Consider the following 72,089-nt stretch of genomic DNA (forward strand, 5'->3'; position numbering starts at 1 on the left):
CCTCTATCGGTTGCCAAATCTCTTGCTCCTCCTGCTGTTGTGTGTGCCTCCTTTGTCTACGTAGTGTCCTCTCAATTTCTGGATCGAAAGGTGCGACTTCTCGAGACTCCCGGTGCATACACTACAAACAGAAATAAGGGATATTATGCAACTTCAATGGTAAAAAAAACTGATTATAATATAAGATTAAATATAATCTAAAAAATAAAGCTGTCTAAATTAATAAAGATGATTAGGCTCTAATATTGCCGCTCCCCGGCAACGGCGCCAAAAACTTGGTGGGTTTTTGCTTTAAGTGCAAGTTTAATTCCGAATTTACACTCGTTGGACTGCAAGTATACAGGTCACAATTGTAGTACGAGATGTGTATCGGGTCGATCCCACGAGGAGCAATTTAAAACAATTATTAGATACTAATTTACTCTATTATTTAGACTCACAATAAAATTAAGCAGAAAATTTAGAATTAAATTCAACTACAAGAGTTCTTAACTAGAAAATTGCAATATCTCAAGGGGAGTAGAATTCACTAAATATTAAGATCTAGGGATGTAGATTCCACTTATGACACAAAAGATCTAAAATGAATGAATTCAACACTTGTTACTGCTCTTGTTTAACCAAGGATTCATTTCCAGAAATATCAAAATCACATTCTCATGATAATAATGGGTTAAAACAGATTAGTTTTTCCTAATCTCTTGGTAAATACTAAATCTGTTCTTATTTACACATGAAATGCAGATTTCATCCACTTGAATGTATTTCTATTCTCATGAATATACAACTCAAGTTCTACTTGTGTCATTCCATTATTTTTATCATTTCTTAATGAATAAAAATAACTATAAACCTGTTATTGGTGATCAAACAACAACAAGTAATCAAGCATACACAAGTAGACAAGTTAATACAACATATAACAAGAATGAATAACAATCAATTCATATCATTTGGCCATAAGCTTCATCTACTCCCTAGATAAAGAAAATTAGCTACTCATGAATGATAAATCACTCATAACTTCATTAATGTAAATCATCATGAATTACAAATACAAGAGGAGTAAAGAAAGCCTTAGCCAAGATATGGTGAAGCCTTCAAAAATCTTCTTTGTTCTTCAACTTAGATGATTACACAATGAAATCCCAATTTTTCTTGCAATTCCTAGGTAGAGAGAATATGTTTTCTGTAAGAAGCTAAGCTACGAATGAATGTCCAGACCTCTCCCTATATCTCTGCATAAAAAACACTCAAAGGCTTCATTTTTTCAAGTCAAATTCTATCCTTTGATTCCCAAATCTCCACTTTGTTAGCATAGTCAAAAACCAATATTTTTGACTTGAAAATAAGCCACTTTTCTTGCCCTTTTGTCTTCTGAAGCATGTGCACCGAATTCCCTTGCATCTTATAGCTGGAAAGTGGTATGAACACAAGAGAATTGGCTGAGTCAAATTGCAGAATTTCGGCTATAAAACGCGCCTACACAAAACGCGGCTACAACTCGCGTTTTTTGCACTCGCGTTTTCACTTTGACCTTATTTCAACTGCGATTTTCTCCATGATGCAGGCCGAACTGGTTTTTGTGCAAAACACCAAAGTTGTAGCCCTTTGAGTTAGCTTTCCAATTCTCTAAAAATCATCCAAATCGGAGCTTTGTAGCCTGAGATATGATCGAAATACTGTCACCTGTTCAAACCTCTGTTTTAACTTCCGACCACAGAATGCAGCTTCTGTATTCCAACGTTTTGCCCATGAAGATGGCAGAAATGGATTTTGATGTCTTCATACGAATTGTAGGTCTCTTTCTTAGCTTTAAAATGGTATAAATATCACCTCAATCCGATAAGTGTAGCTCCAGATATGGTCAAAATACTGAAGAGTGTCAAAACTGACTTGTATTGCATTTCCTCACTTGAACGTTTTTCACTTCATTCTTCTTGTTGCCACTTGAATTCATCACCAAATCTCTATTTTTTTACCTCATTTGACATCCTTTGGTGATTGAATCATCATTCCTGCATAAAAATGAAGTTTTTACCATTAAAATCAATAGAAATGCAATATTATCCACTTTTACCAAAAATATATAATTTTACCAAAAACCTCTTTATTTTATTTATAAAACTAAATAATCAACTCAAAATTAACTAATAAAATACACTTAAAAATACGTAAAATAAACTCTTATCATCAGTATATTGCAGAAACAAAGAGAGCTTGGTTCGGTAGTCATGTCTGAAGCATTTGCATGTTCTTGCATGAAAATCTCTCAATAATTGCACTTTGGTCCCCCAAGTCTCCCTTAGTTCCATTGTGGCCCAAATAATTGGAAAAATCGATCAATTGGCCCCTCAAACTTCCTTTTTCCTTTCAATTAGGCCCTAGCTTTGCGAACATGGCTGTTTAGGTTATTTAATTGCTTCAACATGTATGTGATTATTTGTGATTACTTGACTCGTCTTTGCTTTTGAACCTCTGAGGTTCTTGAATGTTTCGATTGGACTCGAATGATTGATTAAGGTTTGCTTTGGGATCCCTAGTAGATGCTATATTTGGGAATTGGATGGGTCATTCCGTTTTCTTGGTCTTTAAGCATTGTTTGATTACATTTAAGTCGTAATTAGGGAGGATTTGGTGGTTTGTTAGTACCCCTTTTAAAGTTTATAAGGCATTTTGAATTTACTTTTGCCTTTTACTCTACTTATTTTTGAAGAGATGCATTAATCCCTTGCTTTGATGGTTTTAGCCCAAGCTATATTTTTCTTTGGTGACTCTAGCCCAAGTTAAGTCTTGTTCACTCTACTAACATCATGAATGGGGAGGTATAATTTCTTTTATCCCTTTTTGTCTCTCCTATGTGATTCAACGTGCTAAGTGAGAATTGCATGTTTACTTTGCTTTCCTTAATTCCTTTCATTTATTCATTTGCTTTTGTTTTTATCAAGTTATCCTTTATGGGGTATGTGTACACCTCTTGGCTTGTAATAATAGGGCTTGGAGAGCATTTTTGTCCATTTTTCCCCTTCCCCTTTTGTTTTAGTTAGCAAATGTAATAGATTCATTAGATTGATTGCTTGCTTTTGTTGCTACGTGTTAATTTGCTTTATTAGGCTCTTGCATTTAGTCGAGCATGCTAAGTGTTATGTGCTACGTGTTTATAGGTGATTGACATGTCTACTTGCTTTCTATAGTCATAGATAAATGTAATGGATGAATGCACGTCACCACACTAGTCCAACGCTAGTTGTGGCTCATTGTCCCGTTTTTCACTAGTTCAACGCTAGTAGGAATTCATAGATATGGGCTAGTCCAATACTAGACCCTTAGGGATTTCCCTCGCTAGTTCATACCTGCATGTTTCATTACACTTCATGTATTTTTCTTAGTTTTCTAGCATTTGGCATGCTCCTCCAATCCTTTCCCCTTCATTTTAGGTTTTTGCATCCTCATGCTAGTTATAGGGTACATTTGCTTGAGAGTCCCCTTTAGATAAGGGAAACGAGCGAGTGTGGCTACAAAATAGCCTTAGCACACTAGTTCTTCCTTCTAATCAAAGGGAAAATTAAAGTCGTGAAATTAGGAGTCATTCCCGTACCCGACTTGATGCATTCCTCTAGGTTCATACACTTTCATTCTCATCATGTCACTCCCTCACCTTCTTTATCCACATTTTCTCACTACTTATATCTTTCTCAATACAAATGCCATGTTCTCACATTTTTCTTCTTGTCACTTGTTTTTCTACCTCACAAATTGCACCCAATTGCACTTATATGTATCTACTATCATATTTTCATCCATTTGCACACAAACACCTTTATTTTCTCAATTTGCACACATGCACTTGTCTTACATTTGCACACATGCACGTTTTCTTACATTTTCACACTTGCACTCATATTTGAGTCTTCATTTGCATCATTCGCGACCTCTATGAGGACTTTCCTTATTGGCCACCACAACTCATGTGTTTTGGACCAAAAAGCCTCGTAAGAGACATTTTAGATTTAGGATTGCATTTCCTTTTCATATCCATTAGTCACATCCAACATGCAACGCATATTTTGGGTAGAAGAAATTAGGAAAAAAGGGGCTAAGTCACGCAACTAGCTTTGGCTAGGGTAAGGGAGTGCCTTAGGCTTTGCCTTTGCCTTCTCCCTTATCAAATGTGACCCCCGATCCCTTTCTTTGGTTACATAGACCTAAAAAATTCTTTAAAAAGGGTTTGTTTACTTTTTTCCAAAAATCACTTTTTTGGGTGACTTGGTACACCCTAACTCTATACCAAGTGGCGACTCCATTTTCCATTCAAAACCCTTTTTGAATTTTGTTTGGCCAAATCGTCGCATTTTCAAGTCCCACGGCCTTTTATTTTCATTTTCACACACGTTCACATACATATTCCACACACTACTTTCACACACTTCAAAAAGTGGGGCGCGACAGGATCAATTCTAATCCTAAATAGGGAAGAGTGGCATGACAACCACTAAAAGTAAAAAAGAAAACTTGGACACTCATTAGTTCGTGCGACACTAGCAAACTTAAAGTTGGAGACGTTGCTACTTCAGCCTAGTATATGATCGAACTACCTAAATGGTTTAAAGGACACTAGGAAACTTAAAGTTGGAGGCATTGCTATTCAGCCTGGTGTATGATCGAACTACCTAAATGGTTTAAAGGAGGCTAAAGAAGGAAAATTTTAGAGAACTTGAAAGACTTGTATTGAAAATGGTACTTCCCAATTCAAGATTATTCACAAATGAAGGGTGCTTAGCCTATTTATAGGCAAGTCTCAAAACCTTAGATAATTCTGGAAATTTGGCTAGATGACATAACTTATCTAGTCTCTAAAACCTTTTATGTACAAAATCTACACCCTTGGTTTGAAGAAGGCTAATGAAGGAAAACTTTAGAGAACTCGAAAGACTTGTATTGGTACTTACCAATTCAAGATTATTTACAAATGAAGGGTGCTTAGCCTATTAATTGGCAAGCCTCAAAACCTTAGATAATTCTAGAAGTTTGGCTAAATAACATAACTTATCTAGTCCCTAAAGCCTTTTATGTACAAATTCGAGACCCTTCTATAATATACAAGATTAGCCCAGAGGAATCTGAAAACTTCTAAAACCTCTATATATCTTCCAAAATTTCTGTGCCCATTCTTCCATGGTTCTCTTGTTAAACCTTAGAGGTTACTAATCTAAGTTTTTCTTGCAATCTTTGTAAGGTACCGTAGTACCTAGTGCCTTGGGTGCTTGGACATGTGTGGACTGTGTCACTGGAATATCGTAGAGACATCATAGTTCTTAAATTGAGTAGCAAAATTAATCCATCATGAAAATTAAACCCCAGCTAAAAAATTTCTATGCCAAATATCTGAAAGCAAAATACAATTAAAAAAATCAATAAGCACTTCACAACCCCATCTAGCAGATATGATATTAATATTCTCAAACATAAATTTATCAATGAAAACACAAAAAGCATCCATTTAAATGTTTAGCAGTCCATAATATAATTGTTCACAATATTAAAATTGTTGAAAATAAAAACATTATCTCAACACAATAGTCATGATAAAGATCTATTATAGATGGATTCAATTCCCCAATTACATGAATAAATTCGAAACTGAGTACCAAATATTACGATAGAAGACGCTCTTAAGATCAAAATCACAAATTTTGCCAACTTAGGATCCAAAAGGTATGACAATCATGACATATATGCAGAAAATAATATTGCTTACCATATATTCAATAGTTTAAAATCTGACAAAATTTTCAAGGTCAAAAACAACTCCACCATCTTGTATAAGTAAGTATTTTATTTAATTCATACAAGTACATTATTCTTAGTCCAATTGCTTGGAAATTCCATTTCAATGATTTTGCAAAATTATTTTTCCAAGACAATCTTTTTAGTGATTGATAGATACTTAGTTGATTTTGTGTGTGTGTGTGTGTGTTTCTTTTTTTAAATGAAAGTAAGACTATACTTAAAAGATAGATTTGTTAAATCCATAACCTAAATATATAAGTTTTTATATAGAAACACTAGGTGGGATTACAAGTACTTATCTCAATAAGAATGTGCCACTAACACCTTGACAACAATGATTAGAAACTTGGCCCAAACCTATAATGTAATAGGTAATCACTAATTAACATATACCATTGAACTCATACTCCTATTATTGAAAAAAAATAAAAAGAAACTTTCTGATCTCCTTAATTCATTGTATTAGTAGAATTATTTACGTACTCTCTTTTTGACCCAGTTCACACAATACATAATTTAGCAAAATAATAATATATTGCCTAGTTTGTAATCTCATATTGATAAATTAAGAATGCAAAATTGTGTCCAAACTAATCACTTAAAAAATGACAACAACAAAATCTCGTCATATGCAATCTTAGATCCACAAATCAAAGAACCACCTAAATCATTCATAAATCTAATACAAATCCTTTAACTTTGTTTTTAACCATGAAATTTGAAAATTAAAGAACTCACCTTAAATTGTGGCCATTAAGTTCCAACTGACTATCTCTTGTAGCATCGAAGCCTTTTCCCTTGAAGCTTTTTTGGTCCTTTTTGAGTTCGGTTGAAGAAGTGAAAGAAAAATAGACTAGGATATTGTTTTTAACATTCATACTAATATGTTAATTTGTTTGATAATATAACTTTTGTCGTTTCTTTTTTTCTCAAACTATCCCTAAATATGTCATGATAATTGTTATAATGGGTGTAACTTTTTTTATAGCTAATTTCTATTTAGTCCTTAAACTTTGCTCTTATTATATATTGAATTCAACTAATTAGTTAAGGATTATATAGCTATTAGATTCGAAATTTGGATCAATGTTTAGAAATTCAAACTAGACAGAATCTGACGGAATTCATGAGTTAGGGGTCAAGAGGTTCGACTGATTGGATCGAGGTAAAAAAAAATCAGAGAATCGGATGATGTTATTCTGATGTTATAAATATATTTTAATTATATATAAATCTATAACATAATAAAAAACCTATAGAAATATCTCTTCAAGATTTTCTCTGGATCGAACCCATCTTAGACAAATAAATTGTAAACTAAAAACATACAAGGTTGACATAACAATCATGTAATAACTTATGTATTACTGTATTAGTTTGTGTTAATCATTTATATAATAACACAAACATAACAGTCAAGTAAGAATTTTTATGAATAAAACAATTTAAGAAACGATATAAATTTGATATTATAAGGGTTTTAAAAGTTTAGAACTCAATTTAGAGACTTAATGAGAAAATAATACCAAAATTTAAGATTGAAAATATAGAATAAAAAGTTTTGTGGGTGCATTCATAATTTTTAACATCAAAATATAAAACTAAAAAAGTTCTTGACCCCATAACTAATTAAAGTCTTATTAATACTTTTTCATTCATACCTGGATGTTATGATGTTGGTTCAATTTTTTCACCATCTGTTATTCTTTTTCTTTTTACATTTGCTATGCTGATCTCTCTCTCTCTCTCTCTCTCTCTCTCTCTCTCTCTCTCTCTCTCTCTCTCTCTCTCTCTCTCCATTTATAGTTATATTTAGTTATTATTTTTTCTTCTTCACCCTTTTTCCTTTCTCTTCTCGATCTTTTTTTATTGTGCTTTTTTTTTTTGTTTTTCACTTTCTAATATGAGATCCCATAACACATATTGTTGAGATACGAAATTAGTCTTCATTTGTTTTAAGGAATTAAGAAAAATAACAAAACTTAAAAGAATATAAATAAATATCAGCTAAAAAAGAGAAATATCTAATTCTCACAAGTTTTACTAGTTTTCAGATCAATACGAACCAGATGTTTGTTCCCAGTTCAACCAGTTGATTCAGCCAATTTAAGTCTAAGTATAAAAATGCTAGTATGGATATTTCACAAATTTAAATTCAATTGAATATGGTATAATAGGATTTTTAGACCAGCAGCGGCCAACTATGAGAATTTTTTTAAAATTAAAATGGTACATCTAATTGATGATAAAATAGTATAAGAACATCTTCAGCACAACATTTAAATTTGCAACATCATTGGTAATGTAAAACCCAATTTAAAGTCTCCAATAGGTAAAGTAGGTAAGTATTAAGGATCTTGGAGTAACAAAGAGAGAATTTGTATAAAATTGAGTTTCAAATATGGCATGTCACAGAATTATTGTTAACTACAACTATACAGACAGTACAAAATAAAAAATGAGGATACTCTCAGATAGATATAGAAATCTTTGTGTGAAGATATAGCAAAGCAATAATATCTAATTGCTTTTTTAGCTCCAACATAAAAAAAACATGGTGGTGTTTTTTAATATGAGTAAAGGCATCCAATCCCAAGAATGCAATAACGTTTCTTAAGCTAACTATGTGGCAAACTGAAAAGGTTAGAAAACTTAACATAACTCATCAATCTCTTAGGTAAAAAAAATTCCTTTAGATTGGTTGGTGGGTCTAACTATGGCAATAAATGGTTTAAGATTGGACATGACAAAAATAAATTTACTCAAAACATATCCTTGAAGTGATTTAGTTTCTTAATGAATCTCCTTATGGTGATTCCTACTAACCCTCACGTGATCCAATAAAGCGTTTAGCTCTTTCACCGTTTCGATGTCATTGTAATGTGATTTGAAATATCTAGGGTACTTCCTATGCAATGATGTCATATCTTGATTAAACTTCTATGCTCGAATTTTATTTCTACAACATAGTTGGGTAATCAACATGAATTATGCTTGACAAAGATTAATCTCTAATGATATAGAGCCAATACCAATCTTCATGTGACGTGTTTAGTAAGTATAATATATATATATATTTATATAGTATAATTTTGTAGTTGTTCTAGTGTGGTTTTAATTACAAAGTATCGAATGGCTAGGTTTTTCATTTATTTTGACATCTGAAGTGTTAAGTGAAGAAAAACAACATTTCTATTGATTTATTTGCTTTGATCTTGTGTTGTACACTTTTGAATAAAAATTGGAGGATCTTTGCATGTTTAGATGAAGCATTGGGGGTATTTTTAAGTAAACATGAAGTAAAACCAAGAAGAAATGAAGCTAAATTAAGATCTATCGAGAAAAGAGGCAAACAAGGCAAAGTCACGTGAAAGGGGTGTCAATTAGAAATAACACAGCTCAATTTCATTGTTGGCTACAACTAGATTGTTTAGATCTAGGGATAATTTTAGAAATCTCCTGTAACATTTCTCACAATATCACTTGGCATCTCTCAAATTTTAAAATCTCACTTGCCTCCCTTAAATTGACATTTTTATAACATTTTAGCCCTTTTGGACGAAATGCAAGGAAGGTAAATTTTTTTGTTTCAATACTACCTTTATATTATCCTACTTATGAAGCTTACAACAATAACAAAAAATAAAATAATTTTAAAAAGTAAAAATATGAAAATATGAGCATTTATAAATACAATAACAAGTAATTTTGTAGAAATACATAACTACTCCTATTATTTAGCACAACAAATGATGTTTTAACTATATATATATATATAAATGTATATGTATGTATTTCTAAATACATATTTGGTCATTAGATCATTTCTTGATTTTTTAAATTTTGACTTATTTATAATTTTTTTTCTATAAGTAGGATTTATATTACAAACCACACGTATGAAGAGATTATTTTAATTTTAGTAACACTTAAATTATATCATGTATTAAAACAATATTTTCTAATAAAATTTCTTGACTTATAATTGTCTCACCAAAATTTTCAAGGTGTTAATTACTTACCAAAATCTTTCTAAATGGTTGACTTTGACTAGATTTAATTTATCCGTGTTTTTTGCTATCCCACAACTACCTTGATACAAAGAAATATGGACCAATATTGGATAGTGATTTGGTTATTTTTATCTATAATTTTTGGTTTAAAAATTTTCTTTTTGTTTTGGTTTTTTGTTAAATTGACGGGTTCTTTTTGTATCAATGCAAGTTTAATTCCGATTTTACACCCGTTGGACTGCAAGTATACAGGTCGCAATTTTAGTACAAGATGTGTATCGGGTCGATCCCACGAGGAGCAATTTAAACAATTACTAAGCCCCTGTTCTCTCTATTATTTAGACTTACCATTAATTTTGAGCAGAGAAAATCTAATGCTGTAATCTACAAATCTGATATACAAATCTAGTTTAACAAATGCTGAATGCAAATAGAGAAATTTCACTTAATGAAGATTCTAGGGATGTAGACTCCACTTATGGCATAAACTACACAAATAAATGGATTTACTTCTTGCTATTATTCTTGCTTAACCAGAGATTTATTTCCAAGATTACCAAGTCTCATTTCCATGATGAAATGGCTTAGAGCAATATAGATTTCCCTATTTCCATGGTGAAATACTACTACAACTCTGTTTTAATTCATGAAATACTAAGTAATCCACTTAAGTGTATTTCTATTTTCATGAACATACAACTCAAGCTCTACTCATGTGTTTCCATTGTTATTACCAATTCTCATTGAACAATAACAACTGTAAACAAGTTATTGGTGATCAAATAATAACAAGAAATCACAGCTACACAAGTAGACAAGTTAACTCAAGATATAACAAGTGTAAATCACATTCAATTAGTATTATTTAGCCATAAGTTTCATCTACTCCCTAGATGAAGGAGTTTAGCTACTCATGAATGATTTAACAATCAAATTCACAAGTTTATTAATGCAAAAACATCCTAAAGTACAAGTATAAGAAAGATAAAAGAAAGCTTAGCCAATTGAAGGTGAAGCTCTCCAATTCCTGCTATGTTCTTGCACAATATGATTACAAGTGAAAACTCTCCAAAAAATGCTTCTCCGAGTACTCCTATCTAGAGAGAAAACTTGTTGCAAGAAGGAAAACTAGCTACGTATGGTTATCCTTGCTTCTCCCTTGTGTTTCTGCATAAAAGGTGGTAGAAATTCCATTCCTCTCACTTCATAATTTCCTCCACTTAGATTTTGTAAAAAGAAGTCAAAGATATGATGTTCCTTTTGTCCACACTCATTTGGTCTTCTCTTTTATTGCAGAAGCATGTGCCACCGATTTCTGTCCCTCAAAATAGCTGTAAAAGTTGTGAGAAAGGTAAAGAAAAACGGCTGTGCCACTTGCTGAGGAGAGAGACAGATCCGAGCCTCGGATCCGAGGAGTGATAATGGATCCGAGCTCGGATTATAGGATCCGAGGCCTTCCCATGATGGATCCGAGGTCGGATCGTCCTGACCTCGGATACACTCCGCCAGAAGTACAGACGAGGGGTCGGATCCCTCTTGTACACACGGATCCGAGCTCGGATCCGTGTTGAGCATTTTTCCAGTTTTTCACTTCTTCCCTTTTTCTACATTTTTGCTCCCACTTTCTTGTGTACTTTGTCCTCTGGATGACCCTGACAATTCTTTCAACTTGTGCATGAATTTCATACATCAATTACCTTCACAATTTCACAAAATTACGCATTAATCCACTCATTTATCAATTTCTTAACTCTTAAACAATATTTAAGCAATTATCACCAACAGAGTTTAAATATGGCTTTAATCTTCTCAAAACATACCAAAAATTCATGCCAAATTCATACAAAATGTACGTTAAATATTCACTTATCATAAATAGTGATTAAGAGTGCAAGGATAATATTGTCAATTTGTGACCTTTGATAAGGATATTTAGTCTTGTCAAACTGATAGGGAAGGTAAGTGAAATTTAAAAACCTTAGGAGAGTTGAGTGATATTGTGAAAAACCTAAAGAAAGGTTTTTGAAATTATCCCCTAGATTTGTAGAAACCATTTAGAGTAAGCGTCAATTCCAGTTTTGCTCACCATTGGCTTCACTGCCACATCCTATGGTAGTTCAATAGTAGCTATAATTTTATAGGGTTTTTTTTATCACTTTTTTCTCTTATTTTTTGTCTCCTATAAATAGAATATCAAGAAGCATTGAAAGTATCATTAAGAAGGTTACAAACAATGTAGTTGTTAACTAAAATATATATTTATTTATTTATTTAAAAATCTAGTGTAGGATTAGTGTAGAATTTATTTGTTTTTGCAATTAAAGTTTGGGAAAGAGTTGAAAATTCAATGAAATGGAGCTTTTCTTCGGTATTTTGGTATTAGAACTTCTTTCCTTTACTCTTTATTTCTTGGTATTCGAATTCAATGTTTAGTTTTAAAGTAAATTTGTTGTTTCTTTTCATTTTTATTATGAGTTACTAAATTTTATTCACTAGGGTTAGGATGAAGTTTCTTCTTTGTTAGATGAATTCAACCTGGTTAGTTTCACTATATTTTGTATAAGCTATTAATACATTTGTTTTTACAATTACAGTGAACAAACCATTATTTGTAATCGATTGTAATTCCTAGTTTGTAAAAGCACTAAATCGAAGTTGTAGACTCATGAAAATAAATACACATGTGTGGCTCAAAACAGGTAATTTCATGAAAGCTAATGAACTTGTAGCAAGTTTTATACCACGAAAGTAAATATGGAGTTGTATAATAGATATGGTGGGTACACTAGCAAAAGTAGATATCTCATACGTTAAGAGATTATGTCATTGTTTAGCCAACAAATGAAAACTCAATTTGGCAGTTTATTGTTATTTTTTCTACCATTTTTTATATGTTTTGTACTTTAGATTAATTTACTCGCTATTATCATCAGTCTAATTAATAGAAGAGTTACATCAATTAATTGATTAATTTTTCTCGTTAGATCGACACTCAAATTCTCTTGCTAACTTGTGTACTTGTAGAAGAAAAAGTCAAGTTTAAATAAACTTCATACCAAGTTTCTGGCATGTATTGCCAGGAAAGAAGCCAATCAATGTCAATATTAAGCACATATTTTATTAGTTTAGACATTTTAACATTTGTTTCTAGTGTTTTAAATATCTAGGATAGTGTGTTATCGGTTTCATTTCGTGTTTTTAATTAATTTTATTTGCAATACTTAGTTACTATCTATTTTCTTGACTAATTGTGCTTTTGAAATAGAATTAAAGAAAATTTTAGGAGTTGAAGGAAGATATTTCAAGAAAAGCAGAAAAGTTATGAGAGAAGGAAGATCCATACTCCTTCTAATGCACCAATAGAAGAGATAACCAAAGAAGTGCTCCGAGTATACTTGATTCAGATGAAATTATATTATTAAAAACTAAATTGGACAATTTGATGCGCATGATTGAACAAAATTGGAAAGTGATGTCCTTTCAAATTATAGAACTTGTACTTTATGTGGTGGATATCATGCTACTTATGAATGTATGCAAGTATAATATATGGATCATTTTGATGAATTTCAGTAATATAATTCCTATTTTAGTCAAAGTAATCCTGGTTGCATGAAATATTTTAATTTTGAATTGAGGAATCAATGTAACTATGGTGAATCTATTACTTTCCCTATTTTCTAATTGGAATTTGTGCAAAATGAATCTACATTATCTTAGGAGTTAGCCATTAAACAGCTAGCAAATGTGACTTCCAAACACTTTGAGAAATGCAACAATAGATTAGATAGAATTGAATAAAGGATAAATCAAATCACTTTGAACCTCAAAGTAATGGTTGAACTATTAGATAAGTTAATGAATGCTATACACGAAGTTAATTCACCTAGTAAAATTAAAATCAACTGCAGATAGAATAGTAAAGTTGTCACATAGGAAAGTGAATTGCACTTTGAAGAAATGATGAACATAATCGAAACTATAATGAGAACATTTCCGCTTCATTGGATAATGTCTTGGAGGTTGGACCTTGAACATCAATAGATAACTATTAACAATTATTTTTAAACCTAAGTTCAAAAGACATCATCAATGAAGCTAAACCTATTGGATTTTTTAGTGAGTTCTCAAGTGATACACAAAAGAGATACTGTCAAAGAAACACTTGAAAGAGGTAAAACACTTCCACCTCTCTCACTATTTGATTATATGGCTCTTATAATTAAACCACCTTTTGAGCTACTGGGGTGGATAAATATTTTTCCTTTCAACTTAATGGCTATATATTATGTAAGAAATAATCCATTCATGGTAGATAGCAGTGGATTGGAGTTGCTTTTTGTTGCCTTACCATGACTTAAAATAGTGAATTATTCCTTCAAGAAATCTCCTTGAAATATGGAAGTGTAGTCAAGTTAATAACTAGAAAGAAGCACATGTTAGAAGGCACCTAATATTATTTCCATTTCATTTCCATAGCTTTTGCTCAAGTTACTTTTTTTTTTGGGTGTGTAATAATTGGGTTATGGTACTTTGATATCTTGTCATTTATTTTGATACCTCTTTAATGAATTTGCCAAGTTTGTCTATCTTCATTTGTGTAAGAGCAAGTTGAATGTTCATCATAGGATAACAATCAAACTTTACCACATTAATGCCGACTCATGTTAACATACAGTGGGAGTATCTCATGCTAATTTGTTTCATGTCTATCTGTGTTAAAGATAATTTGAAACTTAGGAGTGAAGAACGTGTTTTGAGTTGAAACTTGATACTTTCCTATTTGTTGATATGAGCACATGAGCAGGACATCTTGAGATTGTGATTGTGTGAACTTAAAATTTTTTGATTTTGAGAATGGCACTGTATTATAAAGTTTGTCATGCCGAGATTTCTTTGAGTTAATGAAATCTATTGTTCATGTTATATTTATGTGAGTTGTGACTAGAATAATTGATGAATACAAGACATTTTTTAGTGATTGTCTCTTTTGTTCTAGTTTTTTTTTTCCAAGGATTAAATAAAGTGGTTTTCTCTTTTGCAAGAGAAAAAAAGGGAGAAAAAGAAATAAAATGTGTATTTCAATAAAAAACGTTCTTATAAAAGTACTTAGTAACCAGCGATTTTCATCTATTAATGTCGACTTTGATATAAAATAGTAAAATTGAAGGTATGTAAAGCAACTAGAGTTTGTAATTTGATTGGGTAATTGAGGGCATTTATCCACTAATGTTTACTTTCACGTCGAAATACAAGTTCATTACTTAAGTAAGATTTAACAAGAAAAGAAAAGAAAGGATGAAAAGTGAAAAAAGCAGGAATTTTCTCCAAGTTTTCTAACCTTGTTTGTATTAGTTATAAGGTGTGGTTTCAAATTAAGCTTTTACATTTGTTGATTATAATAGTTACATGAGAAGCATAATTAGATTAAAGATAATATATGATATAGATTTGATCAAATATGAATATGATAAACTTTTCTTTATTTGATAGTATAAAGTACTAAAATTAGAATTTAAAGTTTGAATGATGATTATCTTTGATGTAGAATGAGGACCTCGTGGGTTTAGGCATCCATCATCCCCATTTTAAGAAATTATTTAGAGTCGAATTTAGGATAAATGTTATAGTTTTATTCATAGTTTACCTATTTTAAATGCGGATTTTATTATTATTATTGGCTGTCATCAGGATGCGTGATAGTTTTTTTTTTTGTCAGCAAAAATATATTTGTATAATCTATTCTATCCTAATTTAGGAGGAGGGGAGACTAAGGAGACTGTTGTAGGGGCTGGTGGCCACTGAGCCATTGGCCCAGTGGTTTAGGATGCGTGATAGTTGGCCAAAAGAAAATTGTTTCGAGGCATTATTATTGAAGATTTGCAGACGGATTCTCAGTAGAGCCTCGTGGATCTATCCGTAAATCATTTTCGGAAACTAATTCCAATGATGTCGGGCGCCGAACATTGGGTCGGACACTGTCCGGGCTTTGGTGGTGGTTGAACACAACTCTAGCTCATTTAGAGTTTTTCTTGTGTTTTTTGTTTCCTTTTTGGGGTAGGGCATTTTAACCTATAAATAGGCATATCTAGGATTTTTGTAATATGAATTTTCTCTTATTAATCAAATATTGGTTGGTTTTATCCAATTGTTGAGAATTTCCTCTTTGTTTCCTTCAAATATTTGATTTGTGTTTTGGGGTTTGATCGTGAATCGATCGCCCTTATTCTTTTCTATGAATTTCGTTCATGAATCAAATTCTATTTTCACGCTTCCGCTATCGCATCAATCTCTTTCATGCTTTAAAAATAAGTTTGAATATGTTGATACTTCAATACTTTTATTTGTTTACTTTGGTTTGTTTTTCTTTTCTTGCTTGCAAAATAAGAAATGATTCAAGTGTCACATTACTTGTTTAGTGAGGATAACATATGTGCTTTAGTATATATTTGTGGCTGTTTTAGTGTCATTTTAGCTGATAAAATATCGAAGAGCTAAGTTTTTGGTTGATTTACCATCTGGAATGTTGAGTAAAAAAAAAAAAAAAAACACTTCTATTGGTTTAGTTTCTGAGATCTTATATATTGAAGTGCTGTGGGAAGTCAAACACATTGGAATGAAGATTGAAAAATCTTTGCATGTTTATGTGAAGAATTTGATGTGCTTTTAATTAGACACGAAGTGAAACCAAGAAGAAATGAAGCGAAATTAAGAACGAACAAGAAAAGAGGCAATAAAAGAAAGTCCATGGTTTAGCCGGCTAGAAAAAAGACTACACTAGCTTGACTACTGGCTGCAACTAGAGTCGGCGTCGGTACCAGTTTTGCTCATCACCATCGGCTTCCCGGCCAGTTTCTATGGCGGTTAAGGTTTCTTCCTAGCGTTTTCCTCAAATTTTCTCCTAATTTTGGTGAAATTGAAATTTTTACACACTATCTATAGCAACTTTGAAATGAATTGTGAACCATATCTTGAGAATATTTATTTAAACCTACTTTTGGCCAGTAGATGAAACCTATGATTTACCATTACATAGAGAGAATTCTAACATGTTAACTCTGTAATCTATTTAAACCTTTATAAGAAGTTATCATCATGTATGAATTTCTGACCTATAAACGTGAACTTGTCTTTAATTTTTTCAACTAGAAATCATCAACAGCTTGTCATTTTTGCTTCTTACAAACTTAATAGAATTTCCAAGCTCCCGATGCGATACCTGGTTGTTTGTGTGGCAATTACCTATATTTTCCTCTGTTCATTTATAGTCGCCTTAAACAAAATTTGCTTGGCAAGTTTCCCTTGATTCCAAAGTCATGGAGTCTTCCCCTTCTTCCACTATTTCCATTTATTACTAAATTTTTTTTTTTTTTTTGTCGTAACGATATATCTAGCATAGCCTAACCTACTCCTACTCCTGGGGGAACCTACTCTATGGGGTGGCCCAACTGAGTCGGGAGAACCTGACGGGAACTGAACTACTATAGCAAACCTCATATTGAGACACATTGATGGGAGGCAAGATTTGAACCTTGACTACCCACTCCACAATTAATGTGGTGGCCAACTCCTCTAGAGGGAGTTGGTTTTAGGTCAATTTATTACTAAAAGTTTGTTTTAGGTCAATTTGCAGCATCTATACTATCCTAATCTATAAAGAAGGAAAATCTAATTGAGTTGTATAAGGATTATATAGAAGACAGACCAATCTAGACCAAAAAGGTAATCTTGCACATCCTTTAAATTTTTTAACTAAAAGGGTGCGAAGCTTGAACCTCCAATCTACAACCCAAAATGGGATTTTTAATCCAAATTGACGTATACCAAGCTGCCTGCGGCACCTGTTGCAAAATCAGCCATCTCTATCCTTCCTACCACTAGTTACATAACAAGGTTCAGGTAGACAGATTTCATGTTTAAACAGTAAAGCAAATAGATGTGATAATGAATATGTTGTGCTACCATGGACTATTGCAGTCTGTCAGCAATAGGTCGCATAAACTATTGCAGTTTGTCACTGATAGACATTAGACCCTATATCAGATACTAGAAATTAATTAATCAGGGAGGCCTTATTGCAAATCGCTTAGAGACTTTATCCTCTGCAGCCTTGTCTAAAAGCGGTACACTGAGGAAGGAAGCTTAGCTAGGAACCTCTGTACATTTACCCTTTGCAAAGCTTTCGGACAAGGTAAATCTATTTGCATGGTTAGTCTACCTTTACCCAGTCTTGCTTTCGTCTCTTTCCAAACTCGATGGAAAGGCCTGCCATTAGCTGCTTGAAAGCGGCAGCTTATTCTGTGCTCCACCAAAATATATTTTCAGGTGTCCTACTTTTTCTTTTTTTATTTTTTGGTCATCTAAATTAGCTTTTTAGACTTGACAGGACCAATTCACAATGAAAGTTCATTTAAATAACATTAAACAAAAAAGTTAAAACTCTAAAATCCATATTAAACTAAATCTGCAAGTAGCAAAAATAAAAAATATGATTGCATGTTTTCCAGCTCAACACTAGTACAGTGAAAGGGCCTCAATCGCTACTACTGTAGAAGGCTCACATGCTTCAAAGCGGTTAAGGTTTCACATTTCCTCTTCCTTTAAATTTTTAAAGAGAATGTTCCATGGGAAAATTCAGGTTCGTCGTCTTTTTGCAGAAACATCATGTAGCAAGACCTGTATTGAGAGAAATAGATCTCAGCTTGAAAAAGTGTCGATTACAGCAGTGGAGGAATCAAGGGTTCATGAAGGTTGATTGGAAAGACATTCTCCAGGGGGATTTATCCTGTTGATTGTTCGCTGAACTCTATTTCCTCAACTCCAGCAGTAGCAGGTTGCTCTGACTGCTCGGATGCCGCTGAAGAGGGTTGCCTTACCCCAGGACCTGAAGAAACCTTGACCATAGCTGGTCTTAAAAGTCGGTCCACAAGGAGAAAACCACGACGGAACTCTTCAATTATAACACCCTCCTTGAACTCTTCAGACTCCTCTTGGGCAATAGCCTCGTGTAACTGAACCACGAGAAAGAATGCACATGGTAAGTCACATCACAAAAGATGTAGTACTGCATTTTCATAGCAAGGAAACACTTAGTTCAACTATCCCCAGCTAATCATGATTTTAGTTTAACCTAGCTCATCAACTTCCATGTATACAAAGCAACTAGCACGTCAATAGATTTGCAGATGCTAGCTTTCAACCAAATGAAAGGGTCAAAAGATCAAAGAGAGATTTATCCTGGAAAACATAGCCTCAAAGTAGAGGCACCCCAGATTTAATTTAGCAGTAAACCAACATGACAGATTGCTAACACACCACACCTCTAAGTATGTCGGTATGTAAGTTTTTCTGTACTCTATATCTAGTAAGATCATTGTATTATATGTATTCTATTTTTGGTCAAACATTGTCATAGATATGCAGGCAGGTAATTAGTGTTGGAACTAGTCTCAAGAAAAATTCAGATGAAACCATATGCAGATGATGCGGGGGTGCTTGAGCTTTTCTTTTTTGACATTCCAGGCTGCTTGCACCACAGGAAAGAGTAATGGCAGTTATTCTGTCTTTTTGCTTCAGAAGAATGTTTCTCATATTTGCCCCTAACAAGCTTGTCCCATAAAAAATGCAGTACAAGCAAACACAGTGCATACACAGCCAATATTTGTCACTAAAATCATCATGTGACTTTATTATCCAGATTATTCCTCAAAGTTACTTGCCATGTTTTTAACACAGTAGGAATAGAAAAAGCACAGGAAAGAAAATCCATAGTTTTACAGGTACATGGTAACTACCATGGATGTTTCGAGGACTTGCATATGGATGTAAACTACAGGTAATTATTATCATTAATTTTATGGCAACACTGCCAAAGACACCAAGATGGGTATAGAATCGTTCATTTATGCTCATATCCAAGTAACATGTCGAGAAAATACGATATTGCATGACTGACTATTACTCTCTAGTAGTGCATAGAAACAAACAGAGTATAAGAAGAGAAAAGAAATGAGGTGTAGGGATATTACCACACCCAAATCAACATATATAAGTCAAAGATAGTTTTTTCAACCATGAAAGAGACTGCACCCTTCTTTCCCTCTTTTTTCTGTTCTAAGGTTCATCATTACCTTTAATATGCCCAAAACCTCAGATTAAGTGTCGAATACTGATCCTAGTGTGATGTCATCTCTGACATGGGTACTGCTTGGGGGAAGAAGAATATATAAAAGAGACTACCAGGATTTAGAAAATGAAAATAACATTTGTAAAGGTATTGAAGTTTCAAATTGAGAAACATAACATTTACCAAGAACAAAAACTAAAATTTCAGGTGAGCAAGGACCAGATGAATGCTGTGAGCATCTATGCATCTATTCTCTACTTTCACCCTTAACTTCAGTAACAAATTAGCTGTGTATCATTCATTAAGCATATTGTGCCACGTGTAATGGATCATTCATCTCACCAATTAGGATTGTCGTCCAATTTCAATCCCAAACACCTTTCCATAAATACATTTAAGTTGCTATAAGCATAAAGACGAGGTTAATGCTGAATCACTTCTAAGCACAAGCTTTTCCTCCATATGCATCATCATTTTAATTAAATAAGCAATGCACCATCTTTTGTAGATGAACAGAAAAGATGCTTTTAAAACCCTACATGGCTGACAAATTGGGCTGCACCAAAACTTAATGCATAGTATTGGCTCCAGGTCTAAATGGAACATTTTTTTTTAAAAAAAAAACCTAAGATCATGTGGAACATAGCGATAAATAATATGATCACTGTGTACAGCAACTCAACATCCAATTGTTCTTGAGAAAAATTTGCCGGACAGAGGTGGTGGTGCAAGTAAGAGGGGAATTACCTTAACCCACGATCTAAGTCTAGGCCTTTAGGGAAAACCAAGAGAAAACCTTGAATAAGGGGCTAATTTATCACCAACCCCGAATTTCTATGATATTACCTAAAAGAAGACAGAGTTTCATTAAAGATCAAAATCACATCACAAACCCAGAAAGGCTAGATTTATAGTAGTCCAACTCCAAAGAAGAGCCTCTATCTACTTAGTTTTCCAAATGTTCCTTCCAAAAATTTAACTTATGCAATGAGATTGAGAACAAAAGATAACAGCTATTGATGACGTAGAGAAGAGAATGCAGCGAGAAAGAACAGTGGCATCACTAGATTTGGGCATGTACATTTGGAAAAACTTGATTTGTTCTTGTTAGCAAATCTGCAAAATTTTCCTAAATTGATAGGTAGAAGAGAGGATTGCAGTCAGCAGTGGAAAGGAGAGAGAGCACATAATGGATTTGCTAGCAAGGAGTAAGTAGAGTCAGTGAAGGACAAAGGGGGAGAGGGAGAAAGTGAAAAGAAATGATTGAATAAATAATTCTCCTAGAAGGTCACAAATCAAATTTGGGAACTGAGCAAAACCCTCCAGTTTGTTAGGGATCAAGAATTCCTGGTTTTTGGGGTTCATCCCAAAATTTTTGAAGCCCATAGTTGTTATCTGTAACGGATTTATTTCACTTCCTGATTCCAATTTCTCTTAGATAAATACTAAGATCCAAAACCAACAAATCAATTAAGCCATGAACAATCTTGAACCCAAAAAAAAGAAAAAAACACACAGACAATGCTAGAAGTAACTTATAAGACCTAAAACACAGCACCACAACCACTTCCAGTGACTTGATATGCACAAAGAAAGTGTGGCCTATCAGCTTTATTACCAGGATCGATGAATGATTTCAGAGGGCACACCTTAACCTGAGGAGATTTGTTGATAAAAGTATCTAATTTACTCAATGACCATTTCCACAAGGGCGGGCAAATCCTTGATAAATAGTTTGCCTTCATATTTTCTTTAGAAGGTTAGGCAATAAGCAAATCACATGGTTGGAAATTCTTGATGACTTGGATGCAATCCATGGGCTTTAATTTGACACCTTTTCAATTTCCAATTGTATCTCAACTGTCCTAACTGGCATATTGCTTGCTTTTCTCAGGTTTATTTTTAGGTCACAATCATGGAGACAGGAAACCCCATCTCTAATTCTTCTGTTAATAGTAATGGAGGCTTTCAGTAAACAGCAGCAACTAACATTGCAGACAACTATTACAAAAAAGATTCTAAGCTAGAAGAATTACAAGTAAACACTGAAAGTTTCAGATGAATTTTCCAGTGACACTCAATCTCTCGTCAGGCAGATTAAAAGCAGTTTATTGCCTTGAAAATTTCGTTTTATTTCATGGTTCCAAGTGTTCAAAGAGTAGGGTAAACAAAGAAATTTGATCTCTGGATGAGAGGTTCATTGCATATGGAGATTTAACACTAAGTTTGGGTTGGGACATTGGGCCAAATGTAACAAAGTATTACGGGGTACATTCGTGGTAAATTTCATTTTCTGGAAGCTGGAACAGATGATAGTTACCTAAACAAAGAAACTTACTCCCAGATTTATTAGGGAGGAAGAGACAATATTTGGCTTTTCTTTTGTGTGTGGGGGGGAATACACCTTTTAAAAACTTTCGGCCTTCATAATGTAAATACCCCTTATTTTCAGAGAAAAGAATTTCTTATGGGTGGCATTGCAAGTGGAAGGACATTTCTGATAAGTTGGAAGTATGTCAGGCCAATTATAGGGCAGATTAATCATTCTTGTTCTGAGAGTTGCAACTGATGCTTGGTTACAAAAAGTTACCAAACAAAATGCTACATGGAGAAGCCCAACGGCCTGAAAGTTTAAGTTTTAAGATGAAAACTGCTATGAAATGCTCCTTTACAAAAGAATCGGAGATTGACAGGAATCAAGAATTTCCAAACTTGTCTATCTAAGATAAATCACTACTATACAAAAAGCCTTTTCTTGGAAATCAAGTATGCCAAAGCACATGAATTCCAAACCTATTCTTTAAAACTTTTAATAGTTTGGGTGCTATTGATCATGTTGCAGAAATTGAGGCAAGAATGACCTCTTGCAAAAAAATAAACAACAGGAACTTACAAGACAAAATGAATCGTGTTCAGCAGCTAATCTAGGACCTAAGGAACTTCAATCTCAAATTGCTAGCTCTCCGAGCTTCGTACTTTTAATTTCATCCAGTTGAGTATTCTCAGCATGAAAAAAATCTCAGTCCATATGCATTTTTTGTAGTAGCATTGTATTTCTCAATTACAATCATGAAGAACAATGCTATTGTGTATCTTTCCACATGGATGCAAACATTCAACACCACAAAACATTAGATGGTAACTGTAAAACCTGACAAGTTCAACGCCAACTTTCTAGGTCTGATCTTTCTTTTCCACATTTTTTATCCCTCAAGCTTGTCACCTCAAAATTTAAGTGTCCATCATCACTCAACAGTCACAACCACAACAGCCTATTTTCACTTTCTTGGTGCTGTATTTCAGCTTCCATTGCAGTTTATAAAGTTGTCCTGATTGGAGAGAAGGAAATAGAGCTTTTGGGGGTGTACCAAGACAGTATGAATATGAAAATTATACTGCCTTCACCCAAAACTGAAGGCCATAGTTCGACTAAAGAGAATATGAATAAAAAAAACTGAATAACATAATAGCCCAAAGAGAGTGTGAACAGAATACAGGAATTCCAATACAGAGTTAGCAAAAAACATGTAGATGAACCCTTTAATCATTTCTGTTATACACAAAGAGTACATCAAATGAAGAAATATCAAAGAAAACAACAATTCTTTTTGGGGAGGCCAAAACAAGAAATCAGAATTCGAAACACCAGGGAGTTTATAATTCTCCATACTTTCTTGGAGTAGGCAATCTTGTGAATTCATGGACGTATAACAAATATACTTCCAAAACAGCCTACTTTTCTTGCAAAAATGATTGCAACCCATAATAGTGGTTCAGTTCTTATAGGCTTGGTTTACAACCTGGCCAACTATCATAGTACTTCTAGGTGGATAACTAATCCAGTCAAACTAGGATACCAGGTCCTGATTTAATATGTAAGGGGATCCAATACTGTATCTTCATTACAGTTGCTCCAGCATCATTTCTTTCTCGTCGAGTCTCAGCCTGACGGCCTACTCAAGGGTTTCCCACCAATAATCAACTAAATTTGGAAAACCAAAACTTCGCTAAATTTCTAAGCATTAGCACATTTATTCACCAAAAATTATTTAGCCCCTCAGACTAGAGGGTACGTTTGCTTATCTGGGTTGAGGTCTCAGTTTTACCATCTGCATCAAAGTTTTGAAAGAGTTCATAAGTGGCTAAATCTGCCACCAACCAATCAGTTATAGATCCTGCTGAAAGTAAGAAAAAAGAAATCAGCAGGAATGCTGGAAGCAATAAGAGTGTTGGCTTACCATAGGATCAAATAATGTCCCAACAGTTGGTACAACAGATACACCCAAGTTCTTCATGATTTCTACAAATTGCTTGTATATGCCCTGATAACTTGCATCAATTTTCTTTTCCTGCTCTGTCTCTAGTTTGATATGTTGCTTGGCTCGTTCAAAGTTATCTACCATAGGCAAGAGACTCTCAATCACTTCTCCCTGGGCATTACTCCTTATTGTTAGCTTCTCATTCTCTGTTCTCTTCCTGAAGTTGTCAAAATCTGCTTGCAAACGAACATACTTGTCCTTCTGAGCACCAATTTCATCTGACAAAACAGAAACCTTTTCTAACAACTCATTCCTCTCCTTTTCTACCATGTGTATTATCTCTTCAAAATCGGATATACTTTTCTCATCTCCATTTAAAATGGCCTCCTTATAAGCTGAGATAGTAGACTCCAATCTTGAAGGAAGTTCTTGGTCCGCTTCCTCTTCTGTTTTACTGAGAGGAGTCTCATCTTCATCATCAGTCTATCATGTATCACATTGATATTATTAAGCATGCAATGGCAGCTATAAAAGTACTCAAAATTTCTCCCATTTTACAGAAAATTTATATGGTTGATGAAAAATTACCATTACTTGTTACCTTTGTAAATGAACGGAACACTGCATGAGATAAGAACCAATAATAGGTTCAAAACAGAGACAGTGACAGAGGAAGCGATCTCTAAACTTTGAAATATGAGACACACACTGTAAAGTATACAGACATGGTACACTAACTCTCTCTCTCTCTCTCTCTCTCTCTCTCTCTCTCTCTCTCTCTCTGTTTTGATTCATTGGTGGTGGTGTAAGGGGAACTCAACTTAACCTCGTCCCGTTTTAAGAGTTTTTGGTAAAAGAGACAAACAAAACTTCATTTTTCAGCAGCAGCCTTGAAGCCAGCAAGAAACACTATGAATGAACTACTTACTTACAATTCCTGTCAATAAGTTGATTTAGTAATTTCTCTGAAAGCAGACACCTTAAAACAAAATTGATGAAAGAAAAGATGTATCTGTTCACTGTATTTTGACCAAATTCCAGCAGAGTTGCACAATTTTTTAGAATAAAAAATCAACTAAAATAACAACATCTTTGTTCTTGTTTACATATCTATACTTGAAATTCAGCTTGTAATTCCCCAAAATCAAGCCTACCTACCAATATCAAATTTTAATTAATGAATCTCAGATTAAGATACATAAAGAATCAAAATTGGCTTCGACTAAACACACCAAGCGAAGAAAGAACATCAGCCACAACTTCCATCACGAGTTAAAAGCAACTAAACAGAAAAAAATTACTTCGGAAGCGGAGTCTTCGGAGTGTGACTGAGAAGCTTTAAGAAATCGGCATCTCCTGCTGCTGTTGTTATTGATTACCGGAATGTTTGCATTTTTGGGCAAACAAAAACAAAAGCCTCTGGAGGAAATGGGTTTCAAGGAAAAATGGGTTTGGAAATAATTTGAAGAAGATGAAGGAAGAGATGGGCGATGAGGAGAAGCATATGAACAAAGATAAGCTGTTGAAGCTGAAGCTGTTGGTGCCGCCGCCATAGAAGTTTCTAGTATTATCACTGAAGATTGAAAGGGAGAAGTCTGGTAATTTCACACCGAGCGGAGGAAGGTGGAGTTGGTGTAGGGGTTTTGGGATAAGAGAAAACGATGTCGTTAAGTCAGAAAGCCTAAAACGACAAAAAAGAATAAAATAAAAACAAAAGGCCCAACTTAGCCTTATTCTAGATACATCTTCACTGCATTTTCTAGTCTCTCACTAGCGCTAAAACAGCTGCATTTGTGTTGAGTTCAACAGTGGACAACTCGAATTTTAACTAAAATAAGTTTGAGTTCGCTGAGTTTTTAGAAACCGAATCGTGCTAGCTCGATTTTAGTTTAACTTTTCTTTTTTGTCGTAACTGCACATCTAACATAACCTAATCTACTCCTATCTCTACCGGGGGAACCTACTCTATGGGATAGCTCAATTGAGTCAGGGAAACCTGACGGGGACTGAACCACCATCAAACTAAACGGGTGCACCACACACTCGATGGATTTTGAACCCTTAACCTCCCACCCCATAATTAATGTGGTGACCAATTCCTCTGGAGGGAGTTTTAGTTTAACTTGAGTTCATAAAAATTCAAGATCGTGCTAGATCGATTTTAATTTTACTTGAGTTCGAACTTAAGTTAATTGAGTTTGATGAAATCTAATCGAGTTTAATGGAGTCTATTCAATCTAATCAAATTCACCTAATAAAAATTAATAAGTGTGTTTGGATAGTTCAATTTTACCAAATGATATTTCGCTTGTATTATAAACACATTTTTCAATTTACTTTTTTATATTTTCAACTGTATATCTCAGTTCATAACTTTTGATGATTACAAAACAATTGGATGCTACTAATATTCTTTGAAGAGTTCATTTCAGGATTTGGAACAAAAACCAGATCAAAGACCTAAAGCCAAAACTGGATCAATGTTTGATAAATTACTGTCGGACGCACAAAAGAACCATAACGGACGGCCGACAACCATTGAGTGACTTCGGACGCATGAAGAACTCACACTCGGACGTCCGAAGGTAATATGTCAAAACATCTATGATCACTGACCTCGTTCGGACACACAATACCTCTATACCGGAGGTCCGACAAACGTTGCTGTACTTCGGACGCAAAACACTGGAGCATCGGACGTCCGATAGAAATGAAGAAGGGTTTGCAAGTTCACTTTCGGACGTATACTGTGGAGGGACCGGACGTCCTAAGAATTGCAAGAAATCATCTTTAACTCACTGTCTTCGTTCGGACGCATAAAATCAGAGTACCGGACGTCCGACACTACCAACGGCTAGCTGACCTTCCATCTGCCTTCTATCCGTTGACAGCATTTATTGAAGAATTTTTTGGTCCCTTATAAATAGGGATTAGTCAACTCTTCAAAACAACTTTTACACAATTAAGTCTACATCAGATCTTGAGTGATTCAAGTGTGTGAATACTCCAAAAGGAAGATTTGTACTCTTAATTGTGTCATCTCTTTTTAGCTTTTCAAGTGTGATTCAATTTCTTCAATAGTGTAGCTTTGTGAGGGTTATCCGTGTGATTGTAAAACTTCCTTGCTTGATCGAGTGAGACTTGAGGCAAGAAGGAAGTGATCCTTCATTTGTACACAAGAGATTGGTTGATAGTTGATCATATTGAAGAAGCTTGATATATAAAGTGATATTCAAACTTAGTCAAGTTTGAAATTTGGTTTGCAGTTCTATCCCTTCATTTACTGTCTTGCTATATATACATATATATTGCTTACCTGTTTTACTCACAAATTGCTTGTGCTAGTCGATCAACTGCTTTTCTGTGAGATCCTCTTGAAAAAGAAAAATAGGTCAAAAAAGGGGGTGACTCATATCTTAGCTTACTTTTTTAGATAACCTAATTCACCCCCCTCTTAGGTTGTCATCGATCCTTACAATTGGTATCAGAGCTTGGTCTCCTTGAGATTAAGCTCAATCGGCTTAGGAGTAAAAATGACAACCAACAATGCCATGTTCTTTGACGGACAATCTGTAACTAGACCGCCTATGTTCAATGGTTCAAACTATGTGAATTGGAAGGAAAGGATGATTATCTTCTTACAATCTATTGATATTGAGCTATGATTTATTGTCAATGAAGGTCCGTTTGATGCCTCTACTATTGATACAGAGACAAACAGGCCGAGACCAAAAACAAGAAGGGAACTAACTGCTGAAGATAGAACCCATCTCACTCTGAATGCCAAGGCGATGAACGTACTGTACAGTGCTTTAGACTCAAACGAATCTGTTAGAGTCAAGGGCTGTAAATTTGCAAAAGAAATCTGGGATGAACTTCGAGAAATACACGAAGAAAGTGAAAATGTGAGAGAACAGAAGAAATCTTTTCTGGTCACGAAGTATGAATCCTTTAAGATGGAACCTCACGAAAACATCGACAAGATGTATTGCAGATTCAATGATCTTATTAAGGATCTAGAAGTTCTTGACAAAGATTACTCTCTAGGTGAGAAAAACAGAAAAATTTTGAACGCTCTATCAAAGGATTGGGAGAGCAAAGTGACTGCCATTGAGGAAGCCAAAAATCTGAACACTTTATCTATTGAATCCCTTATAAATTCACTCACCTCTTACGAGCTAAAACTCAAGTCTAAGGTGCAGGAAGAAGCAGACACAAGAGTTAGAAAGAGCATTGCTCTGAAGACTTCACAAGAAGAAGATGATATAATCTCTCTGGATGGAGATGACATGGAAAGTGATGATAGTGACATTGCACCCATCACACGAGACTTCAAAAGAATACTCAACAAGAGAAGATTCAGAAAAGGAGAACATAGCAATTCCTTTCTAAATCAGTCCAACAACTTCAGAAATAAAGGAAAGCTGGAATTCAACAAAAAGCAAACTGATAAGTGCTTTGAATGCGGCCAACCTGATCACTATGCAAATGAATGTCCAATGAAGAAAAAGAAGGAGAACAAGAGTGAACGAAAACCAAAATTCAACAATTTCCAGATCATCTGGAATGACTGCAATTCAGAAGGAGAAGTAGAGGAAGAAGAGGAATCTGTCCAAGTGGCTTTCATGGCCATTAGAGATGAAGAGGTAACTCATTGTAACTCTCAAACTGATAGTGATAGTGAGTCTGATGTTGATATTAATTCTTTCCTAGAAAAAATGCATAACAGCTTAAAAGAATCCTATGTTAGAAACAAGAAATTAAAGCAGAAAATTAGCTTTCTAATACAAGTTAATGCAAATCTCTTTAGACAAAATAAGTGTCTTAAGCATGAAAATGAGAACCTGAAAAGGATTGAAATTGATGTGTTTGCTGAACTTAACAAAAAGACAAATTTCTATGACATACTCAGAAGTGAACAATGCAGCTTAAAAAAAAGGATGGATGATTTATGTCAATTGTTACATCATATGAAACAGAACCGCCTTCAAAAGAATGACACTGAATCTCACCTTAACACTCATCAGATAAGACTGAATCAAAATGCAAATGAGTTTGCTATCCATAGGAGAAGGCAAGTCAGATTCATTAAACCTGTTCATTTAATTGATCCAATGACAGTATGCAACTTTTGTTGTCAATTTGGTCACATGAATAGCAACTGTTATATTAAGAAAAACTTAAGAAATGGAATGAGATGCATGTGGGTTATTAGACATAATGCTAACCATGATGGACCCAAAAAGTAATGGGTACCAAACATTATATTGTGAACTACTGTGTAGGTGAACCTGGTGAACAGTGTTAAAGAATCAAAATGGTTCATAGATAGTGGATGCTCAAGACATATGACTGGTGATGCATCACAGTTCATCAAGCTCAAGCCAAAAACAAGTGGAAAGGTTACTTTTGGAGACGATAATAAAGCCAAAACTGTTGGTATTGGTGATGTTGGTAAGAATGGTTAGACTTTTGTTCATATTGTTCTTTTAGTCGACAACCTGAGTTACAATTTGCTGAGTGTTAGTCAACTATGTGATAGGAACCTGCTCGTGTTATTTAAGAAACATGAATGCATTGTTCTTGATTCAAAGTTCAACATTGTTTTCAAAGGAAAGAGAGTTAATGACATTTATGTGGTGATTCTTGAAAAGGTTGATGCTTCCAGCCTTAGTTGTCTCAAAGTAGCAAATGAGGATCCCTGGTTGTGGCACATAAGGCTTTGTCACTTCAATATGGAGTTGCTAAAAGAAATTTCCAAAAAGGACCTTGTTAGAGGACTTTCAAAACTCAATTTTTGTAAAGATCGCATCTGTGATGCTTGCCAATTTAGAAAACAAGTCAAGGTACCTTTTAAACCAAAAAAATGTGTTTCTACCTCAAAACCCTTAGAACTCCTACATCTTGATCTTTTTGGTCCAACTCAAATCACAAGCCTTGGTGGCAAGAGATTCTGTTTTGTTATTGTTAATGACTATTCTAGATACACTTGGGTGATGTTTCTTGCACATAAAGATGATGCTTTCAAAAACTTTATTTCCTTGTTTGCCAAGGTTCAAAATCTGATTGGTTTGAAAATCATAAAAATAAGAAGTGACAATGGCACAGAATTTCATTTTTGTGAATTTCCAGAATTTTGTGACAACAATGGCATTACACATGAGTTTTCTATTGCTAGAGTACCTCAGAAAAATGGAATAGTTGAAAGGAAAAATAGAACTCTTCAAGAAGCTGTTAGAACCATGCTTAGTGAATGCAATTTACCAAAGTACTTTTGGGATGAACCTATAAACACTGCATGCTATACCGTGAACAGAGTTCTCTTAAGACCAATCTTGAACAAGACTTCATATGAGCTGTTGTTTGATAAAAAACTTGTAGTTGGTTACTTTAAAGTTTTTGGTTGCAAATGCTTCAATCTGAACATTAAGGAGCATCTTGGTAAGTTTGTTAAAAAATCTGATGAGGGGATCTTCTTGGGATATTGTGAAAACAAGAGAGGTTTTAGAGTTTATAATCCTAGAACTCTGGTTATAGAAGAAGCTATACATATCACTTTTGATGAATCTAATGGTGATACTTCCATGAGTTGCGGTGAAGATGATGATGCAGGTGTTCGAGAAGAATTAAAGAGGCTAATAATCAGCAATCAAGGCACAGCTCCATCAGAAAATAATTCAAAGGAAGATGAAAATCAAGACAGCCCTGCTAGAGAAGACAATGACAGTGACACTGGAATTCCAAATGATCTTCCTAGAGCCTGGAAATTCGTCCAAAATCATCCCAAGGAACTTATCATTGGGGATCCATCTGAAAAGGTCAGAACACGTTCCTCCTCTAGACAATTAATAGATAACTTTGCATTGGTCTCACATCTTGAGCCCAAAATTGTTGCTGATGCATTAAATGATGAGAGCTGAATTTTGGCCATGGAAGAGGAGTTAAATCAATTTGAAAGAAATAAGGTTCGGACATTAGTTGCTAGACCACAAGATCATCCTATTATTGGCACTAAATGGATTTTTAGAAACAAAATGAATGACAAAGGCGAAATAGTTAGAAATAAGGCCAGATGGGTAGTTAAGGATTACACTCAAGAAGAAGGAATAGATTATGATGAATCATTTGCACCCGTAGCTAGGCTAGAATCTATTAGAATGTTTTTAGCTTTTGCATGTTTCAAGAATTTTAAGTTATTTCAAATGGATGTTAAAAGTGCTTTCTTAAATGGTTTTATAGTTCAAGAAATTTATGTTGATCAACCTCCTGATTTTGAAAATAAAAATTATCCAAATCATGTTTTTAAACTCTTAAAAGCTCTATATGGTTTAAAACAAGTTCCAAGAGCATGGTATGAGCGTTTGAGTGGTTTTTTGATTGAAAATGGTTTCAAAAGAGGTATAGTGGATACTACCCTTTTCACTAAACAAAGTTTGAATGATCTTCTAATTGTACAAATTTATGTGGATGATATTATATTTGGTGCTACTAATGAGAGACTGTGCAAGGATTTCTCCTAAATCATGCAAAAAGAGTTTGAAATGAGCATGATGGAAGAACTGAATTTCTTCCTTGGACTCCAAGTGACACAAACCCAAGATGGAACATTCATCAATCAAACCAAATACACCAAGGAACTGCTGAAAATATTTGGAATGGAGGACTCAAAGCAAGTTGGAACACCCATGTGCACATCTGCCAAGTTTGACAAAGATGAAGAAGGTACAAAAGTTGATGAAAAGATGTATAGAGGTATGATTGGTAGCTTGCTTTATTTAACAGCTAGTAGACCTGATATCATGTTTGTTGTGTGCTTATGTGCTCGTTTTCAATCTTGTCCAAAGGAATCACATTTAACTGCGGTAAAAAGAATCTTTAGATACTTAAAAGGAACTGTAAGTTTTGGCCTTTGGTATCCTAAGTGTCATGAACTTCCCTTGTGTGGATTCTCTGATGCTGATTTTAGTGGCTGTAGAGTAGATAGAAAAAGTACAATTGGTATATGTAATTTTCTTGAAAATTGCTTAGTATCCTGGTTCAACAAGAAACAGAATGCCATTTCATTATCTACAATCGAAGCAGAATATGTTGTTGCTGGTGCTTGCTATGCTCAATTGTTGTGGATGAAAAATACTTTGAATGATTTTGATTTAGTGTATAATTTCGTACCTATGTTTTGTGATAACACCAGTGCCATTAATTTGATAAAAAATTTCATTCAACATTCTAGGACAAAACATATAGACATTAAGCATCACTTCATTCGCGATCTTGTCCACATGGGTGAAATTTGTGTTCAATATGTTTGTTCTAAAGATCAAAGTGCTGATATCCTCACAAAAGCCCTTCCACTGGATCAATTTGTGTATCTGAGAACAAAACTGGGTGTCTCAGAAAAAATTCTCTAAGTTTCTCTTTGATCACTTCTTATCGGACGTCCGATAGATTAAAACGAACGTCCGACAGTGTTCTTCATTCTTTTCTGGAAAATTCTGGTTTGGACGATTGCGTCGGACGCGTCACTTCGTTCGGCCGTCCGACACTCAAAAATTGCTTCATATAAGGAAGCCACCTACCTCATTAATTTCATTAACTTTATTTGTCTCGGACGCAACCCTTCAATTCTTTCTCAAAGTTCAAAATTCAAATTACTCTCTCCTCTAATCAAGTTCCAAGAAATTGATTCAATCGACACCATTACACCCCTATTGCCCGTTGTCTGAACATAAAAATCTCTTCCAACTCCTAACTACCTCACATTTCCCTAATTTATATCAGAAACCCTAAGTTTTTCAAATCAGACTTCTTGTGGTTGGTTCGTGCATCACCATTAATTCATATTGCACTCTTCATCTATCTTATACACTTTGCACCACTTCCTACATCAAAATCCGATTACATTACACCATGGTTAGAATTAGAAGTGGTTCTAAGGGGGTCGGACGATCTTTTAAACTTAGGGATGAGGATATTGAAATTGTGGAACCTTCTACCAAAGCATCCAAAAAGAAAACTACAAACAGAGGTGGAAAGGTAAAGTAAAATGCTCAAAGGAAGCGCGATGCTCCAACTGTTGAGCCATCTGATGAGCAGATGGAAGAACATCACTTTGAAGAAAATCTAGGTGGTAGGAGTGCAGAAGAAATGGAGGAACCCACCCATGCTGAAGTGACTGTCTCGAAATGTGAGACCCCTTAATTTTTCCATTTTCTAGGTTTTATTATATTCAATAGCATGTTTTTCTGCATTTTCGTTATTAGAAAAATTTTTAGATAATTTTTATGAGTAAATATAGTTTTTAGGTGATTTTTCTAGTATCGGTTAGTTTTTAAGAAATTAAGAGTGTATACCGGACGTGGGACCCACTAGGACGAAAAGTTCGAAAAAATTCGGCCAGTTAGGTTAAGTTTTGGATACTGGGTTTAACTTACCGGGTGTTAAGAGATAATTAGAGATTACCAAGTGAATTGGTGTGAGAGGAACAAAGAGATAGAGATGCATTTAATGAAGTGACAAGTGTCACATGGAGAATAAGTCTTGAGTTATGACTACTATTCATCCTTTTACCATTTAAATCAAAAATTGACCAAAATTGACCCTTATTTCCAAGCTTCTTGGCCGGCTCTTTCTCAAGAAAAAAGAAGAAAAACTACTCAATTTTCTTACCTTCAATCTTGCTCAATCTTTCATTCCAACCGATTAATCTTCAAATTACTCCATAAAACCTATTAGTTTAGGGGTATTTTGGTGATTCGTGAAGTTGTTTGGAAGTTTAAAGGTGCTAAGTGGTCTCTTTTCTTTGGTTACTAAGGTGATTAGTGAAGGAACCCCTCTCCTCTATCTAATGATAGTTAATTCATGACTTGTGGTAGTTTAAGGGATGTGATTAGGTGTTATTTCTTGATTTTGTTAGAGATTAATGACATTTTCTATTTAATCATGATTTTTCTGATTTAATATGATTCATATGGTGTGGCTTTGTATGATGATGGGAATTGATCTAGAATGAAACTAGAAGGTGTAAATTGTGGTTAATTGCAGGAAATTTCTGTTTTGGAAGGAAATTGTGAAAGTTAGGGTTTCATTCCCCCTCATTCTGCCTGGCACTGTTCATCATAGTTAGAGGCTGAATTAGCCTTGGGTTAAAACATAAAAGTTGTAGGGAATGATATTTTAGAGATTTCTGCAAAATTTCAAGTCAATCGGAGTAGCGTAGCTTATGAAAAGACTGAAATACCCCTGCTGCCCTGTTTCTACCCGAACTTGGTAATCAGTTTTGGTAATTGGTTAATTTGATTGGGAATGCTTTTGATTTGGTTATTGACGCCTTCTGAAGAAATGTAGCCTGGTGTCTTAGCTTTCGGATGACTTTGGAATCACTTGATTTGGACTTAGGTAGCCTGACTTACGATATTTGAACCAGAATGCGGTTTGTTCACCTGTTTTTGCGGTTCTGGTTTAGTATATTGAATTTTTGACCTGGTTACACTAGAAACTGGAATGAGTAGCCTTCTTCAACATTGTAGCCCTACCTCTTAGCTTTGAAACGGTGTATATTGCACCTCCATCCGATAATCGTAGTGCCAATGGTGCCAAGACCGCAAAATGATGTCAAAACTATTTTTATGGTTTAGAGCTTAATTCCATTTTCGGATTTTCCTGGTTTACTCTAGTGCTTATACATTCTTATGGAGCCCTATTTTGGTAGTATTTGGAATTGGTTTATGACCTGTAATCGAGTCTTATTGTGCTTATTTGAATGTTTTAGGACGTGACGGTGGTCCAAGACGCTCTTTGGGCGGAGGTTTATGAAATATCATTTACTTGCTTGGTGAGTATACTACTCACTTGTTTGTTTACAATGTGGCTTTATTATATTGAACTTGATGGCTTGAAGGCTTATTTGTACCGTTGAAACTGATTAAAGTGAGGGTGTACTTGATCGCCCTCACCTCCTTTTGTATTATACACGACTGTCTACTGTTTCAAACTCTATTGAGAGCCGCCCGTATCCTTTCATTAACTCTATTGATGCATGTTATGGACTTACTTTTGATGAATTGGAATGAAAAGCTTTATGCTTATATGAACTTTGCTGCTTGAGTGGTAGTATCTCACTGGGTATAAGCTCACTCTATTTCTTTTGTTTTCCTTACAGGAAATTGAATACTTTTGGAAAGTTCATGAATATTGGTTGCCGAATTGAACTTATGTAAATGAAATTTTGAATAGCTCCTTTTGAGCAAACTCTAAGTGCATTTTGGATCCAACCAAAACTGTTGAATTGTAATTTGTAAACCGTACTTGTATAAACTCGTTGGACAACTTGGGTATGTCCTTTTGGGTATGTAAATGCTAAATTTCAAGATGTATATGTTTGATTGATACTTGATTGAATTTTGACGTGTCGGTTACTATTCATGACCGACTCCGTTTACATTTTTTTTATTTTGTAATTTTGACTTGTCTAAGCGCGCTTGTATGTTCCGGAACTTTTAAACCGTATTGAATTGTCCCGTTAGTCCTGACGAGAGTTGGGCAGGCAGTCCGCTAACCCCTTTGATTCGCCTTAGGGGAAGGTGGGGCTATCACACGAAATCTCCTGGGAAAAGAAAAAGGTCTGCCCAAAAGGGAAGCACTCCTCAATCAAATGCAGAGAAAAATGCTGAGGTTCAGCACACCCCTGAGCCATCTACCAGAAAATCTCCACGGACAAGGCCTGAGGTTAAGAATACTGAGTCATCTGCCAAGCAAACTGTAAAAAGGAAACGGTCTGGAAAGGAACCAGTGACTCAGCCTGCTAAGGAACCTTCTTCTCTGCCTCTGCCAAAATTCATTGATGATGACGCCAGAGACAGATTTGAGTTGGTCTCACAAAAGGGTTTCATCACTCAAAGGACCATTTTTCCTCCTGAATTTCGTAAGCTTGACCTTGAACCTATCATTAAGCTTTTTGAGTTCCAAAAATGGATTCATCTTCTGTCCATACCCAATACTTTTTATCCTGATATGCTTTATCAGTTCTTTGCAAATCTCAGAAAGGGTAACTCACACACTGAACTCATCTCTAGGGTCAATTCTGTAGACATCACGTTAACTCTTAACATTGTGAATTCCCATTCTGAAAACAAGTATTGAATCTGGTTTTAAAGGAAAAGTTGTAAATTTCTTTTCATATGAAGAATATCCCTCTGCCTATCATCATTTTCACGTTACTAAACTCATGACCTATTTTCAATCACATTTCAACACTCCTGCTGAGGTAAGATTAGAAGATCTTAGTCCTCAGAACTTGATAATTTTTACAATTATTTCAAATCTGTTGGTGCCCACTGATGGCCACAGAACTGATGCGAACAAAATGGAGCTTTATCTCTTTTACTGTTTTGTTGAAAAAAATCAGAATTGACTTTGGATTTGTGATGTGCAAATTTCTGCTCAAGATTAGTACTGATAGTCGTAGGAAGCTCTCTTATGAAAAATTTCTGACTCCTATCTTTGCCCATTTTAAAATTCTTTTTACTGAAAAATCACCCAAAGACAGTGCCTTAACAGTTTTCTCACAAGCGTATTTTGAAAGAAAGAATCTGAAATTTTTTGAGGGCCATTAGTGTTATAAGGAAACTGTGGCAGAAACTAGGAGAAAAAATCTTCACGAAACCCCTGTCACTCCTAGGTCTCCTCGTGATCAGTCTATGTATGTCTCTCCATTCACCATCCACCCTAGAAAATCAGCTAGTAAGTCATTCTCTTCCAATTCTGAGGTCATCTCATTGCTTGAGGACCTCAAACAACATGTTCTGCTCATTGAAGATGGTCTCATGATGACCATGTCTCCTGCCCAGCAGTCCATCTTCATTGAAAAAAGGAATCTCCTCGTGCCTCCAATCCCTGAATTCAATGAAAGTGCTCATCAAAAAGAGCCAAGACCTCAGCCCACAGAGCATACTCCTAGTCCTGAAGCCACTCCAAAGGCACATGCTTCCAGCTCTCAGCCCAAAGATAAAGGCAAGGCTCCTGTAACTGTGGAGACAACTGAAGATGATGATGAGGACACTGAGGATGAAGACCAAATGGATCCTGAGCAGTTTCGTCTAACCAGGAGAAGGCCTGGATCATTGAAAATCACCATCTAAGCACTACTAGGACTTTGCATTTCATCATTAGGACATTAGTTCATCTTCTGCTATGAATTGAGGATCATAATCCTCTTTCGGTCTGTAAAAATGATGTTATTCTTTTGCTGATAATGTTCATATATTGTTCTGGTTTGTCAAATTGATAATGTCGATTGAATGCTGGTATGGCTGTTTTATGATGACAAAAAGGGGGAGAAAATGGATGTGGATCTTATAAATGAGGGGGAGTTGTGAATACTCTGGTCATGGAATCTATAAGGAAAGGGGAGTCGAGTTAAGGGGGAGTTGAATCCTTTTTTGATCTATCCAATGTTTTGATATCATCAAAAATGGGGAGATTGTATATCTCAGTTCATAACTTTTGATGATTACAAAACAATTGGACGCTACTAATATTCTTTGAAGAGTTCATTTCAGGATTTGGAACAAAAACCAGATCAAAGACCTGAAGCCAAAACTGGATCAAGGTTTGACAAATTACTGTCGGACGCACAAAAGAACCATAACAGACGGTCGACAACCATTGAGTGACTTCGGACGCATGAAGGACTCACACTCAGACGTCCGAAGGTAATATGTCAAAACATCTATGATCACTGATCTCGTTCGGACACACAATACCTCTATACCGGACGTCCGACAAACGTTGCTGTACTTCGGACCCAAAACACTGGAGCATCGGACGTCCGATAGAAATGAAGAAGGATTTGCAAGTTCACTTTCGGATGTATACTGTGGAGGGACCGGACGTCCTAAGAATTGCAAGAAATCATTTTGAACTCACTGTTTTCGTTCGGACGCATAAAATTAGAGTACCGGACGTCCGACACTACCAACAGCTAGCTGACCTTCCATCTGCTTTCTATCCGTTGACAGCATTTATTGAAGAATTTTTTGATCCCTTATAAATAGGGATTAGTCAACTTTTGAAAACAACTTTTACACAATTAAGTCTACATCAGATCTTGAGTGATTCAAGTGTGTGAATACTCCAAAAGGAAGATTTGTACTCTTAGTTGTGTCATCTCTTTTTAGTTTTTCAAGTGTGATTCAATTTCTTCAATAGTGTAGCTTTGTGAGGGTTATCCGTGTGATTGTAAAACTTCCTTGCTTGATCGAATGAGACTTGAGGCAAGAAGGAAGTGATCCTTCATTTGTATACAAGAGATTGGTTGATAGTTGATCATATTGAAGAAGCTTGATATATAAAGTGATATTCAAACTTAGTCAAGTTTGAAATTTGGTTTGCAGTTCTATCCCTTCATTTACTGTCTTTCTATATATACATATATATATATTGCTTACCTATTTTACTCACAAATTGCTTGTGCTAGTCGATCAACTGCTTTTCTGTGAGATCCTCTTGAAAAAGAAAAATAGGTCAAAAAAGGGGGTGACTCATATCTTAGCTTACTTTTTTAGATAACCTAATTCACCCCCCCTCTTAGGTTGTTCTCGATTCTTACATCAACTATCTTACATATAATTTTAAACAAAGAATATAATTGACATTTTACAATAATAAACATAAAAAATAAAAATAATATATATGTGTGTGTATGTGGGTGCTTGTGTGTATGTGTGTCGATTAGATTTGTCAAGCTTACAAGTTTAGAAGTATAATACTCGAGCACGATTTTTAAGTATTTTGAAGTTGTTTAAACTTGACTCGAGTTTACTCAATGTCTAACTCAAGTCGGATAGTTGAGTTAGTTACTCGCGAATTTGAGTCTAATAGCTTGATCAACTTGCAGTCCTAGTTTACTGAACGACTACTTGACCCATGAAAGGGAAAAGTGACCCGACCGGTAGTATTGATTGAACACAAATTTGAACTGTATCCATCCGTAGTTATAAATCAATATGGGTGGGTAAGGGTCAAGTATCCGCTCCATGCATCACTTGACTGAACTGACCTGCACCCACACCCACATCTTGCCCGATTAGCCATTTTTTGACCCTTACTTGCCCCATATATCAGCGAGTATTCGATTATCGAATACCCACTAAAATAGAGTTGGGTCAATGGATACTCGTCCTACCATGCTCTCCATTTGATTTTTTATAATGCTAATTTAATTTTGTATTTTACATATTGATTTAAGATTTAACAAATATTTTTTTCAAAAAAAGTCTTTTGTCAAGAAACAAACATGTAAAGAGAATACAGGAAAAAGGGGAAAAAATTAAAAGAGTTCAAAATCAATGAAAAATTGAAATAAATAATACCTCTTTTAATATATATTCCACAACAATTAAACTCTTTCCTAAAATACATAAGATCATGATTTCTACAAATGAATCTTGTATATAATCTATACTCTCCCATATTTGTGGTGCAATTTGTTCAATGAACCTAATTAGCTAGCTCTAAAAAGATTATTTTGTAGTATGTGTGTGTGTGTGTGCGTGCACGGGTCGGGTCAAGTACTCGTGGGTTCTTAATCTTGTGACCTTAACCGTACTGTGTATCCGACTCTCTTTTGACTCAGTCAAATAATGCAGATCAGATAACCTATTTTTCGAATTAGATTGTATAGGATATGGCGGATTTTCATGTCAACGGGTAATTTTGTCCACCACTATTATTCTGCGTAACAAAGTACCCGCGCATATTGGAACCTACACTTGATTATTAAAATATAAATAAATAAAATAAGTATTCTACTATCATGGATCTAGAAATTGCCGAGTAGGAGTACGGTACAAGTACTTGATTGACAAAAAAAATTTGGTAGATAGTAAAAATTAATGATTAATTCCAAGTCAAGCAAAAGTGACCCATGGCTAAGCAAAACGAGCTCATCGAGTATTTTGCCGTGTGAATCTTTCAACTTGAGTTAATTATGATAAAATCCTTTTCTAATCAGTGAATATCATTCGGTATCAAAAACTCTTGAAAAAAAAAAATCGAAATAAGCTTCATGGTTTCAGGCCACCACATCCAAAGGCAGCTTCACAAAAAAATTAATTTTGTTAGACTCAAAAGGAAAAAGGGAATCTAATTGGCTTTTCTTTGACGGTTTCACCTTACACTGAAGGATTCTTTGACGGTTTCGCCTTACACCTTCAAATCTCTCCTGTCCTTAATGCTGCATTTTGTTGCTTAATGTTGGATTTTATCCCACCAATCGTTATTTTATTGAATTTGAATTTTATTCTACCAACCGTTTATTTTATTAGATTTGGATTTTATCCCACCAACCGTTATTTTGTTGATTTGAGTTTTATTCCACCAACTGTTTATTTTCTTGATATTGAATTTTATCCTACTAGCCGTTATTTTGTTGGATTTGGATTTTATCCTACAAACCGTTATTTCATTAGATTTGAATTTCATCCCACCAACCGTTATTTTTGTTGGGATTGGGTTTTATTTCATCCCACCAATTTATTAAGGTTTCACTAGTTGTTCGGATTTGGATTGTATCCAACTGATCGATTTAGTTTCAAAATAACACTTCAAGTTTTCACTAGTTGTTTGGGATTGAGTCAGATCCTACCAATGAATTTAAGCACACGTGTTATTTTTACTAATTTCAATTTTGTTTAAGAACTCATTTTGTTTGTTTTGATTCCATTGCAGTTGAAACAGACAGGTAAATAATTTGGTGTCTATGTTTTTGTCTTGAATTTCTGTGAAACTCAAACAAAGAGGGGCAAGTTGTAGAGACCAAAATTTTTATAAATCATTTCATTATTTTATTTTTATTTTTATTTATCTCTATTTTTATTTTTTTTATTTTTCTAAAAAAAATAATTTCATCTCATTTGATTTTTATTTCATTGTTTTTGCAGAAAAATCAAAAAGAAAAGAAAAGGAAAAACAAAAAAAAGAAGGAACAATCAGATCAGTTGTAAAAAAAAAAATTCCTATCACCACATTCACCAATTGTACCAAAAGCAAGGAACCAGTACAAGAGACAGCTGGATTTTTGAACAAATTTCGTGCAATTTTTTTTTTGCTTTTCTTTGTCCCCAAGCCTTGCTAGTACAAGACCACATCACCTCTACAAGATTCATCAAGAAAATTCCAGAAACAAGAGGATCAATGGTTCCAAAACCTCCAGCAAAACCAGCTTTCATAACAACCCTTGAGATAAGGGTTTGGAGGGATTTTACCTCACTTAAATAGCAACAAAACGCAGCATTAAGGATAGGAGAGGACAAAATGGTGGAGGAAAAAAAGAAGAGAGAAAGGGAGAGAGCGGGGAGAGAGAAAAAGAAGAAAAAAGAAGCAGAAAAAATTTCTTGAAAATGTTGAGTCAAGGTTGAACATTTTGCCTTCTTCTGGATCAATATTCGATCTCAATTTTAGTCATTTAGATGTTTTATTCATTTCTGCACTATCTACAGTAGTAGAGGGACAAATTTTGTTCACAAAACTTTTAGAGAAAACGCCTCTAAGATTGTCGAATTCGGGCTTGAAGTCACGACATTGTTAGCTCTTGAAGTCAGTTCCAAAGAGCTTTCAGCTTCACGTTCCCGCTCTTGGATTCATCTTTCTTCGATGTTTACTGCATTTACTCATCAAAAGTAGTTCCTTTTACTCATTTCCTCTTCATATAAGCCTAAATCCTCACCCAATCCATCAAAATTTTTCCTGCACTTATGCTTGCTTTTTCTTCTTTTGATGTTTTTCTTCCTTTTGTGAACCATTAGCTCAAGTTTCTATTATAATCTTGAGTAAAATATGATATTTGGTTAATAAGATTGGGTGTTGATGATGAGGTTGCATAATCCTATGTGTTTTGAATCCGAATTTTTTTTGGAAATCATTTGAGAATGGTTGCGGTGTTTGAAGGACTGCAAAGATTGCACAAAGCTTCGAACATCTTTGCATGGAAATTTAGAAAAATTACAATCTCACCCCCCAATTTTTGCATAATGACACTAAGGCCCAAAATATTGTGAAAAATGAACCAAATCTTCCCTTTTCGAGCCTTGACCCTTTTTTGCATATTTTATGTATGTTTTGAGTAAATTAATTATGGGTTTTGGGATGTAATTAAGGGCTAAATAATTTTGTTGAATTTATTTTTTTACGGGGACATGTACTTTTCTTTCTTTGGATTTAGGAAAATAGTTTAAGAATTGGGTTAAGGTTATTTTGTTGGGCTCTAGCGGTGGGTTTTGTTTTTATGACATGGGTTTTGTACCTAAAGCCTAACTTTTTTTATTGGATTTACTTAGCCAAATAAACGGGCTAGCCCATTCTTTTTCTTTGGATTTTTCATTGGGCCAAAGGAGTTTAGGCCCAAAAAATAAATAAAATGGCCCGTTGGCCTTTTTTGGTAAGAAATTTGATACAAAAATTGCAATCTAGTCCCTGATCTTTTGAGAAATTTCACTATGGCCCTAAAATTTTTGAATTTCTTTCAATTAGTTCCTTAATTTAATTACAATTTGATCCCTAAAATTTATCTTTTGTTCAATTTTGATCCCTAACTTTTTTTAAAAATTATAATTTTGACCTCAAAACTTTTTAATTTTTACAATTGAGTCCCTGCCGGTTTTGATTTATTAAGTATAATTTGTTTATTTTCTTTAATTGTTATTCATGTCTCATTTAAATGCATTTAATTAGTAAAATTTAGAAAGTTTATGGTTATTTGTGGCTATGTTTGAATTAGTTGTTTTTTGGGACGTTTTTTTAAAAAATTTATTGTACATGTTTTTTTAAAAATAGCAAATGTTGTTTGGATTACTGTTGTTGACAAATAGATTATTTTTGAATAATAAACGTGTTTGGATCCACTGTTTTTGAAAAACAGCTATTAAATTTTGTAATCAATCTGGCTTTGCATAGCCTTCCTCCTGGCCTAATTTGTCCATGGTACAATTAAAGATAAGCATTACATAGGTCCATAAGACTACATGTCATTTAATTTGGTTGTGGAAACATTAATTGTTACAAAGGCAACAACAATCCCTTACAGTAGTTAGAAAGACCCACAAGGGAGAGATCACCAAGTTCTATTAATATTGGTGATAGTACATGTGATCGGCTATTGCTCTCCGATCTTCATTCCAGTCAGCAATTCCTCGGTTGACATATCGACTGGTTGTGGCCCAAAGATTTGGTTGCCCTAGTGCTCCAACAGCTTCTTCTTCAACAAAATATGCGTCGTTGGGAACATGATCCCGCATGAAGTTGTGCAAGGCACAACAAGCAAGGATAATGTTGTTTTGTGTTGCCATCAAATATTTCTGCATGGGCCCCTGTAGCATCGAAAAATGCTTTTTCAACACACCAAATGTGCGTTCTATAATATTTCTTAACGATGCATGGCGTCTATTGAAAAGTGCTTTTGCTGCCTGCTCTTGTGGGGTTCCCCATGCACCCCTAAAGGGAGTCATAAATCTTGGCATATTTGTGTATGTCGCGTCCACCTTAAAATATTTGCCTGCATATCAATGGTGAGATCAACGAGATTCATTATTGAGAAATGCATTTAGTTGGAAGAAAACTCAATAGCTTATGATTTATGAATTAAATTTCATGCACCTGCTGGTGGCATTGGAAAGACACAATTAGGATCAAGTAAAAAATTACGTAAGATCCTAGAATCATGGCCACTACCCTCCCACTCTACCCTAACATAAATGAATCTCATATTATGATCATATACGGCTAGAATATTTTGTGATATGCCACTATGTCTGTTTTGGTAACGATCCATGTCTTTAGCTCTACACCAAGCTGATACGTGTGTTGACATAGGCCAGTGTTACATATTTAATAGGTTTTCATAATGACTAATTGAAAATTTAGTCCCTAACCTTAAACCATGGCCAAAACAGAGTACTGTTCCGTATTCTTGGATGAGTTGTGTGATAATCTATTGGTCTGACAAAGTCGCATCCCAATCGAATAAGAGATCGAAGGCAGCGTTGTAGATGACGATCCATTGTCTCTAACGAATGTTGAAATTTCTCGGGTAGAACCCTATGTCGCTCATTATGACTTAAGCACATAAGAGTAGTGGTAACAGACTCATGAATTCCAATCTGTTGTGTGAGGTGCAGCTCCCAATAGCCACGCTCCAGCAACATGTCACATAATTGCAGGAAAAGGGGAGCTTCCATGCAAAGATTGTCGAATATTCTATCTCGATGGCTGTTTATTAGCTCTACAACCCATTGTTTACCTAACAATGAATTATCTCGGATTTGTTGCCTCTGGAAAGGGTTTAGGTACGGGTCGAATAGCACCAGCCCTAGAAGCACAAACATGGCAAAGGTCAAAAGGAGCTCATCCTCGTTAGATTCGTCAGCTTCGTCGCCTCTGGAAAGGGTTTAGGTACGGGTCGAATAGCGCCAGCCCTAGAAGCACAAACATGGCAAAGGTCAAAAGGAGCTTATCCTCGTTAGATTCGTCAGAAGTGTCCCCACTATGTGCATAATGTTCATTTTCCATGAAGTCTTATTGGTGCAACTTCGTTAAAGGTGAATCTACAGGGTGTAGGCCAACAATATAGATCAAAATCAAGGCCACTAGAAAAATAAACCTAAAGAATTAAAAAGTGCTAAATACCTTGAACCCAAACTCTTAAAATTTGGGAGGTTCTTACAAGGCAAGGCATTGCCTTCCTAACACAATTGAACAATTTCACATTAAAAAAAAATGGTATCGTAACAATCAAATGGAGAAAGACTAGGAATTGAAGTATTGACAAAGTATGCACAACTAGAAGAGCAACATATGACTATATGAGTTGGCCACCTATATTATCAATCAACTGATACAACTATTTGCTAACTTGTTTGAATTTATAAAATACTCAAAAAATCATGGTATCCCAACAGCGCATGACTTAAAGGAAACAAATGACAGTCGCAGAAAAAAAAACACTCAAAGTTCTGGTAGCAAATGCTACAACTAAGGTTCTCAAGCATAAACAAACAAAGGCAATGACGGCTAGCTTTAGAGAAGTGCTCCAATGCACAAACGACTATAATGGGGGTGGGGGGGGGGCTCCTGAGTGCAATATTTAGGTGTGAGGCAGCCGCAACGCTTCATAAAGGTGATGCAGTCGGCGTCCGATCCAGCTAAATTCCAAATTGCCAACTCCTGAGGGTTCTTCAATATTTCTGCAGCGGCCATTTTGGCTTTGTAATTCACGTTCTCTAATGGCTTTGTAATTCACGTTCTCTAATGCTCAAAATTGAGCTATGGCAACATCATACTCCGATTTCTTTGATCCAAGGCAAGAACGATGCTTGGTCGGAGAGCTTACTGACACACTCATGCTGCTAGTCTTCTTTCGGCTAACAAACGATCCAATAGTGTCAAGAGTAGGGTTGGAACTGAACCAAGTAGCTCGGCTCGAGCTCGCGAGCTACTTGGTCAGCAGCTCGAGCTCGAGCTCGGTTGACCAAGCTTGATCTCAAGCTCGAGATGCTCGTTAGAGCTATCGAGTCGAGCTCGATTTTGGAAATATGATACTCAAGAGCTCGACGAGTTCTATCGAGCTTTTTATAATATATATTTTAATTTTTATTATTGTGAAATGTCAATAATATCCTTTATTTAAAATTATATATAAAATATTAATTTTTATTACTTGAGCTTGATTAGGCTTGATTGAGCTCGAATAAACTCGATTGAGTTTGATTTGAATTAATTACATTTAATTAAATTCGAGCTCGAGTTCGAGCTCGAGTTCCATAAATTGATGTCGAGCTCGAGCTTAGTTATTTTGCCTCGAGTCGAGCTCGAGTAGTGCACTACTCGAGGTCGACTCGACTCGATAGTACCCCTAGTCAAGAGCCTTCAAGTATCTATTAGTCACTGAACCGGACGCGATGGCCATAGGACTACAGCTTGATGTGTCACTAGACTTTCGCTTTCCTTTACCTTTCTTCCCTTTCTCTTTATTTGCCCCTACTACTTGTACATCAGGATCCTAGTCCTCATGCTCCGACCTGCCTTTTCCTCGTGCACATCATGCAGCAGTTTCCATGTCTAACTCATCGACTGAATTACGGAGGTCATTTTCGAAGTTAGAGTTGAAGTCTCCCGTTGCGCCTTGATTGACAAACACTTTCTCCAGTAAATGATAGACTAAGCAGTCATTTTGAAATTTTATGAATTTTGGGTTGACCTTGTACAAAAATGGAAAAAAAAAGAAGTTAACAAATTAGTCTAGATAAGAAAAAATAAACATATGCAGCTAGATCTGTAATTCATGAATAGTTGTAGCTGCTCCATCCCGGCCCACTTGTTATCGTCCATAAGGAATGTATGGTTCTGGCTATCCCAACCCAATCCCATTCCCTTTCTCTTAAAGGAAATGTACAGTTTGGTTAACTCTCGCATTACATAGTATTTGCCTCTTATACTATCGAAAGGGAAGGAGGTGCCGTATTGGCCATTCAACCGCCGTTGTATTTCGGGAACCACATAACTAGAAATGTTATTGTCCCTAATTTCATTGACCCTATGCATGTTGACAAGGTGCTGGGCAAAGGCAATTTCGTGATCCTTAGAGAAATGCACATGCTCTGAACATCCGCGCCTTTGTTTTCTCATCTTAATTAAACCATAGACAAATCTAGAAACAATAAACGAAATGCATTGACAGGCGGTGTATTCGATTAATAGTGTATATTCTTAATAATGTCCAAACAGGAGGAGGAGCAAGACATTACCTTGTAGTAGTTAGAAATGCATTGGACCAAATCGTTTTCCCCCAAGTAAAAATGGATGCACGGGTAGTCTGGCTGCTTGCCTGTTTCAATGCTAGCAAGATAATTACAAAAAATTATACTGTGTCTTACCTAGATATTCAACAAATCCCAACAAAGCAAATATACCTTTATAAGCACGTTGGGTAACAAGGGGCATGTAGCCTTAAATGGTGGCAACCATACAATCAAATGACAACCTGTTTTTGAGCACACCAGGAAGGATGAATTTAGACAGAGTACAAAGTGTATCACAAGTGGCAGTTCGAATTACATGCATTAAATAACCATTAGCCAGCCACATTGAGTTAAAAAATACAGTAGTAGAATATTATGACTACAAGAGTAATTATTTGTATGCAATAAGCAACAATAGCTTCATTGTCATAAGGTGAAAGCAAGCTAAGAAGCAGCAAACAAACATTTATTGCTCTCCTATAATATAGAAATGTATTTAGACCCTAAAAGTAGCAATTTCCATACCAATGCTGGCCATTTCTTCCCCAAAAAAGGAAAAAGATAAAATCCCATGGAACGGTTTATCATCCAGTAAAGAAGGGGGAAGCTTACCACAACAGCAAATTCGATGGCCGTGGAAGCAAGTTAAGAAGCAGCAAATAAGCAATGAAAGCAAGCTAAGAAGCAGCAAATAAACATTTATTGCTCTCCTATAGTACAGAATTGCATTTAGATCCTAAAAGTAGCCATATCCATACCAATGCTAGCAGTTTCTTCCCCAAAAAAGAAAAAAAAATGAAATCTCATGAAACGGTTTAGCATCCAGTAAAGAAGGGGGAAGCTTACCACAAAAACAAATTCGATGGCTATGGAACGTGCTCTCTGTCGAAGCGCCCGGTAATCTGGTGGTCATTTCTCGAACCGAAATCAGCAAAATTGGGAGTAGGTCAGCTGAGCAAATCTGCAAATGGGTGTGAATTACTGTAGCCTCCAACCTTTGCAACGATTGAGCACAACCGTACAAAGATGTGAGAAATTACAGCTGAAATTTGTGTCTCACTGACGGAGAGCTTTCTTCAGATCTGTAACAGTAGAAAGAGAGAAAAACAGGGTATGGAGGGCAACGTCGTTATTCTCAATTGGCAGTGGGTTGTGTTTTAGGGTTGAGTTTTCAGGTTTCAAATACAAGACAATTGTTTCAACAGTTGCAAAAACAACGTAGGTTTACCTACCTTGTACTGTGCACTAATCTGATACCGATTAATAGTAAGTGTGTTGTTTAAAGACAAAAACAATTTTTTGAAATAATTGCAAATCCAAATGTAGCCTTTATTCCTTTATAGTAGTGAAGTGAATTTGTCATATGTTTACACTTTCTTTTTTAATTATTAATTAAATTGGTGTCTTGACTATTTTGTTGATTTTGAAGTATAACTATGGCAATTCTACCTCATCTAACCACTATTTCAAGGGAGGTATTTTTTATTATTATTTTAAATTCTTTTATGTGTTCCTATGTATTTTTTTATCTGTGATTGCATATTTTTAGTGTTTTTCTTGTATTTACTCATTTTATTCATTTCAAAATTTTATTTATTATATTTAATTTTTTTATGATTATTTGGAGGACATTTAAACACCAAATTATAATTGATTGATGCCCCAAAAATATATTTAATTAGGCTATGTAATAGATAGATTTTATTTTTGTCAAAACGTAATTAATTAGATAAATATAATAGTTAGGTTATTATTTTTTTAAGGGTTAAAAACAAAAAAGCCCCCTGTGCTAAACCTAATGTACAAATAAGCCCCCTATGGTTTCAAAATATACAACGCGATAACCCGTGCTTTGAACTAAATTGTAACACTGACGGAAATTGGTAAAATTAACCGGAACTGATGAAAGGACCAAAATGCCCTTGTATAATACCCAAAAGGCAATTGAACGGACTCATTTCTTCCCTTCAAACCCTACAGAGAGAGAGAGAGAGAGAGAGAGGGAAAGCGAGAGCGAGAGAGAGGATGTAAAGCCCAACCAAACGGTCTCATCTTCTTTGCTGCAATAGACGCTTTCTGTGGGGGGAAAAAGATGGCGAAAGGAAAGTTCATTATGTAGCTTGGGATCAGGTTTGCTTGCTGAAAGAGTGTGGTGGCCTGGGTATTAGAAATCTTTCACTTCTCAATGAAGCAGCCCTCAGCAAACTTGGGTGGAATTTGTTGAAACATGAGGATGGTCTTTGGCAGCAAATCCTTTACAGTAAATATGGTAGCAACGCTTTCTCGTGTAAATCAAATGCTTGCCATCTGTGGAGAGGTATATGGAGCACGGCTACTATTTTGGATGAGGGAGTTTGTTGGAGAGTGGGTAATGGGAAATCCAGGGTTGATGATGTTATTTACACCCAAATATTGCATATTTGGGTGTTTACCTTAGAAAATTCCTGATTTTGTGAGTTTTGAGACATATTTGGGTGTTTACCTTAGAAAATTCCTGATTTTGTGAGTTTTGAGACTGGTACTTTGGATTTAAAATGAAGATTTTTGCTGTTTTGGGACTACGACTTTGGTTTTGAAGCCGAGATTTTTTTTTAAAATTTTGGGTGTTGGAACTAGGAGTCATGCAAATAATTTCTGAAATGTCCATTTCTAATGGGAGATTTTTATTGATTTGGGACTGCAAGTTTGGATTTAAAGCCGAGATTTTTGTTGATATTTGGGTGTTGACTAGGTGACGCAAATAATTTCTGAAATTTCCATTTGTAATGAGAAATTTTTGCTGATTAGGGGTGTTGAGTAGGATCTGTTAGCCAAAACCCAAAATCAAATCCTTTTACCTTAGCCAAGATTGTGTAGTAGTTCCTCGCAGGTTGACTTCGTATCTGGAGAATGGCTTTACCTTTCAAACCTCCTGCGTGGTAATTTGATTTCTCCCAAAGGCTAGTTCAATTTCTCTCAATCAAGTAGAAATCAATTCTGTACACAAGCATCGCTGGGAGGGAGTTTTATTGGGGGCTAAGGGGTACAATAGGAATATTTGCTAAAAATTAAGTATAAAGAATTTGTTTTTAGCTTCCAGTACATCAGTCCCGTTAATTTTACCGATTTCCGTCACGGTTACAACTTAGTTCAAAGCACGAGGTGTCGCGTTGTATATTTTGAAACCATAGGGGGCTTATTTGTATATTAGGTTTAGCACATGAGGCTTTTTTGTTTTTAACCCTTTTTTTAAATTCCACCCTTAAATTGTAATTAGGGCCCCACATGTAAAGTTAGATATTTATGTGCATTTCTTTACTTGTGTGCTTGCATGCTTGTGTGTTTATATGTTTATTTGATTTATCTAGAATTTTGTATCTAGATATTATGCGTATGTGTTATGTGCTCTATTTGATTTGTGTGTTTATTTATTTTAATTACGTTTTATATGCTTTATTTATTTATAATAAATGCATGATGTCATCACACTAGTCCAATGCTTAGTTATGATCTTTCTCCTCGATTTTTCATTAGTCCAATACTAGTGAGGGGTTATAGAAATGGGTTAGTTCAATACTAGAACTTTTAGACAATTTTCTCGTTGGATTCATACATTCATGTGTTATTTATTGCATCTCATGCATTTTTTATTTTTGAATATTTTCATTTGCATGACATTTTTTCCCATTATTATTCTCTTACCCTCTATATGTTTGGACCATATCATTTAGAATTGTATTTTATTTTAGAAAATTCGAAGTAGGCTAGTCCATTTGTTTGATTAGGTTAGAAGGGTTACCCTTCAAACATGGGAAATGAACGAGTGTGATTTCTTAACCTTAACACGCTCTTTCTCCCTCTATAAGAAAAAAAATTATGTCACGAATTTTAGTCTCCCGTACCCGTAACGTTGCATTCCTCTCTTTTAAGTCATGTATATTTATCTATATATTATAAATTTTCTTTTCTTCGAATATCATCTTTTGCATATTCCTAATCCCTTCAAAGAATCAATCTTGGGCATCGCAATTAATTTGATTGGTACCAATTAAATTTTGAAAAGATATTTCGACCTTCATGATATCCTTTAAATCTAGATTTGCATCCACATAGAAACACCCAAATGTAATAAGTTTGATATATTAAATTAGAAAATTTTTTAACTAAATCTCGCAATTAATCTTGGTTAGATTGAAAGGGTGCCTTAGGTTTGAATATATCAAATCTTTGCATTCCCTTTTCTTCAACCATGACTCCCGAATTCTTTTCTCTTGTGTTAAAAAATTTGGAGTCGTTTAAAAGGGGTTTTATTTATTTTATTATTAAAAAAATATATTTTCGGTAACTTGGTACACCGAAATTCAATACCAAGTAGCGACTCCTATTTTTTTAAAAACCCTTTTTAGAGTAAATTTTGGATCCAAACCGTTGCATTTTCTAAGTCCCATTTTAGACCCTTTTTCTTTATTTTCTAAAATCAAAAACATATTTTTTTAATTCGCCAACATTCTCTTAAATCAAAAACCCATTTTTAACTTCTATTTTATTTTAAAAAAAGGGGCACAACAAGAGGAGTTGAGAATTTGAAATTAATCGAGGTAGTTGAGAATTTGAGATGAGTCGATGACATAGGTTCTTCTACCACAACCTATGTCATCACACAAGGTTAACAAAATTAGAATTTTTTATTACAACAATTCTTCAACACTATTAGACTTGGTCAACAAAAATGATGATAACCATTAATTTTGTCTCTAAACATTACTCTTAAAATGATGACAAATTCTTGTACAGCTCATTGTCATTACATATAGGAATTCTCGTAGTTTATCTTGAAATACTTATTCTTGTATGTTTGCAGTTGGAGATTGACATATAGTGACTTTTTGAGTTTGATAATTTAGAGGCTCAAAGTAAAATTTATCAATATAGGTTAACTTAGATTGGATAATTTAGATCTAGCTCTAAGTGAAATTTATCGATATAGATTAAGTTATGTTGTATAATTTATATCTTGCAATTTGATCTTTTATTTTGCCCCTTTCAAATTTTTTAACAAATTTGCATCCATTTGAAGCATTGAGCAACAAATTTAAAACATGTTTTGTAGAAGGTTTTGCACTCTTCAATCACCACGAAAAGTAATGACATTTTTTAGGGGTGTTCTGTTTATGCCCCTATTGAATAATAATTTCTTCCTTGATATACTCGGGACTAAAAAATTGAGATTGTGCATAAGGACTTCAGCGATCTTCCACTCTCTTTCTAACATTGCCCTGCCCTCCATTCCTTTTCATCCTCTCAGACCCACGTGTGCGAGTTTAAAGGTTTACCCTTAACATTAATTTGCTTTCTCCACAACAAAAGAACATAGCTATAGGATGCTTTGATGGTGGGATGGTGGGCTTGTAATGGCAATGGTGGTTGTAGTTACTACAAGGGAAGTTTTATTCCCTTTCTATTTGCCATTTGTATAAACTTCTTATAGTCTCATATGCATATTTTGTTAGGATTCAAGTGCAGAATGCATGACTATTGAAATATTAAATACACAATAATTTACTGATAAATAAGTCACAAGTATAAAAGATAAACGACACACAATATTTAACGTGATTCGACTCCATCATTGAGTCTACGTTTATGGAGAGAAACCCGTTCTTTATTATGAGAGGAAAACCCTTTACAAAAATATAATTTGAATCCAAATCCAACCCTTGCATACCATCTCTTATCTCCCAAGAATTCTCTCTCACTACCCATGTATAAAGCTATATGTTACCTCTCTTGTGCCCTTGTGTGTTTCTTGTAATATGTTAACCCACCTATTTATAGGGAAGATTATTTGACCAAAATCCAAATAACAACAGGAAATCAGTGCTAATTCCTAAACTTATACAAAATAGAAAATAACTTTTAAATCCTTAAAAAAATAAGAAATTCCTTGGCTACTATTTCAAATAACTAAAACTAATTAGGAAATTACTTATTCCACACAAAACAAGAAACTTATCTAAAATAAATTAAGTCAATTTTCTAACAAATCTCCACCTTGACGAATATTTTTTTAGCAACAATTTACCTTCAACTACAAAATAATATGGTACCGAATTACACACCCGAATCAATACCGTCCTAATACAAAATTGATTCAATTGACAAATGAACATGTGTAGTTACCCTAAATCCAACCTCCAGTTGACTCGCAAGAAGTTGTCTCAATTCACCGTCTCTCTTTGCAGGATTTCTTCTCACCATCACTTGCAATTCGAGATCCCCTTCTATGAGATCTAACCCTTATCATTGAGGCAATCAAGTGGTAAAATCACCATATTTCTTCCCATCTTCAAGACTATCTCGCCATATGTGATTTTCAAAAATCCACCTAAAACGAAAAACTCGTAACTGTCAGAGTCTTCTGATGCATGAAAATTAAATTCTTTGTTTTTTTAGAACACATGCCACAACACCTAAAGAACATAATCCGAATCTAATAACTATTTGAGATGAAATATCAATCGATAGAGTTGTGAGAAAGTCTCCATCGATTCATATTCAAAATTAATATTGGACTCCACCTTTTTCATGACTCTTGAATAACCTGTTTAGATTCACCATCAAGTATCTCCATACTTTTTGACTATTCATCTTTTACTATCAATGCTTTTTATCAAATCATTGAAACAAGGATACCACCTATTAAATTGTTCAATTGATAACATCCACCAATTCAATTGATCTCAATAGTTAATTAGAATCCAATCATGAACAATCAAACTCTTGATCCAACCATTTAGTTTGTTGGGATCCAAGTGTTTGTGACCAGTTCAATTTCGCAGTTAAGTTCTGATACCATTTGTTAGGATCCAAACGCGGAACACATGACTAATGAAATATCAAGTACACAATAATTTAATAATAAACAAATCACAAGTAAGAAAAATAACGACATACAATATTTAACGAGATTCGACTCCACCATTAAACCTACGTTCAAGGAGAGAAATATATTTTTTATTATGAGAGAAAAATCTTATACAAGAATACAATTTGAACTCAATCCCAACCCTTGCATACCATCTCTCATCTCTCAAGAACCCTCTCTCACCACCCATGTGTAAGGGTACATATCATCTCTTGTGTGCCTTTGTATGTCTCTTGTAGTATGCTAATTCATCTATTTATAAGAAATATTATTTGGCCAAAATTCAAACAATAACAAGAAATCAGTGCTAATTTCTAAACTTATACAAAATAGGAAATAACTTTTAAATTATAAATAAAATAGGTAATTCCTTGGCTACTATTTTAAATAAGTAAAATCAATTAGCAAACTAGTTATTTTCACACAAAACAAGAAACCTGTCTAAAAGAAATTAAGCCAATTTTCTAACAAAATTTGATAAAGAGAAACATCTCGAGAGAGTTCACCAAAGAACCCAATATGTAAATCAAGAACTCAATTCTGATCCAAAAATTTAAACTATTAGGTGTCGAACCTTACTTATATATTAACATTATTTTTATATCTTTCGAATCAATGTAGGACGTAATTCTTTTATTCATGAATCTAATAAATCTCTTCCTTCATGAGTAACCTCTCACATTAAATTCAAATTTACAATCCCTTTTTTGAGTCCATTTCAGTACTCAATACAAATCCACTTTATCACATAAGGTCACATCTTCTTCCAAATATGGACCCACTCTTTTTCAACATCCAAACTGCATTTTGGATCCCTGCCAACCTTTGGTTCGTTTGTCTAACACCAATCGGACTCTCTATCAAACCCATGGCGTACCTGGTCCAACACCGACCAAACTTCTTTGGCACTTTGATCTATCACCAAGAAGAGAATTTTTATCTGTCCAACTCGGAGAAGAATTCACTTACCCATGAGTAATCTAGTTTCACAATCTGAAACTCTAATACCAATTTAATAAGGAGAAACATCTCAAGAGAATCTATCAAATAGTCCAATATATAAGTCAGGAACCCAACTCTGATCCAAAAACTTAAACTATTAGGTTTCAAACCATTACTTATATATTAACCGTTCTTTCTCTATCTTTCGAATCAATGTGGGATATAATCTTTTTACTCATAAACCTAACATATTTTGATGCGTAAATTTTCAATTTAAATGTCAAAATTAGAAGAATGAGCTCAGAATCCATATAACCATCTACTTCATAATAACTTAAACCAAAAAGAAAATAAGTTTAGCCCCAAAATTTGAGTGCACACCAAAGTGGATTGTTTTGGAATATTTGCTAGTCATTGGGTGCTTAAGGTTGAGGATGGAGCAATCTTTGTTCACATAGAAAGGCAACAAATGAAAACCAGAAAAAAGAAAGCAAATATTAAAGCTAAAACGATGGGTGGAGAAGGGGAGGATCCGAAAATTGGTGTAATCGTAGAAGACATCATCAAGTTGAGGAACAGATTTGTTGAATGTTACTTCTCTTTTTGTCAAAAAGGAAGAGAACTGTGTGAGTCATCTTTTGGCAAAATTTGTCATTCAATTGATTACTGAGATAGATTGAAAAGGGTCCTTTCCAGCTTGGCTAGTGAGTTTAGCCAAGAAAGATGTAAGAGCAGTTGCTTAGCCTGTGTAATCTTTTTTAGTATTAATGGAAACTGTTACCGTTTGGAAAAAAAATAAGCAATCTATTAATAAACCAGAAAGGCATAAACTACTACCACTATAACATAGGAAACTATCCAAAAAACTAGACTCTACTAAGACAATTAGAAATTAATTAGGAACCCTTCCAGCTTATTTATTTTCCTAACATATTTGAATAAATAAATAGAACTAATATTGGACACTAAAATGATTAGGATCTGCTATAAAAAAGAGCCAAGTGTCCACATTGCCTGAGGACAACCACCAAAACAAAAGCAAAAGCAAGTTATCATAATTTTTTGAGTCCAAAAAGGCTGAAAATTAGAATCATCTATTTTGATACTTTTTTATTTTGATTTTCTAAAATCAACTTTTACACAATCATAAGTTATTGATAACAAGACCTCTAGCAGCATATAGTGCAGCGGAAGGAGACCAGTTCAGTTCGTATAAACAGACAAGTCATTTGGTTTGGATTCATTTGAGTCATTTTCCAGTTTGAAGGAGGTTAAGCATCACATTAATTGAGAGAAGAAGAGGTCAAACTAGGATAAAGACATAAATTAGGGCTGGTTAATTTGTATTACCTTAATCAGAAAGATAATGACAATGAGGAATTATTCGATTTCTCTTCTTGTAAAAACGATGCAATTGACCAACTTTGGAATTAAATTTTGGCTTTGACCAATAAGGGACTCATTTCATACCCCATAATAAGGGATTGTTAGGACCAAGATTAAAACATAAGTTTTTAAATGAATAATAGTGTCTGCATGTATCTGTATTCTATTAGAAGATCACATATCAACTCATAGACAGTGCATAAGCAAATTCCCTTTTTGGTCTTTTTAATTTCAGATTTGTTAATAAGTTCCAATAAAAAGGGGCAAAAGAAAAAAAATATGGACTCTAATTGTTTTTAATTTTTTGTAGTTGGGTTTGAACGGTGGAATTTAAGGAGTGAGGGAGATTTGAACTCAAAACCTCTAAGTCATAAGACTTTAACTTTTACCACTAAATCAAAATCTCCTCGATTATGAACTCTACTTATTTAATGTTCGGGATAAAAGAAGGGGATATACTCAGAAAAGATATAGGAAAGAAAAGTTTGGAGAGGGGGAAGAGGGGGGAGGGAGGGGTTCTATACTATTAACCCAACTTTTATAAAGTAATGATTTACATTGGTTAAACCGACAATAGAAGTAATAGAAGAATATGTTGTCTAACCACTTCCTACAGTAAAATATGATTCCAATAGTTGAACATTGAATAAAATTATTACAAAATGATCAACAACACTTAAAAAGTCCAAATTTTGGCTAAGATACAACTTTAAACAAAATAAAAAAAAAATTTCTAAAAAAAATGTTTAGTAACACTACGAATTTCTACAAAATAAACATCAAGATTTTACTAGTATTATCAAGCCTGGTTACCTACCTTGAACTCAGGTTTATTAAGAAAACAGGGCCATTTCTTAGACTTGCACCTATCAGCCATAAACCCACCCTATACTATAGCCTCCAAAATTAAAAGCCCCAATATCACTTAGCTTAAATTAATACAAGATAATAATGAAAAAATGGACTGTTCAATGCTGATGATTAAGATGGCATTTGTTTGCTTTCAGTTAGCCCATAAACTCACCTTATATATGGGGTCCAAAACTAAAAGCCCCAAAATCTCTTTAACTGTTAGCTTAAATTAACACAAAATAATCATAAATAGATTAGCTTAAATCAACACAACACAATCATCAAAAGATGGACAATTAACACAACATAATCATCAAAACATAATATATCATAATCATCAATACATGGAGTCTTCAATGAAACTGCTCTTGCCCACCAAAAACATGGAGTCTTCAATAAAGCTGATAATTATGATGGCATTTGTTTGCTTTCCTGTCTCCAATTCCCAGCTCCTGCCCACCAAAACTTCCCGTTCCTTGTTGCAACATTCCACTCATGATCCCGACCTAGTGTAGCCGTTTGGCATCTATGGCATTGCTTTATGCAAAATTCTCTGTCACACTACTATATGTGAAATTTTGCATGATTCAAAGAAGACCCTGTGTGTGGTCGGGTGTATAGTGTCTTGTGGAATCATTCCTATCAAACTCAACTACTAATGTTGTTTTCAGAAGACTCCACAGTTGACTAGTCTCATCCCATTTCCTGCCTTCTCTTGAAATTAGTTTCTTTTCTTAATGTCATGTATGCCTAGTAGGCTTTTGATTTGTTCTTTATTTTCCTTGTCATAGTGAAAAATGAGATTGATGTTGACACCTCTATGTCTTGGCTCAAGGGATGATGTGGAGTCTAGGATGCTTAGGGTTGGAGGGAAACTATATGGAGTTGCGGGAAAAAATGTAACAATATATTAACTTCTATTATTGATATAAAGTTCCTTTTTAATGTATACTAGCGTACATAGGAAGTTGCAAAAAATTTCGTCTTTTTGATTTAATTTTCTAACTATTCATAAAAGACAATCTATGCATTGATGCAAAATGTTAAGAGTTGTGATCTATTGTCTTGTGTGCCATGAAGAAAGCAAAAGTTAATCAAATTATTCAATGTGCTTTAAATGCTTTATGCACTAACTTTGTCTTCTTCTTTGTATTGTGACTCATTTAACTGCCTCTCATACTAGAGGACTCAAGTTAAGATTTTTTTGAGACTTTTTTTACAGCAAAATGTTTTGACTGTGTATTTGTTTGAATCTTAGATTTCAGAATTTACAATTGTAGAAAAAAGTTTTTTGTTTGAAATTTGTTACCCTTGTACGCATCTTTGTAGGCTTTTACAAGATATCACTTGCAAATTAGGGGTCAAGAGTTGAGATCTCTCCATTGATCAATCCATTTATTTATATCTAAATAATTATAATTTTGTATAATCGTCTGATTGTGCCATTTATTTTGATCTCTAGATCAACATACTAAAGAATCATAATCTTTTGAAAATATTTTGACATTCAATTTATGTGAAACATTTGAATGATGGAAAAATGGATCAAAATTACAACAGAACTTTTTAATGATTAATCAGTTAGTAAAACCTAATCAATTTCATATAAAATTTGATGTATAACTAGCACAAGTGATGAAATAGATTATGAACAATATTATTTTTAAAATAATTTTTAAATTAATTTTGCAATGGAGAGAAATTCTCTTCAATGCAATGGAGAGAACTAGGCAAGTTTGATCCACAAATTTGTATGAATAACGGACAAGATCTAGGATTAGTTGTTTGGTTGATAATTTTTCTTAAGTTCTAGAAATTCGTAACGCAACTTTTCCACATGGAACTATTTCCATGTACTCTATTTGCAGTCAATTTTTTTCACTTTATTCATTATATGCTCTTGTTTTTTTTTTTCTCCTTAATTAGATCAAGTGGACGGTAAACCATAGATGATGAACCAGATATCCACTTATTTTCAGAAGTTCATGAATCAAGTTAAACTTTGTGTGTGGTTTAGTGGCTAAAGTTGAGACCCCAGAACATAAAGGTTTTGGGTTTTAATCCTCTTTGAGAAAAAAAACCTTGTAAATGGATGATCATTGACCAAAAAAAAAAAAAAGATCTGAGGTCATTTTTGTATTTTGTGTTTTTAGTGTTGAATTTTTTTCCCACTTTGGATTCTATTAGAGGTCAACCTAAATTTCTAAAGCTTGTTCTGCCTATCAATAAAATAGTTACTTTTGCTAAGAAAAAAAATCCAGAAAGTGTGATAATGTCAGTACTACTAATATTCCATGGCAGTTTAAATGTGTTTCCTATTAAGTCTGTCATTTTTCTTGAGTATTCTTACCTTGACTCTACAATACAAATTTTATTCTTCAAGGGGTGGAATACTTTTTTGTGAAAATTTTGGATAGTAAATTTATAAGTAGGGTGTAACTTTTGAAAAATTTGTAAATGGAGTATGAGTTAATGTTCACGAATGGAAAAAAGATTTAACGAATTTACTACTAAATGGCTAAATTACACTCCTAACAATTTACACTTCATTAAATAGAAAGAAACATGCACCTTAACAAGGGTAACATATGTATACATCTAAATGTGCACATTTGAATTGTTACATGTATAGGTGTCAACCACAACTTAATCATGTTGATCGTCTAAACCTACTCACTAATAAGTGGACTTTGGTATGCAATGAATTTTCAATGGGTCTAAATAGGTATCCAATTAAACTCATTTAATTGATGCATAATGGATTGACTCGTTTTACCCATTTATACTCATTTAAATTTAATTATAATTTAAACTCAAATTTTAGTGGGTTTTGATCAGATAAATTTGAATTTTTTACCACTCTAATAACAATAAAATATCGCTTCTTATCAAACAACCTGCGAAAAAAAGAAAAAAATAAGTAAAATTTCAAATGAGCCATAAATGGATAATTGGATATATCTGTACTCATTTATTAAATGAATATAAATAGATTGACTTATTTTGATCCATTTTGTTAAATGGGTATAAATGGATTTAACTCAATTATATCCGAATCCATCCGAACGATTTTGACACCTCTAATTACACGTGCATATTTATGTATGATCGAATGTGCACCTACAATCAAAGTTTCAGGCTAGTGCATAAGGGTAAATTTGTAATTTTAATTGCAAACAGAAGTGTTTTAATGATTTATGAACCGTAATCTATAAGCTATTTGCAAATCTCCTAAAACTTAAACTCTACTTATGAATTTCAACCTTCGTAACGACTGAGAAGTTTCACAAGTAATAGTTACATGCTCTAACAACTAGGAAGTTTCACAAAGAATCTCGATCTTGACTTCAAATAATTAGTTTTCAACCGCTCAAAGTATATAAATCTGCCCACAAAAAGTAGAATGTTGTAGAAAATTGAAAAGAGCTAATTTCCTGACACATCAAAATTAGTTCTTATTTATGCAGCGTTTGTAGCAATGAAGTATGTAATGGAGGAAAGCATGACATTTTCTTGACATATTATATGTTCCTATTTGGGGTTCACCATCACATGCGCACCGCAATATAAGAATTACGTGCAAGTTGTAACAAGGATCATGAGGAGTTGATTTTTTTTTTATTTCAGCAGGAGTTGAAATTCACTTTTGAAAAAGGAAATTTAACAATGGTGTTGTAACTTCTTCTTCTTCTTCCTTTTTCAAAGATCTGTTATGGTCAGGCCAAAGCAGTGCTTAGGAAAAGGAATTACAACTAAAGAATTGTTGCTATTTTCTAATTGAATTTCTTAAGAATTGCATAAATATTAGAATATATAGCACAATGTTGGATACTATAATGATTAGGATGTGCCATAAAAACCTAAAAAAGCCTCTACAAAAAAAAAATAAAAAAAGAATCAGTTGTTTTGAGCGGGTTACAAGTGGCCGATTGAGAGGTTCTTTTAATGTACCTACAAATATTACCTTAGGAATGAAGAACATGCTTGGTTTTACTAATTTTGATTTCCTATATTTTCATCCTTGGCCACATATAATTCTCTTTAGGGGGCTGCCTTTGCAATTCTTTTTTTCCTAATGTGAAAATTTCAACAAAAGAATCATGGAAGCCAATTGAGACTTAATTTGTTAATCCTCACACATCAAGGAGTTTCTTCAATGTATTTAACTTGTAATGTCTTCATGTCTCTTCTATATTATTCCTTTGCAAAAATAGAGAGTTACTTTTGCTATTCGATTTAGAGTTGAAATACTTAAAGTCAACACTTGTATTTAATACAGTGTAAGCTTTCTCCTGGTAGTTGTAGAGATGAAGTTCTCACTCGCTTATGATGATGGATAATGGATTTTTCATTGATATGTAGGATAGATGTTTAACTTTTCATAAACTGGAACTATGTGTGGAACTATACACAAAACTTTGATAAACTAGTAATAGTTGACATGTTTTGCATGTGATTGTAATATCTTAAAATATATTATTCTTTAGATACTAAAATTTTTTTATGAAATTTTGATCATCAATATCATAATATAGTATTTTTATGTTATTTTTTTTTTAAACTAGTTACTTTTAAAAATTTTATTAAATGAAAAGAGACAGAAAACATTCCAATGTAGTTGACATGTCCCTTAGGATTGAATTTGGAATCATGAAGCAAACATTTTTTTATTTATAACTTAAACTCTAACATATCAAATATTGATAATATCATGTTTTACCAAAATTATTGTATATTTATGATTCTATTGCATATAAACCACAATCATCACAATTTTTGATAAACGAAAAATATAATTAAGTTAGAAAAATAAACATACATGTAATTTGAATTCTTTGCATTATGTTAATTCTATTTTTGTTTATAATGGAGTACAAATGATCCACCAGGTAAAGTTTTTTTGACTTGCACATTTTGACAATTAAAATTTTATAAATAGAGATAGTTGGAGTTTTTCTATTTTCCTTTTCTTTTATTCATATTATTACCAAAATATCCAATGTGAAGTAAAAGCAAAAAGTTTACTTTTTCATATGAGCACAATATTTTTGGTTTTCGTATCAGTTTTTTTGATGTTCATGGAATTGAAATGAGAATTGTGGCTAATTAACAATTTTAATATTAATTTTTGTATATTACAATGTTTTTTTTAAGTTCCAACTTTTAATCCATAATCACTATTATTATTATCAATTATTGGAATGCACTAAATCTATCTAATTACAATTTTCACCATAAATGAAATTTACTTAATTTTAAATCTTTTCATTTCATAACCATTTCTATTATTCAGTAATATTACAATACAATAAATATATGTAATCATTAGAAAAATAAGGGTATTTTGTTTTTGGACATCACCAAAAATAATTTGGATATCATTTTCATTTTATCATTCTTCATTTTAAATGTACTGTTATTATAATTCTTATTTTATCATTGGAGATGGCTTTTGACTTGATGGATGGAATTGGTTTGCTCAAACCAATACAAATGAACCATTACTATATTGTTGTCAATAACAATGTTCGTTTTCCCCCCAAATATCAATGATTTGGATGTCGTCTTTGGTATTATTTGAATTGTATTCTACTTTTTTAATTCATTTGCCATTTAATTTATGTCATTTTATAATAGTTTTCAATTTTTTTCAATTTTTCTTGTTTTGTTCGGTTGCTATTAATGATAATAGTGGTTTGTACGGTGCTTTTTCAGATTTCTTTTTTCCAATTTAATATTGCTATTTTAGTTATAAAGGTGTCATCATTTTTTGTATATTAAAATTCTATTGGGTGCAACATGAAAAATTCTTCATATTGGTAAAAAATGCATGATTGTAAATACTCATGATATTTGTATGAAGATATACATATGAATAAGGGTTCTTTTCTCCTTGCATGTTTCTCCATTTTCTGGAGAGTATCTATTTTTTGAAATTAATTTTTTTTACAATCTCAACTATTTACTAATGAGAAATTTTTCATGCTTCAATTAATAAATTTTGTAACATATAATAATTGGCGATGGAGTCCAAGAGTAGGTAAGTAGTTTTTAATGAGCAATTTTTAATTATAATTACCAATACTATTAAGATGTAATCAATTGGAGTGTTTTATTTCTTTTAATTAGTGCTACATTAAAATGCAATAATTCTAATTAAAAGATATGAGGGTAATTTAGGAAAAACAAAAACTAAGATAAAGAAGTGCTTACACTTACACTCCCTAATATCAAGATTCATACTTTTTATATAGTAATGCTAATGATAATAATAATGATTAACAATACCAATCTAATAGATGGGTATGCTATTGTATTTTAAAAATTTTTTACAAAAAGAAAGACCATGCTGTCCTTTAATGCACTAGACGGGACTCTACTTCTTTATCTTTAGGACAAAAAGGAGCTATGCACAGAAAAGATGCAGAAAAGAAAAGTTGGAGTTTACTTTTTTGAGTAAATTTTATATAAACCGACAGTATATACATTATCACCGTTGGATTCATGATATATGTGTAAAAGCTGAATTTTAAATTCAAATTTTGCATATTTATCATTCATTCAACCCTATACACTACCAACGTAGGAAAGATTAATTCTTCTTTTTGTACCAGTTTTATGTAGACATTCCTGGAAGTTAGAAATTCCCCTCATTTACTACTTGGCTTTACCACAAAATACCCGACGGGACAAGTCCAGTCCAAGCTATCATTTGAAGCTATTAGGTCCATCACTTCTTTGAATTGGTAGCCGATCAAATTGATGTATTTTGCTTTTAAATATAGAAAAGGCAACTTTATTTCTAAATTTATTGAAAATCATCCACCATGATTTGCTCAGTAAAGTCATGTGATGCACTATAAAGGGAACAACTGAAGTGCCAAATTTAGGAAAATGTGCCAAACTTGATTTAATTCTCTTGACCTATCAAATTGATGTATTTATTGTAGTTATTTGTGTACACTAGTTTAAGTAAAACAATGGATGCTTGTTTGCGACAAACAGTATCTGTGTCTCCTTGATGGTTGTTACTTCATTGATAGTTACTTTTGTCTTCCTTGTTTTCATTTTTGTTTGCGTGGTGAAAGAAAATCAAGTGCTTCTTGCCATTGAAATTAATTATTTCTTTTCTGATGGCAATCTGTACATGACATGTTAGGTTTTTGTGTGTAAATGGTATTGGTTGCATAATTGCTCTATATTTGGTAATTTGTCTCTTATGCTTTTTGTTTCAGATGCAGAGTTGTACTTGCATCTAATTTGGATTTCTGTATATATGGAGATGAAGATCCTGTTATGTTAATTAGGACAAATTGGATATACATAAATATATATATATAATTACTGATCATGGCAAAACTTGACTCTTACTTGAAGATCATTCCATTTATGTGCTAATAGAAAATTAATAATATAATGCCAAAATAATTATCGCCATCTTTATCTTCACCTTTTCTTTGTATGTTTTAATTATTCTTAGCCCCATAAACTCATACTTCAGGAACATTTTATCCTCTCAATTTTTTAGACTGGTTGTAAAATGAATCTAAGAGTGCAATTAATCTCTTAGGGTAGAGAATTCTGCTATTCATGTCCAACTACATTTTAGGCGAGTTGTTGAAGGATGAAATTTTTTTTGATAGAGGACCAAAAGCAGCAACATGTAAAAGACCATAAAGAAAAGTAATACGACGACATAAGTTTGAAGTTGTTAACTGCGATTAACTATTTTTACTTGTCACCCAACAATCACAAGGCTTAATATGACCATTTAGTTTCAGGTCTGCTCAAAAAATCTACAACCATGCATGTGACCTTTAATTGTATCCTTGACTATTTGCTTAATTGGCACGAAATTGTTAATGCGAAAGGAATATAAAAACTATATATGGGATTATTGTGGTTGAGAAGCAAGATTTGCTAGTTTAAGTTTTTTTTTTCTTTCAAGTAATTGCCTACGTGTATAGTGTGGTTGGAGCATAAAAGAAAATTTTCGATGAAGTCAATATTGACATTTATAATTGGCAATTGGTAATTCGATCAGTAGGATTTTTTTTCCGTAAACGATACTCTAAGAAATAGGTCATGTATCCAAGATTCCAAGGTTATTAGAGCATCACGTTTTGAGAATTCAGGCAAGGTATGATTCATTAAGTAGTCAGAGGTATTGGTTAGAAAATATGTCTCCATGATTTTTTTTCTTAAATAATCGGAGACAATTTAGTACTTTATTAGTCACGTACCACACATACATGGTTTTACATTTGGTTATAATATTGACATGTAGTATCACAAACAGGCGTCAGATTTCTGATAAAAGATGCAATTTAGGTCATTGTAAATTCTGTTGGTCCTTAAAATAGAAATGAATTCAAATCTTTGCATGTAGTGGAACTTCATTAACTTGAAGGTAAAAAACCTTAGCTGCCATTATACTATTAATCGCGTCGGCTGTTGATCATCAAATAATTTTTCATCACAATTTAGCCACTAAACTAATTAATCAATTTACCCGTGGCCGTTTTGTCGATTATTGATCGAAACACGTGTCAAAACACAAGGATATATTTGTCTATCATGGGTTTTTTTTGTCACAACACGATTTTGATTATTTTGTAAATTAATAATAATAATAATTGATTAAATAGCCATGAGTGTGCTGATTAGTTAATTTAATGGCTAATTTGTGATGAAAAATCATTTGATGATCAAAAGTTGACACAGGCAATAGTTTAATGGCTATTAGGATTTTTTGCTCTTAACTTGAAGGATAGTTGTTTCTTTATTACATATGTCGGCAAGCAAAAATAAAAGATAATGACAGCCAATTTGATAGGTAATTAGTATCTCTTCCTTTCTGAGAGACTCTGATTTGGTAATTGGTACCTTTTCCTTTCATTTATGACATAAAAATGAAGGGTACCCAATGGACACTTCCAGTGTTAGAATTTTAGAAAAATAAGATTAATTAAGAAAAGTGTATAATGTAAGAAAGAGTAGTAATTGATAGTATATATATACATGATAGATTAAATGAAATTTAGATGTGTTTACACGTGACCATTTGGCACCCATTAGAAAAACCCAAAAATGAAATAGATAGATCATACAGTTAGCGCAATAAGTATTGGATATAGTCTCTGCTTATCACTTAAAATGCTCACCACATTTATGAAAGTGAAAGCTAAACCAAAAGAATCTAGTTGAATTGCAGAAATGAACATCTAGTTTCAATTGGCTAGTTGGATCAAGTCTGACATTGTTGTATTGTCTTAATTGATGGACACTATTGAGCACGCTGAAACAAGATATGTAGCTGACAGATTTCTGGAATTTATTTACCAATATAAAGATACTAATGAAATCCTAATAAGCTTAGAAGAATCATAGATTGTACCTCGTTCCTTTGGAATCTTCTTCAAAAAGACGTTCCATTTTTGTGAATTGAAATTTGAAGGAAAAACAGGTTAGCATGCTTTAGCCTAAATACACAATAAAAGTTTTGTAGCTTTAGGTACTAGAGAATGACATAAATTTGCAAACCAGTTGCTCATGTGATTGTCAATTATAGCTGCTACTATTTTCAATTTTCTGGGGGAAAATGTGTATTTTCTTAACTTGAAAAATAATTTTGGGGGACCAAGTTGGAATAGTTCTCTCAATTTTGAGGACTAATTTGAAAAATTTTTAATTTGAGAGATGAAATTGAGATTTTATGGTAATTTGGAGGACCAAAAATGAAACTTTCCTCAATTTGCTAGACCAAATAGGGTTAAAAGATGAATCAAACTACTCAATACTTGAATTGAGTTTGGTTTGATAAGAGCTCGTTCCAACTTGTTTTGTTAATTAGTCAAACCAAATTTGAATAGCATTTTATATTCAATAATTTTCAAATTTGATCAAATTTGGTTCGGCAACTAAATGAGTTAAATTTGAACAAAATTTTAAATTCATTAAACTAATTAAACAAACTCTTGGACATTAAGGTGTTTGGCTTGATTAAATTTGTTTACACCCACAGAACCAAATGAAAAGTTTTACTACTTTGGAGGACCAAATTGAGATTTTGAACCAATTTGGAGGACTAAAACTAAAATTAACCCTACGAATCAACGTCTTTATCTGGTTCAAATCTTCCATCACTATAACGAAATCAAATGCATTGCTTCCCTCGACCGGTGGTCTAAAACCCTTTCAGCTTTTACATTTTCTCAGTTCGAAAATACTGAAACTCTCCGTCTCCGCCATTGTAGGTGATAGAGAAGCTCCGCTGCTCTCTAGACAAGTGCAATGGCTATAAACTAAATATATGTATCTCTCTTTTCCTTGTCTCGTTCAAGAGAATTATCTTTAGATTTGGCTTATTTATGTGTTGGAGGTTGTTCGATTGATCGTTTTCTGTTTCTCTTACCCATTTAATAGGTGAAGTTAGCTACAATTCTGTGTTCGTATTTTATCTGGTTAGCAAATCGGAAAATTTATGAAAAATAAATAAAACAAAGAAAAAGGAGAGCTAAGCATCCAAATCTGATTTAGCTCTGTGTTTAGGGCTTGTATACCTGGTCTTTAAACGAAGGGAGGATTCTTGCATTCTCTATTTCCTCAAAATTCCTGTTTCTTCCTTCCAAACCTCCTGTGCTAGGAGTTTAAATAGCATAAAATTGTACCAATACAGGGCATGGCTCTTGGGCCTGCTGTGGTAATTTTGTATATGGCACAGAATGTTGGTTATGATGAATCAGGGGAAGCCTGGTCATGTCGGAACAAGTTTGCTGATTGTTAGACGGTGGGAGCTTTGGCGTAAAAGATATATGGTAGACATCATCAGATTTTTTTGGGGGGAGAGGAAGGGGGAAGATAATGTGGTTTGATGGGAAATATTAGAGGGGAAAGGAAAGTTTGTTTTAACTTCTAGATTGAAAAGGAGTAAATTTCCGTTGAAGCAAGATTTATTTGTTCATAAAAGACTGTTTTCTATGTTATAGGGATTTTGCATGTTCTTCCTGTTGAAAATGAGGAAAAGGTGTTTGAATTAAAACCTTCATTGGTCTAGGAAATGTCTTCCTACAAAGTTTCGATTCTTCATTTTTTCATATCGGTTTCTTCTTGACTTTTGGTTGGGAAGTCGTGGCTTTTGGTCGAAAAACTGTCTACCAACAGTTTTAAACTGCCTCTTGTTGTTTTAATCTATAAATATATGTTAGGAGGACAGAAAGTTGATTATCATTATTCCTTTATTAGCATAAAAAGTTTTCTGCAGAAGTTCCGTAGAACCATCTTGAGAGAAAAGTGAAAACATAAAGTTCATAGACTTCCTAAATTCTTGTGCAAATTTGAGAGAGAATTCACAATTGAATCCTAGGAACAGATTGCTCATGCACTTCTGCACAAAGGGAAGGAGCAAAAATTCTGTTTTAGGACATTGATCAAAAATCAAGCCTCTGTGATTTGTAAGTTAGTAAAGTTATTGTTATTAACATTATTTTGGTTTATCGTATTAGTGATTTAAACTTGTTTAGTAATAAGATTTGTTACTGGTAGTTTTTCATTTTCTATTTCTTAGACTTCTTGTTAGTCTCCAACATCCTAAAACAGAATTCTTGTTGGAGGTTTTCCTGAGTTTATCTTTATTAGTTCATTGACTTTGTTTCACTTGAAAGTTGTTGAAAGATATGGCTTCAAGTTCTGATGTAAATCAGATGTTCAAATTTCTAACAAGATCAATGATGAAAGGCCAGAAAAGTTTAAAGGAGTAGATTTCAAAAGATGGCAGCAGAAAATGCTATTTTATCTTACAATCTTGAACTTGGCACACATCCTTAAGGAGGAATGTCCCAAGCCTGCGGATCCAGATTCAAGAGAGTCTCTCTTGACCGTAGAGACATGGAAGCAGTCTGACTTCCTTTGCAGAGACTACATTCTTAATCGTCTCAATGATACACTATATGATATATATTTTGTGTATTCTATTGCGAAGGAAGTCTGGGATTCACTCGAGAAGAAATACAAAACGGAGGATGCTAGGGCCAAAAAGTTTGTGATTGGAAAATTCCTCAAATATGTAATGGTGGATTCAAAGCCTACGACAAAACAAGTAGATGAGATTAAATTCTCATGCATGAGTTACACGGGGAAGGATGCTCAATTAATGAACACTTTCAGGTTGGAGCAATAATTGAAAAATTGCCTCCAGCTTGGAATGATTTCAAAATCTACTTGAAACACAAGCGTAGAGAGATGTCCATAGAGGATTTGATCTTGAGGTTACGAGTAGAGGAAGATCATCGCAAGGGTGATAAGAGTGATGCACCATCCATGGAGGCCAAAGTCAATGTGATTGAGGGACTGAGTTCCAAGTTGAAATTCCAAAAGAATAAAGGCAAGAAGAAAGTAGGAGGGGCTGGAAATACTATAGCACCTAAAGGCAAGAATTTCAAGCGGATCAAAGGATCATGTTGGGTGTGTGGAAACCAGGGCACAAGGCAAAAGATTGTTGCTTCAAAAAGGGCCAAAATGATGCTAACTTCTTGAAGAACAAGGAAGCAAACATGGTTGAAGAAAATGTTCAGCATATGGACACTGATGAAGAAAATCTTGTTGCTGTAATGACTGAAGTTAACTTTGTTTCTGATGTCAAGGGTTGGTGGATTGATACCGGAGCCACAAGGCACATCTGTTCAAATGAAAATATGTTTTGCGAGTACAATAAGATCACAAATGGTGAATAGCTCTACATGGAAAACTCCTCTTCTTCAAGAGTGGAAAGGAAAGAGACTATCAAATTGAAGTTCACTTTTGGAAAAGTCGTAACCCTCAAGGATGTTCTTCATGTACCTAATATTAGGAAGAATCTAGTTTCTGGTCCACTCCTTAGCCAAAAAGGATTCAAGCTTGTGTTTGAATCCAGTAAATTTGTACTTAGTAAGGGTGGAATATGTGTAGAAAAAGGCTATTTGACTGATGGTTTGTTCAAACTAAATGTAATGGTTGCAAATGCTATGAATAAAGATAATATTTCTGCTTATATCGCTGATTCCTTTGACTTGTGGCATGCAAGGCTAGGGCATGTTAATTCTAGATACTTATACCTAAATTTGACTTTGATGTCAAAGCAAATGTGAAGTATGTGTTGAATCAAAATTTGCTAGACAAACTTATAAATCTGTCCAAGGAAGAACAAGTGAATTACTTGACTTAATTCACACGGATATATGTGACTTAAGTCACTACCGACACGTGGTGGAAAAAATTACTTCATCACATTCATTGATGATTGTAGTAAGTATTGCTACGTATACTTGATCAAAAGTAAAGATGAAGCTTTGGGAATATTAAAAATTTACAAAGCTGAAGTTGAAAATCAACTTGGAAGAAAGATAAAGGCAATACGATTTGACAGAGGTGGAGAATATGAATTTGATGCCTTAACAAAATTTGTGATATACATGGAATAATTCATCAAACTACTGCACTATTTGCACCTCAACAAAATGGTGTAGTAGAAAAGAAGAATAGAATACTTAAAGACATGATGAATTCCATGTTAAATAGCTCAGTTTACCTCATAATTTGTGGGGTGAGGCATTACTTACTATGAATCATATCTTGAATAGAATAGCATATAAGAAGACTAATAAGTCTCCTTATAAGATATGGAGAGGACGGTTACCAACATATAAAACACTTAAAGTGTGGGGCTGTCTGGCAAAGGTCTTAATTCCTATACCTAAAAGGACAAAGTTAGGACCTAAGACTGTTGATTGCATTTTTATCGGTTTAGCAAATCATAGTGCAGCATACAGGTTCTTAGTGATTAAATCTGAGAATTCAAATGTTCATATTAATACGATTATTGAGTCCAATGAGGCTGAATTTTTTGAACGAATTTTGCCTTATAAAGATAAGGAGACAAGCTCAAAGAAAAGAGGTTATGACAAGAGTCAAAATGAGTCTCCTAAATTAAGTGTTAAAGATCAAGACATGGAACCAAGAAAAAACAAAAACACAAAAATCTCTAAGGATTTTGGTCCAGACTTTATCAGTTATCTAACTGAAGAAGAGCCAAGAACTTATAGTGAAGCTGTGAGGTCACCTGAAGCTCCTCACTGGAGGGATGCTATTGATAGTGAAATCCAATCTATTTCACAAAACAATACTTGGGAATTGATTGATTTTCTACCAAGAAGTAAACCAATTGGTTGTAAATGGATTTTCAGGAGGAAACTCAGAGCCGATGGTTCAATAGACAAGTACAAAGCACGCCTAGTAGCTAAAGGCTATCGGCAAAAGGAAGGATTGGATTATTTTGATACCTATTCTCCGGTTTCTTGAATTACATCTATAAGGATGTTAATAGCAATAGCTGCTATATATAACATGGATATACATCAAATAGATGTTAAAATAGCCTTTCTGAATGGTGAATTAGATGAAGAAATTTATATGGAACAACCGAAGGGTTTTGTGGTCAAAATCAAGAGAACAAGGTGTGTAAACTTGTTAAATCTCTTTATGGACCTAAACAAGCACCTAAGCAATGGCACAAGAAATTTGATCATGTGATGTTATCACATGGATTTAAGATAAATGAATGTGGCAAATGTGTGTACTACAAGGGAATGAAGAATTCCTGTGTTTTAGTATGCTTGTATGTTGATGGTATGCTCATAATAGGAACTAGTAAGGATGCAATAAACTCAACTAAGAAATTGTTGAGTTCAATGTTTGACATGAAAGATTTAGGTCAAGCAGATGTAATTTTGGGCATTAAAGTCAAAAGAAGTGATAAAGGATATGTCCTTACCGAATCTCATTCTATTGAAAAAATACTGCAGCAATTTAATCAAATAAATTGTAAACCAGCAGTAACTCCTTTTGATGCTAATTGCAAATTACAAAAATATAAAAGAGATCCAATTCATCAATTGGAGTACTCTCAAGTTATTGGGAGTTTGATGTATCTGATGAACTCTACTAGACCTAATATTGCTTATTCAGTAAACAAGCTAAGTAGATATACAAGTAGTC

General features: G+C 33.9%; 2 protein-coding genes and 1 long non-coding RNA gene across 3 annotated transcripts; all 3 read right to left on the reverse strand.

The window, feature by feature from the left end:
- Window positions 1-18,195: 18,195 nt before the first annotated feature.
- Window positions 18,196-25,825, reverse strand: LOC113702584 (uncharacterized). Its single transcript, XM_027223748.2, has 3 exons — window positions 25,490-25,825; window positions 24,168-24,671; window positions 18,196-18,814 (listed from the first exon to the last, which is right to left on the reverse strand). The coding sequence occupies exons 1-3, from the start codon at window positions 25,739-25,741 to the stop codon at window positions 18,584-18,586; spliced, it is 987 nt and encodes a 328-aa protein (XP_027079549.1). The 5' UTR covers window positions 25,742-25,825; the 3' UTR covers window positions 18,196-18,583.
- A 17,481-nt stretch (window positions 25,826-43,306) lies between these two features.
- On the reverse strand, window positions 43,307-44,010 carry LOC113693586 (uncharacterized). The gene is made up of 2 exons (XM_027212132.1): window positions 43,836-44,010; window positions 43,307-43,734 (listed from the first exon to the last, which is right to left on the reverse strand). Exons 1-2 carry the CDS (start codon window positions 44,008-44,010, stop codon window positions 43,307-43,309), a joined length of 603 nt encoding a protein of 200 aa, XP_027067933.1.
- A 2,008-nt stretch (window positions 44,011-46,018) lies between these two features.
- Window positions 46,019-48,122, reverse strand: LOC140021451 (uncharacterized). Its single transcript, XR_011825193.1, has 3 exons — window positions 47,822-48,122; window positions 47,147-47,217; window positions 46,019-47,061 (listed from the first exon to the last, which is right to left on the reverse strand). It is a non-coding gene; the product is annotated as an uncharacterized lncRNA (long non-coding RNA).
- Window positions 48,123-72,089: the final 23,967 nt, after the last annotated feature.

This window comes from Coffea arabica, chromosome 1e (assembly GCF_036785885.1).
Source record: "Coffea arabica cultivar ET-39 chromosome 1e, Coffea Arabica ET-39 HiFi, whole genome shotgun sequence".
Taxonomy (NCBI): domain Eukaryota; kingdom Viridiplantae; phylum Streptophyta; class Magnoliopsida; order Gentianales; family Rubiaceae; genus Coffea; species Coffea arabica.

Excerpts from the sequence above, each read along its gene's own strand:
- LOC113693586 (XM_027212132.1), bottom strand. The coding sequence starts at position 44,010 with ATGGATCGTTACCAAAACAGACATAGTGGCATATCACAAAATATTCTA. Across the intron at positions 43,735-43,835 it reads CTTTCCAATGCCACCAGCAG|GCAAATATTTTAAGGTGGAC; the intron begins GTGCATGAAATT and ends ATTGATATGCAG.
- LOC113702584 (XM_027223748.2), bottom strand. The coding sequence starts at position 25,741 with ATGGCGGCGGCACCAACAGCTTCAGCTTCAACAGCTTATCTTTGTTCA. Across the intron at positions 24,672-25,489 it reads CCGAAGACTCCGCTTCCGAA|ACTGATGATGAAGATGAGAC; the intron begins GTAATTTTTTTC and ends GATACATGATAG. Across the intron at positions 18,815-24,167 it reads GGACATTATTTGATCCTATG|TTACACGAGGCTATTGCCCA; the intron begins GTAAGCCAACAC and ends CTCGTGGTTCAG.